At 52.9% G+C, this 69,807-nt stretch overlaps 2 protein-coding genes across 2 annotated transcripts; both read left to right on the top strand.

Annotated features, from left to right (window-relative positions):
- Positions 1-28,670: 28,670 nt before the first annotated feature.
- Ip6k3 (inositol hexakisphosphate kinase 3) lies at positions 28,671-46,339 on the top strand. Its single transcript, XM_004649571.2, has 5 exons — positions 28,671-28,869; positions 37,363-37,576; positions 38,749-38,924; positions 40,766-40,941; positions 44,814-46,339. Exons 1-5 carry the CDS (start codon positions 28,671-28,673, stop codon positions 45,255-45,257), a joined length of 1,209 nt encoding a protein of 402 aa, XP_004649628.1. The 3' UTR covers positions 45,258-46,339.
- Positions 46,340-54,835: 8,496 nt separating this feature from the next.
- On the top strand, positions 54,836-69,075 carry LOC101605743 (ubiquinol-cytochrome-c reductase complex assembly factor 2). The gene is made up of 4 exons (XM_004649572.2): positions 54,836-55,004; positions 65,541-65,615; positions 66,348-66,417; positions 68,900-69,075. Exons 1-4 carry the CDS (start codon positions 54,867-54,869, stop codon positions 69,025-69,027), a joined length of 411 nt encoding a protein of 136 aa, XP_004649629.1. The 5' UTR covers positions 54,836-54,866; the 3' UTR covers positions 69,028-69,075.
- Positions 69,076-69,807: the final 732 nt, after the last annotated feature.

Raw genomic sequence — 69,807 nt, 5'->3', positions numbered from 1 at the left:
AGACAGACAGATAGATAGACTGACAGACAGATAGATAGACAAACAAACAGATAGATAGACATACAAACAGATAGATGAAACGTTAAAACTTTTAGGGACTGGAGAGATGGCTCAGCAGTTGAAGGAGCTTGTTTGCAATGTCTGCTGGCCAGAGTTCAATTCCCAAGCCACCTAGGTAAGCCAGACACAAATAGTGATTCAAGTATCTGGTATTCATTTGCAATGGCAAGAGGCCCTAGTGTGCCCATGCACACACACAGACACACACACACTATGTTTAAAAATATTTTATTTGAGCCGGGCGTGGTGGCGCACGCCTTTAATCCCAGCACTCGGGAGGCAGAGGTAGGAGGATTGCCATGAGTTCAAGGCCACCCTGAGATGACAGAGTGAATTCCAGGTCAGCCTGGACCAGAGTGAGACTCTACCTCGAAAAACAAAAAAAAAAACAAAAAAAAAATTATTTATTTACAAGCAGAGCAAGAGAGAGAGAGAGAGAGAATGGTCACACTAGAGCCTCCAGCTGCTGCAAAGGAACTCCAGACACACGCACCACTTTGTGCATCTGGCTTAGGGGGTACTGGGGAATCAAATCCGGGTCATTAAGCTTGCAGGCAAGCACCTTAACTGCTGAGCCATCTCTCCAGCCCCACAAATAAATAAAAATTTAATAAGAAAGTTAGCCAGGTGTTGTGGCACACACCTTCAGTCCCGGCACTCAGGAGGCAGAGGTAGTTGGCCTGGGTTTGAGGCCGGCCTGAGACTACATAGTGAATTCCAGGTCAGCCTGAGCTAGAATGAGACTCTACCTCAGATAAAAGAAAGAAAAGAAGGAAGGACGAAAATGAAAGTTTAACTTTTATAAAAACCCATGCACAAAAAATTTACAAATTAAGTAAATAGCCTATGAGAGTTACTTTCTTGATCAGATCAAGAATCAAGTAAGAGACAGGCTTCTTGGGCAGCTCTGTGAGGGCGGCTCCAGGAAGAATTAACGGAGGAAGGGAGACCTTCCCCAGAGAAGGCAGCCTTCGGGGGGGCAGCCGGCAGAGGGAGAGGTCCCCAGGAAAGCACAGCGCCCGTGCCTGGCGGCCCTCGCTGTCTCCGCGAGCGCGCTGCGCTTGACTGGCGGCTGCTGTCCTCTGCGGAGCTCGGGGCCCAGCCTTCGCAGCCTGCCAGCGTGGAGCAGCGGTTCTCCAGAACCCGCCAAGCCTTGGGCACCAGATTGTGACTGCTAAGGCGCCCGGCCTTGTGCCCTTCAGAGTGCACACGGCCATTGTTGGACCGCGCGGCCCGTACTGTACAAGCGACTCTGGCTAATTCCTTTCACAGTGATACAGGTCTGTTCTCCGGGATTGCAGACACAGAGGGAGGTCTGCTTTTCCCTGTGCCTTCACCAGGGCTCACAGGGCTCTGTGCTCTCAGGCTGGTGACACACAGCCCTGTGGACTCAGTTTCCCTGCGTACAAAGGGAGATACTCTGGCCATGGTGTTTCGCCTCTATCGTCCGTGCCCAGACAGATCCTCCTCGCTGTCGCCTGTGTCCTCCCTGACAGCAGGCCATCTTCACAGCTCACACCCAGGCAGTGGGCCTGCGCTCAGGACCCACGCATGAGTCTCTGCTCTGCTGTCTCCACCTTGAAATTCCCCGTGATTTTTATTTATTGACTTGCAAGCAGACAGAGACAGAGAGAACGGGCGCTTCAGGGCCTCTAGTCACGACGACTGAACTCCAGGCGCACGGGTCACTTTGCGCATCTGGCTTGATGTGGGTACTGGGGAACCGAACTTCAATCGGTAGGCTTTGCAGGCAAGTGCCTTAATCACTAAGCCATCTTTCCATCCCTTGTTCGGGGTTTTGTTCTGTTCTGTTTGGTTTTTTGAGGCAGCACTCCAACCGAGGCTGACCTGGAACGCACTCTGTAGCTTCAGCTTCAAACTCCTGGCAATCCTCCTACCTGAGCCTCCTGAGTGCAGGATTAAAGGGGTATGTTGCCATGCCTGGCATGAGCCCAGAACTTTAAAAAATATTTTATTTATTTGAGAGAGAGGAAGAATAGGCACTAGAGCCTCTTGCTGCTGCAAAGGAATTCCAGATGGAGGTGCTACTCTGCCTGGCTCTGCATGGACACTAAGGAATCAAACCTGGCCTGGCAGGCTCTACAAGCAACTGCCTCTAGCCACTGAACCATCTCCCCAGCCCAGAGTCCAGAGCTTTTGACCATTGTTGCTCCTCCGATAAGCACCTGGCACAGAGTGGAGCTCAGGGGGCTGTGAGGAATTAGTGACTAACTAACTGATGCCAGTTCTTTCGGCTCCTCGGGAGCCATAAATGGCAGGTTGAGAGCCTGGCTGGGCATGCAGGGTACAGCTCAGGATGGGAACCCCACCAGACCTCACTGCAGGCAGCCAGGAAGCATGTCTCTAAGAAGGAAGATGAGGCCAGGGGCTGTGCCAGAGGGCTGTTCCATGCATAGGACCCTCTTACATTGAATCTCAAGTGACAAGCTCTAGCACAAATCGTTGCTGTGTCCTGTGCTTTAATCTGCTGTCTGATCACCGTAGCTCCAGGGAGTCACCTAAGGTCACCTGGGGTTTATGTCTCGACTCAGACCCTATGTCTGGTGGCCCCCCCTTGCCAGTCCCCTCCCCCACATCCTTCCCGGCATGGCACCAAGGCTGTGGAGGTTCTCCCAGTCCGGGAAGGTGAACTGGCTCTGGGTGCTCCAGGCCTAATTTTATCCCTCCTCAGAAGAGTTGGAAATGGTGCCAGGGCGGCAAGGGCCAGACTTTGGAGGGTGAGCCGGCCCAGGCCTGCAGGCAGCTCCTCTGCCTCAGACGCAGGTCAGGTTTACAGCCACCTACCCTCGCGGGGCAGACAGTGGTGGGCAGCCGGGCTGCAATCAGAGCGGAGGGGGAGTGAGAACGTCGGCTGGCCTTTCGGTGTCCTCCCAGCTGGGGTCCCACTGCCTCGGTTGAGCAGCTGCCGCGGCCCCTCACAACCCCCAGAACTTCAAAGGCTCCCAGGGGCGTCTCAGCTTGATGGCAAGGAGTCAGAAGCCTGAACCTCAGTTCCTCCAGCTGTGAAGTCTAGGAGAAGGACAGCCGTCCCGTCCCCACCAGGCGGGCTTTGGGGATCAGTGCGTGGACACACAGTAGTGGCTAGAACAGTGCCTGGCACAAGGTTCTGGTGTGTCGGCTGACCGTGAGGCCGCCGGTGTCATGACCAGAGCCTCTGCTGAGGGCAAGCAGCTGCCCATATCCTGCATCCTCTCCAGACCCCCCCACTGACCTCAGCAGCCGCAGGGCCCTCCCTGGAGGAGAGATGGGGACTGGCAAAGCAGCCCACCCAGACGTGGGGGTGGCTGCCTGGGGACAGGGTGGGGGTGGGCCAAGGGTGAATGGCCTCTGTGCTCTCACTTGTCCAGCTCAGCAGAAAGCGGGGCCGGCGTAATGGGCTAGCGGCCCCCAGCTGCAACCGACTTCATTTTCTGCCACAATTAAATGATCGAGGGTATTCGCTCATGTTCACTTATTCAATTACCTGAGTGGTCCTGAAGGACTCTCGAAGCAGTGGCCATAAATAACGTGCCAGCCGCCCCCAGGCTGGCATCCCAGCTCATGCTCCGTCCCGCACCGCAGCCAGCCCTCCTCCCAACAGAGAGAATCAGCCGTAGGCTCCCAGTAGGTCCTCCCCACTCCAGACACAGCTTGAGGGCCGGCAGATGGGGACCTCCCCAGCCCAGCTGCAGCTTGGGGCCTCTCCTTCCTCACGTGTGCAGTGAGACAGTCCATGGCCGTGAGGTATTGCCTTCACAAGGGACTGTGGTCTGGGCTTCGCAGGTGACATATAGCCACTCCCAGGAGGAGGGAGCTTCCCCTGACCACATCCATGACGGCCACCCCATAGCCTTCCAGAAATGCCATAGTCTTCAGAGCCTGGTGCCTTCTGGATACGGTTCTACCTGCCAATCCTGTCACTCTCTTGTCTGGGGAGTGCTACGTGAGTCAAGGCCCAGCTCGTATACCTCCTCTCCAGGGAGCCTTGTACCTCCCTCCCACTGGGAAGCAGATCTGGCTCTCCCACCACTGATTCAGATATTCGGAGCTGTGACCACCATGTCATTCATGAATCTGAATATAGGGTTCAGAGGCGTGGCTGCCATAGTCCCCTCCCCATGTAACCTGGCTCACCATTTTAAATTCTAAGAACAACTAGTTCGGGTGGGGGGGGGACCTTGTGTCAAACCCTATGCTAAATTCTTTTTACTTGTATTGAAAAGTTACGGTAACCCTCAAAAAATGACCCCACTTTGCAGACAAGGGAACTGAGGCTGGGTGAGGCAAAGGTGCTTGTCTAAGGAGAGTCGGTCATACCATGGGCAAGTGTCAGAGTCAGGACTTGTTCCCGGGCGTGTCTCTATCCACGGTCCGGCTAGAGGAAGGAACGTGGGTAGGACTTGGGTTCACGGGTGGCTCTTGCTCTGGCCACTCGGCAGCCCTAGCAGCCTTTCACCTCCCTGCGGCCTCACTTTTTCTCTCCCATCCGAAGAGACGCAGAGGATGGAAGCTGGTGGCTCCGCAGGCCCTGAGGCTCTGATGATCTGGGGTTTTCTGTAGAGCACTGCTCAGGCCACGAGCCAGCAAAGCTGTTAAAACCAAGGCAGGAAGGGGACTTTGGGTGCCCCTGGGGAGGTCGCCTCCATGCCCGAAGGCCATTGGCAGCCTCAGGGAAGGCAGCCCTGGACCCTAGAAAGAGAGGCAAAAGCTGGCAATAGGGATGCATTCATGTAGCTCCAGCACGTGGGAGGCAGAGGCAAGAGGCTCAAGGCTAACCACAGCTGGGCAGGAAACTTGGGGCCATCCTGGGTTAGACAGAAAGGAGGCGGGCCAGGCTCTCTGGGGATCAATAACAGGATGGGGCAAGGGGCCCACGGACCCCTGCCCCTAGAGACCTTGGCTTCCATGGGTTCTTGGTCCTGGGCACACAGGTTCTTTCAGGACTTTTCAGGCTTGCAGGGGTGGCCTTCCTGAGTGCCGTCTCAGCATGGAAGGTCAAAGACCCACATTCTACATGTCTGTGCTGTCCTGCAGCACGAGAGTGGAAACAGGCCTTGAAGGAGGGAGTGGGAATGAATCTGAGACAAGAACACAAGGAATGGAGCCAAGACAAGTTCTGATCCAGGCTCAGGTTTATTCAGGCAGACACAAGCTTATATACAGAAGATAGAACTTTCTCGACAGCCTACTTGCCTAAGGTCAGCTTCACCAGGGCCATGTGGTAATGCCTCTGTGTCCGGTGCCTAGGCCTTATGTTAAATAATGCCTTTGTAACTGGCGCCATCTCACCTAGGCCGCCTTCTCACCTAGGATAAGGCCTTTGTGTTAAGGGATTAAAGACCATACATGTCCTACCTTCTGTGTGGCCCTAATCAAAGGGTCCTTTCTCTGGGTCTCCCCAAAGGAGATCTGGGAAAGGTGGATTGTCACCCGGTGTTTCTGGAGCAGGGGCCCAGTCCCCGGCCTTGGGTTATATTCAGTGTCCAACCAGCACCTCCCGCCCCCTTCCCCTGCCCCCTCCCCCGCGCCAGCTCTCCTAGGCCAGACATAGCTGGGCAAGGTTGGGGAAGTGGACAACTCACTCTGTGCTTCCCCCGCCTAGAGAGGTGGAGTTTTGTGGTTACTATTATTTGTTGTTTTTCTATTTTTTTTTGTTCATTTGTTATTTATTTGAGAGCAACAGACACAGAAAGAAAGGCAGAGAGAGAAAGAGAAAGAGAGAGAGAGAATGGGCACGCTAGGGCCTCCAGCCACTGCAAACAAACTCCAGACATGTGAGCCCCCTTGTGCATCTGGCTAACGTGGTTCCTGGGGAATCGAGCCTCAAACTGTGGTCCTTAGGCTTCACAGGCAAGCCCTTAACCACTAAGCCATGTCTCCAGCCCCTACTTTTTAAAATATTTTATTTTATTTATTTGTGAGTAAAAGAGGCAGATAGAAAGAATGGGTGCAGCAGGGCCTCCAGCCACTGCAAACAAACTCCAGATGCTTGTGCCCCCTTGTGCATCTGGCTAACGTGGGTCCTGGGGAATCAAACCTGGGTCCTTAGGCTTCATAGGCAAGCACCTTAACCACTAAGCCTTCTCTCCAGCTGCTGTTTATCTGTTGTTTTTGTTTCTGAAGTCCTCTCATCTTGTATGTGACTTTCTGGTTGCTGGGACAAAATACCCTTCCAGAAGCAGCTTCCAGAGACAGCTTAAGGAAGGAAATGGTGATTTCTGGCTTGTAGTTTCAAAAGGATGTTTCATCACGCTGGGAAGAGCGTGGCAAGGCAGACAGCTGGGGTCACATCCACACATCCGCAGAGAAAAAGAGCGGGACAGAAACACCTCAAGCCCCGCCCCCAGCGACCCACTTCCTCCAGCAAGGCTCCACCTCCCAAAGGTGCCACCAGCTGGGGGTCAGAATTCAGACATTGAGTGTCTGAACATTCTGCATTCAAATTATCACACATGGGCTGGAGAGATGGCTTAGCGGTTAAGCACTTGCCTGTGAAGCCTAAGGGCCCCGGTTCGAGGCTCGGTTCCCCAGGTCACACGTTAGCCAGATGCACAAGGGGCGTACACATCTGGAGTTCGTTTGCAGAGGCTGGAAGCCCTGGCGCGCCCATTCTGTCTCTCTCCCTCTATCTCTCTGTGTCTGTCGCTCTCAAATAAATAAATAAAAAATTAAAAAAAAAAAATTATCACACATGTGTAGCCCGGGCCGGCCTCAGACTTGAGGTGGTCCTCTGTCTCGGCCTCCCAAACTCCGGGGCTACAGGCGTGTGCCCCGCCGCGAGCTGAGGCTTCGTCTCCTGTCACTCTGGGGCTCCTGAGAGGAGGGTGAGCCTTGAGAGTGGCTCAGAGTCTGGCGCGCCAGCAGCTGAGGAAGGAGCCTCGCTGTGGGAAAGGCCTGCCTCGGGGGCTGAGGAAAAGGCCACGCGAGGCTGTGTGTGAGGCGTTCACAGCCGTGTCGGATCGTGCAAGGGCTTCCTGCTCTGTACCCCCAGATGAAGGCGGCACATGCAGGGAGGCATAAAAGTGTCCGTCGTCCCACCAGACTACCCACACAGCCCATGCCTGGCCTGCTGTAGGTGCCCTGGCATGGCCTGTCCTGGGAATCCCAGCACTGGCATCCATACTGCTTCCCAGACAGTGCCCTCATCTGGCTGGCAGATGGTCCAGCGCTTCTGATTTGCAGCTGGTGGATCTGGGCTCACCTTCTCACATGACCGGGTTCCCTGGGGAAGCTGGAAGTGGGGTGCGGGAATGGCTACAGCCATCAGGCTCCAGGGAAATCCTGGGGCTGTCGCCTTCTGGGAGCCTGATAGGAGTGCAGGTGGGCTCTGGTGCAAAGCCTGGATAGGGTCCAGCTCCCAGGCGAGCTGCTCCCAGTGGGGCCAGGTGCAGGGGGAGCTCAGGTTACTGGACCCTTAGCCTACCTTCTGCGAAGCTCAGGTTTGTTCCGCGCAGGCTTTCCACACACTGGGGCAGCATGTGGGAGGAAGAAAGGAGGCCATGCTGGGGTGAGGCAAGACAGGAGCCACAGAGTTCATTTATTTATTTTGGTTTTTCTAGGTAGGGTCTCACTCTAGCCCAGGCTGACCCGGAATTCACCATGTAGTCTCAGGGTGGCCTCGAACTCATGGCGATCCTCCTACCTCTGCCTCCCGAGCGCTGGGATTAAAGGCGTGCGCCACCACACCTGGATATTTATTTATTCATTCATTCATTTGTTTATTTAGAGACCAGACTTCACTATACAACCCAGACTAGCCTAGCCTTGGCAATTCTCCCGCCGCAGCTTCTGCATGTGGGGATGACAGGTGTGGCTGGAGGGGGGCTTCTGCTGGGATACAGACAGCTCAGCCGCCACCCATGTTTACAAAGCAGCAGGACGGGGTGATGATACGCCCTGGAACGGCGAGGTTGTTCTCTGAGAGCTGGAACACTAGGTCATGGGAACAGGGATGCAGCAGCCAGTATGGAGGGACATCTCGGGGTCATGGTCATCTAATCTGGAGGCCTCCATTCCCTGGGCCCATGCAGGGGCCAGGAAGCTCCCACTGTGCAGGCTGTCCTCAAGAGTCTGGGACTGGGCAAACACCCAGTGACTCACCCAGGGTGAGTCCACATGTTCATTCATCCACCCGGCAGGCGCTGGGACAGGTGCTGAGAACTGTGTTGAGCAAACACCCCACGTCCCCTTCCTGGAGGAGGAGGAGCAGGCAGGGAGCCCAGCCCCAGCTGGCCCCAGGGCCTCTCCAGAAAGGCACCGGTGGCAGCAGGAGTCAGAGGGCAAGGAGGGCTTCCTGGAGAAAGTAGCATCATGAAGGACACACAGGCAGAGTCAGTGAGCATGAGGTGAGGGGAGGGCACCCGGGTCAGAAGAAGGCAGGTGAGGTCAGCATGGTGGCGCACGCCTTTAATCCCAGCAGAGGTAGGAGGGTCGCCGTGAGTTCAAGGCCACCTTGAGACTACAGAGTGAATTCCAAGTCAGCCTGGGCTAGAGTGAGACCCTACCACAAAAAAAAAAAAAAAAAAAAAAGGAAGGTGGCATGGAGTGGGGACTGAAGGGGGGACACTGAGGTGTACAGGAGGGGTGGACGGGGCCAGGGTGCTGGGGAAGGACAGGGGCTTTATACGAAGGACAAGGGGCCTTCAGAGTGTGAGTGGACTGTGGGAGCAGAACGAGAGAGAAGTGGGTCACTCTGAGAGTGGGGGATGGCGGTGGCATGGTGACTGGGGAAGATACCAGCTGGGGAGCTGTTTGGGTTAGGGGAGGGGAAGATTTCAGAGGTCAGTTCACACTGGCACCGAGGGGGAAGGTGGAGCTGGCCAGGGAAAGACCAGCCTGCCCTTGTGCCTTGAAGGGGTGGTTCCCCAAAAGGGGAGCTAGCGCATGTGAGCCCCAGCTGTGGGAGAGACATCCCAGGAGAATGACTGCCACGCTAATGGCACTGACATCCTGGAGCTGGAGAAATGGGAGCCGGGCAGAGATGTGGGCAGAGGAGGCTCTGGACAGGGCTGGGGAGAGAGGCTTAGTGGCAGGCATCTCGGAAAAATAAGAGAGAGAACGTGCCCAGGGCTGGGGACAGAAATAGTGTCCTGTGTGATTGTGTAATGGAAGCTCCCACGGCGGGCTCTGACTCTCTGACACATGGCAGGGACAAGCATGTTAAATAAGTAGAGGAAGAAGTCAGGTGGGACTTGGCTCTGTATTCCAACAATAGAAAATGGAAAGTTGGAGCCGGGCATGGTGATACACACCTTTAATCCCAGCACTAAGGAGGCAGAGGTAGGAGGATCGCCATGAGTTCGAGGACACCCTGAGACTACATAGTGAATTCCAGGTCAGCCCGAACTAAAGCAAGACCCTACCTTGAAAAAAACAAAAGAAAAAGAATATGCAAAGTTGGACTGGAGAGATGGCTTAGTAGTTAAGGCACTTTCCTGCAAAGCCAAAGGACCCAGGTTTGATTCTCCAGGACCCACATAAGCCAGATGCACAAGGTGGTACATGCTTCTGGAGTTTGTTTGCAGTGGCTGGAGGCCATGGCATGCCCATCCTTTCTCTCTCTTTCAAATAAATAAAAATAAATATTAAAAAAAAAGAAACAGAAGCCGGGCATGGTGGCATGGTGGCACACGCCTTTCATCCCAGCACTTGGGAGGTAGAGGTAGGAGGATCACCATCAGTTCGAGGCCACCCTGAGACTACATAGTGAATTCCAGGTCAGCCTAGCCTGAGCTAGAGTGAAACCCTACCTTAAAAAAAAAAAAAGAAAATAAAGAAGGAAGGAAGGAAGGAAGAAAGGAAGAAAGGAAAGAAAGAAGACCGAAATGGAAAGCTAATAATGGCCTTCCCAGAGACCTGAGTTTGAGTCCAGGCTCTACCACTCACTGGCCACCTTGTTCCTCTCTAGACACCCAAGGGCCTTCTGTTCTTCCTGAGTGACTCGGGGTTCCCAGCGCAGACACCCGAGAGCAGCCAGGTGGTAGGGGAGAGGTGAGGAGACCAGGAAAGCGGCTCACACTTTCTCAGACCCATTACCAGAGCTAACCCATAGTGCCCAGCAGGAGGCATGGAGACCTTGGAAACTGAGTTCTCTGGAGAATGCTGACAGCCATCCCGGCTGACGGGGACGGACACATGTGTGACCCTGCCACACTTGTCACCCCAGCACTGGGGATGGAGCCCAGGCCAAGCTAGGCAAGAGCTTTACCATTGAAGTGTGCCCCGCCCCCCTGGTCCCGTCCCATCCCTCTCTTGCCTGTTGGAGACGAGGAGATGAGCCCTGAACAGATCTTTGCCCTGAGATAACCTCTGCCCTGAGATAACTTCTGCCCTGAGCAACTTCCAACCTTTCCTCATCCCCCCACCCTGCCATACCTAACTGATTCCATCCCCTCACCCCGCCACACCTAACTAATTAACATCCTGCCCGGCGACTGCAGAGACGTGAGAACTATACCGTGAATTCTTGGAATAACTGCAAACTGTCCTAGGCCAAAGGCCAAGAAGATTCTGTAACTTTCCACCACCTGCCTCCTCCAGCCCCCCCCTCACCCAAGACCCTAACCCTAACCCTTAAAAAGGCCGCTGTGGCTCAATAAAATTGGACTCTTGACAAGTGTACATTTGCTTGAGTCTCTTCCTCTCTCTCGCCCATCTTATTTCAGGTTAGGGTCCCCCTCGCCCCCATGAATAACGAGGTCCCGCGGGTCGGGACAAGTGGCGCCCAACGTGGCAGCTCGAGGCACGGACCCCTGCCGGACAGAGAGCCCCCAGCACACGAGCTCCAGAGTGTTCCTGAATGGTCACCGCTTCTCCGCCCAAGAAGACGGCAAGACCTGGTAAGTTTTCCCTCTTCATTCCGTCCCATCAAGATGGGCCATTCATTGTCTAAAGAGGCTTCTTTCATAAAGGATTTAAAAGCCTCTCTCAGAGAGCGAGGAATACGGGTAAAGAAAAAAGATCTTATACAGTTTTTTATTTTTGTTGATAAGACATGTCCATGGTTTATGATTGATGGACCTAACATTCATCCCAAGAAATGACAAAGAGTCAGTAAAGAATTAAATCAAAAACTTACTACTAAAGAAATGGCAAAGAGTCGACACCTCTGTCTCCTGCGTGAGATATGTGTCGACCCCAGAGCTCTGGTTTCCTGAATAAAGCCTCATGCTTTTGCAGCAAGTTGGGTCTCCTGTGTGTCTTTGGGTGCGTGCTATCTCGAGACTTGAGTGAAGGTCTCCCCCTGGGGGTCTTTCAATTGAGGACTCGTCCAGGGATTTGCACGTCTACCCCGGACTCCAGAGACCCCCTTGGAGGTAAACAATGTAAATGTCTGCAGCGCTGCTTGTCTGAGTGTTTGTCTGAGTGTTTGAGTGATTTCTGTGATTTCTGTTGCTCTGATCTGTTTTAATTTCAGTTTGGGAAGCTGTTGTTCAGGACCTGATAACGGTGGTTGGCAGGACCACAGGCTGCAATCCTGGGGGACGCCCCAGGATCTGAGGAGAGTCAGGTTGGCTGACAGTCTCCTATCTGGTAAAGGAAGATTGTGTATTTCTCCTTCAGGAGAAACCACAGAGGCATCTTCCATCTGAAACTGCATTTGGTTTTCTGTTCTGGACGCATCGGAGGTGTCACAGTTTTTGGTTTCTTTTTGTCAGTATCTGTTTTGTGTTTGTTTGTGGACTCTTGTTTCTAATTATGGTACAGACTGTGACGACCCCCCTGACTCTGAAGGTATCTCATTTCTCTGAAGTTAGAAGTAAGGCTCATGACTTATCTGTAAAAATTGAAAAAGGTAAATAACAGACTTTCTGCTCCTTTGAGTGGCTGCCAGAGGGAGCATTTGATCTAACCATTATTTCTGCTGTTAAGAATATTGTTTTTCAGAAGGGACCCATTCTCACCCAGATCAACAGCCATACATCCTGGTCTGGGAGAGCCTAGTGATGGATCCCTGGCATGGGTCAAGCCCTGGATCCACCCCCCGCCACGGTCAGGCTCCGAGTGCTGGCAGTGGCCCAACAAGCCACGAGAAAACCAAGCCGAGTGGCCCCAGACCCCTCGGCTCAGCCCAAAATATATCCTGAAATAGAGGACCCTCCCGAGTGGCCCTCTGCCCTGATTCCATCTCCCCCACCTTAGCCCCCTGCTCTCCCTGCTCCAGCTTTGCCCGAGGGAGGAGGAGATAGGCCTGCTACAGGGACTAGAAACTGAAGGACCTGATTCCACCGTACAAGCCTTTGGTCCTCCCCCTGACCCTAGCATGTCTCAGGCCCAAATGAGCAGCCTACCTAGCTCCCAAATGAGATTGATGTGGGATTCCCTCTCACCTGACCTGAATGGAATTACAACTCAGCAGAAGGTAGGGAGCAACTGACAGTTTACCACCAGGCTCTGATGGCAGGTCTCAGGGGGGCTGCTTGCCGCCCCACGAATCTGGCTAAGGTAACCTCCCTCTATTTTTTTAGAATGCTTGATGGAGGCTTCCCGGAGATATACTCCTTTTGGCCCTACTTCTCCGGGTTAACAGGCAGCGATAACAATGACATAGATAAGGCAGTCTGCTCCAGACATTAAAAAGAAATTACAACATCTGGAGGGTTTACAAGATCTAGCTTTGACAGACATAATTAAGGAAGCTGAAAAGGTTTATCATAAGAGAGAGAGAAAAAGAAAAGAAAGAAAAAAAAAGGAAGCAGAAGAGAGAAAAAATAACGGGAAAAGGAGACAAGAAAGGAACTTAAATAGGATATTGGCTGCAGTGATAGAAAAAAAAAATTTTCAGGCTTAAGTATGTTGGGATAGTTTGCTTGAGCTTTATCAAATTTAAGTCATGGGTAAAACATAAAATTGTTTTATGTTAATAAAAAATTTCTGTGGTGCATGAAATCAATAGTTATCAAGTTTAAGCCAAAATCATTGGTTGTCAAATAATGTTTTTTTCTTTCAAAAATATTTATCAAGGGTTATATTAATATTTAGCTAGCTGTTTGGGCTCAGAAAAGACCAGATTCTACTCTGTTATATGTAAAGTAACTGTCTCAATTTTGGCATCTTAAGTCCAGTGCTTATAACAAAATTAACCCTTAAGACATATTCCCTACTTTAGGGCACAGCCTCATGCTCAAACAATGGTCCTCATCTGAGAAAAAAAAAAAAAATCAAGCTCCATGGTTCTGTTTCCAATGTTCTCTGGGTAATTTGTACCCACACAGGTATCTGAACTAATCAAAGATGTTTTCACACAGGTGCTAAGACGTTATACTGTCTTACTTGTTTTCTAGGTTAAATAAGTTAAGTTTGTAAATCAACTGGTACTGTTTTCAAGACTGATAACAGGTTCTGCCTATACTTATAAATGTTGGATATTTAAAATGGGAGATGTGCCTACTTTCTATACCTCAGATATATATATGACTTATGCTACCACAGTACAACAAAAATTTTAAAGATAGGACAAAATGATTTTAGAAGCCCTGTGCCATTCTTTAGTTAAGTCTATTTCAGTAATTAAATGTGCTCCATATGTATGTACATCCAAGCTGATGTAACTTCCTTTCTAAGTGTGTTAATCACCTATGTAGAAGCCAAAGCCAATTGGAATCATCGGAGTAAAAAGTGTCAATATTTTGGCCTGTGCTCCCATGTCATGAGGCCACTGGAGATGATGGGACACTTCTACACTGGCCCCCTGGTAAGTCACCTGTCTTCCTGAGCAGGGAGGATATGGAGACCCAAACAAAAGTGGTGTACAATGTAAAACAGGAGAGTCACAATTGAGAAGCAATCAGTCCTCCTGACTTCCCAAAGAAGGGAAAACTACTTGGTCAGCATGGCCCTGACTCATCCTAACAGGCAAAAGACACCAGTAAGCTATGGGGCTACTCCTATGTCCCTAAAGTCTCTTTGGAGAGCCATTAATGACCTCCAAAATTAATCCTTAATTAACTTTTGGCTATCTGCAAGGTCTTAAACACTCATAGAAAAATGTATAACCAAAGATAAAAAAATAGCTCTTTATTATTAAGATTAAATGTTATGTATATGTTTCTGATAACTCTGCTAGCATCTCATCTGTTTTACAAGCCATGTTAAATACTACTGTGCCATTTAATGAACAGTTCTGAAAGAAAATCTCAGCCAGCTCATCCTCAGATGGTCCTGAGATGATCCAAGCCTGTCTACCTGGATTCCCTCGACCTACAAAAAGACCAGTTTGCTGTGTGTTCACTTCTCAGTAACTCCTTACTTTTATTCTTTCTTTCCAAAGTTATCTTTCAAGATTATCTTCCTACACTCTGGGGTACATTAAAATAGTTCCCCTCTCTAGGAGAGATTCTCTAACTGCAACAAGTCTCCACTTCGTGTCCCGTTCAGCAGGAAGTAGTAAATGATCTGATGTCTTCGACCCAGCCCCCTAAAGCAGTTAGAGTGTCTTCTCATGAGAGAGAGAAATAAAAGGGAAATAGACTGTCTATACCATACGTTCCTGTTGTCATAGATAAAGTTTACTTAAAATAAGTTTATTTAAAGTTCCTCAAATAAAATTATAGAGCTTGATTGAAATGCCATACAGGTTAAAAGTTCTAGGACCTCCCTTTTATGAGGGAATTGCCATCCTTACATCTCCTGTGTCTACTAACAGTGCAGAGGGATTATTCTGGCACTCTGCCCCAGAGGGGGGTATTACTCTTGCATCCATTTCCGGCCTCGGACTGTGTCTATTAGGCCCTGATATGCTCCCTCCTCTGACTCTTGAACCAGTATGCAACCAAACTGCTATTATTAATGACTCCTTTATATATACTAAAGCCCCTAGTAACTCCTATCTTGCTTGTTCCACAGGGCTGACTCCCTTTATTGTCAACAAGGACTTTTTACAGACTAAGGACTATTGTGTTGTAGTTATAGTTTTGCCACGATTTTTCATTCATGATTCTGAAAGTTTTACAACTACTATAGATCAAGGCATTGCCATTAGACCAAAAAGAGAGCCTTTAAGTGCCCTCACCCTGACTGTGCTCCTGGAACTTAGTGCTGCAGGGGCCGGGACAGGTATTGCCTTGCTGGTAACCTCCCAACAGCATTTTTCACAACTCAGTGCCTTAGTGGACAGAGATCTTAACCTCATACATGAGGGGATACAAGATCTCAAAGATTCTTTGGCCTCGCTCTCTGAGGTTGTACTTCAAAACCGGAGAGGGCTAGATTTGGTGTTCTTAAAGGAAGGGGGACTCTGTGTAGCCCTCAAAGAAGAATGTTGTTTTACTTAGATAAGACTGGGCTAATACAAAATAGCCTTGATAAAGTTAAAAGAAATCTAGAGGATAGAAAAAGGACTCAAGAACAACAAGAATCTTGGTATAAAAATTGGTTTTCCACATCTCCCTGGCTAACTACTTTGCTTCCCAGTCTTTTAGGCCCTTTTGTTGGATTCCTTTTGCTTATCTCCTTTGGCCCCTGGGCCTTCAGACCACTAACCAGTTTCATTAAGAGTCAGGTAGATTCTGCAATCAAGCCGGTGGAAGTCCACTACCTCGTCTCGCCACAGAAGAAACATCTGCCGCTGACCTGCCAAAAGAACAAGACAACCCCCCATCTCAACCCTTAGACTTTACCTCCCTGCAAAAACCCACCCTGGGGTGGAAATTTTGGTCCCGCCCCTCCGAATAATAACTCAGGTCTCCACAACCCCTCATACTAATTGGCTACCAAACATATTTCCTCCAGGATCCTTATGTGGCATTGACGGTCTTGTTGAGAGCAAAATGTGTTACATTTCCACAAAGTGAGTGGTCTGGTAAGTCAGCAACGGAACGGGTGGCTAAGTCTTGACCCGCCTAAGACAGGACGACCTCGCCGAGAGGAGGCCGATCCAATGACGGGTAAGGGTCCAGCACTGCCCTTCTAACAGGCTCAGACCATTTGTGCCCCTTGTTCTAAGGTCAATCCAAATGACTTTATCGAAATCAATGACCTATGAGTAACAGCACTCAACCTACTCTGGGGAACGCTCGCCTCTCTGATGTCAGGTTGCTGTCAGGTTGCTCCTTTGGATCCATTTCTACTCTTAAACAAAAATAATCAGCCACCAAAACAAGCCCTTCTTTGGGACATCATTAAGGGGTCGCGGTAACCTCCCTATCCTGGTCCTTGTATACAGAAGAGGGGGAGATGTTGGAGACGAGGAGATGAGCCCTGAACAGATCTTTGCCCTGAGATAACCTCTGCCCTGAGATAACTTCTTCCCTGAGCAACTTCCGACCTTTCCTCATCCCCCCACCCTGCCATACCTAACTGATTCCATCCCCTCACCCCGCCACACCTAACTAATTAACATCCTGCCTGGCAACTGCAGAGACGTGAGAACTATACCGTGAATTCTTGGAATAACTGCAAACTGTCCTAGGCCAAAGGCCAAGAAGATTCTGTAACTTTCCACCACCTGCCTCCTCCAGCCCCCCCCCCTCACCCAAGACCCTAACCCTAACCCTTAAAAAGGCCGCTGTGGCTCAATAAAATTGAACTCTTGACAAGTGTACATTTGCTTGAGTCTCTTCCTCTCTCTTGCCCATCTTATTTCAGGTTAGGGTCCCCCTCGCCCCCACGAATAATGAGGTCCTGCAGGTCGGGACACTTGCCCACAGTTCACTGGGCACCAGGCAATCAGACGCTGCCCTGCCTGGTGTGGGCAGCTCGTTCGCGGCAGAGGACGCAGTGGAGACGGCCAGGGACGTTGGAGTGGGGAGGGCACCTCCCTGTACACCTGTGTTCTTGTTCCCACACTGGATTGAGCAGTTCCTGAAAGGCCAGACCCTGGTGAGCTGCAGAGGGCACTGAGTAGGCCATGGGCATGGAAAGGGCCAGAAGAAGGCAGCATCTGCTTTCTCCCCACTCCCCATGTGGGTAGACATCAAGGGAGAAGAGTCCTTGGTACCAAGGGCTGGTGGACTCAGAGATGGAGACAGGATAATTGCTGATGTGTCAGACAGGGGCCAGACCAAGCTAGGATGCAAAGGGCCAGGCAGAACTGAGTCCACAGGCTGTTAGTAATGTCCCTCACACGTAGAGACCAGGGGGGATAGAGTCCAGGATGGGGGATGTGAGCTGGATGTCCCAAATAGCTTAGGCAGCCTGGAAGATGGAGGTGAAAGCTTGCCTGCCCCGCCCCTTCGTTCCAGCGCGCCCCACCCTCCGCGGCTGCTGCCCCGCCCCTCCCTGCTCCCACTGGCCAGAGCGCACCTGGAGGACCACACCCTTCGGACTTGGACCTGCTCCTTCCCAGCAGACTGCTCTCCTCGAAACAGAGCCAACTTCCAACCCCAAGCCTGGGCCTGGTTTCCTCTGTAAAGTGCTGCAGTTCCTCTGAGCGCTAAGGACGCCGAGGCCTCTCCTGCCACCTCCCTCCCCCCTCACGTCACCCTGCCACCTCGCTGCAGTTCCCTTGCTGCCTCGCCTGGCCCTGGCCCTCACCTGCCATCTTTCCTCAGCTCCATTCCTCCTCTCCCCTTCTCCTCCACCCCAGCCCTTGGCTCATGATCTCCTTCCAGTCTCAGGGGGTCGTTTTCTCTAGGTCCCCTTGGCACTGCCCATCCCCACCAGCTCACGATCCAGAGCCACTCCCTGACTTCAGTTCTGACAGTGAGGCTCATGGGGGGGGGGGGGCCCGGTGGCAGCTCTGGCAGAGGGTTTGGCACACGCGAGGGCCTCGGAGAGGGCGCACTGACTGGGCTGGGGAGATGGCATGGCTGGGAAGGTGCTTGCTTCAGGCGTGAGGACCTGCGTTTAATCCCTGGTACTAAACATCAGGCTTGGTGGTACGTGGTCCATGGTCCCAGTGCAGAGGAGGTAGAGACGGTGCATCCCTGGAATTGCTGGCCAGCTAGCCTCACCTAATTGCAGCGCTCCGGGCCAACGACAGACGCGATTTCATAAGGATGTACATAGGGCACCTGAGGAAGACTGTCCTCTGGCCTTCACCCGAGCGTGCTCACTGGACCCTGGGTTCCAGCCCTAGCATCGAATCAGCGGATAGAATCAGGGGCCTTGTGGGAACTGGCCTTTGGTGCCCAGGGCCTGCTGCACAGCCAGGCAGCTGAGCTGACATCTTCCACTTCAGTCACTCCTTCCTGTCCTCCTCCTTGTTTTCCTCCTCCCCCTCTCCCCAAGCCACAAATCCCCCCCCCCCCGCCACCCTGCTTCCGAGCAGTGGACACCCAGCTGACAGCTGGACATGCCACAGAGTCAGGTGGCCTTCTCGCTCCAGGCCACTAGCAGCCCAGCCCTCCTGAGCAGACAGCTCCACTCAGGCTCCAGGGACAGAGTGCTGAGCCGGAACTGGCCTTTGCCCTATGCCTGCACACGGAGGACCCTAAGAGACAAGCGCCATTCCCACACACTGCCCACCGCTCCAGGAACACAGCTCTGGTAAGTGCCGTGTAGCATCGACAGGCAGGAAAGGCCCTGCTCAGCCCTCGATGGTGCCTGGTGCTTAGGTGGGGAAGAGAAGGTGCTATTGCCACAGGCTTGTGCCCGTAACGGGACCTCACCTCCCTGTGAGCTGGCTGAGGTCTGTCCTGTGGAGATGCTGGTATCTCCGAATATATGTGCACATTTGTATGTGTGCTAGGGTGGGTGGCTGTGATGGGGCAGCAACCTGGAACCCCTGCAATTGCTCCTCTGGCGTCTCTCCCCATCCCCGTAGAGTGATCCCACCCTCCCCCACACTGGCTTAGCCCTTACCCGAGGCAGGAGTCCAGGAAAAGTCCCTGGCATTCCCTGGGCCCCAGGATCAGCATGTCCCTTCCATCTGGGTGTGCCCATGGGATTGGATGACATCAATGAGTGTCTGTGGGCAGTGGCCTGGGGCCTGGATGCAAAATGTCCCCTGGAGAGGGTGCTGGAGGATCACCAATGGGAGGAGGGCTCTTGGCACACAGGCATGTCACCAGCAAGTTGGTGGCCTCCACTCTCCTAGACAGTGGCTTGAAGGCCTCACCTCCTTAATGACTCCCAAACTGAACCTAAGCCAGTCCCTGTGACCTCAGGGTCTCAACCAAGCCCTTCCCCTAGAGACTTGGGGCCATGGGGTGGCTCCCTGGCCTCTCTGTGTGCTGGGTGGGGGTTGGGGCAGGATTTCATGCGCCGCAAGCTGGCCTAGAACTCTTGATCCTCTTGTTTCTATCCCCCTCGGGAGTGCTGGGACTAAAGGTGTACACCACCATATCTGGCTTATCTGTATTTTGTACACCAACAGTTTCTTCGCCTTTTTATTATGAAAGCACCCTCCAGGGAAGAATAGTGAGGATGCCATCAGGAAGGCTCGCTCAGCACCCGGCTCTGCCTAGCTGTTTCGAGTCTTGCCACATTTACTCACACAGGGTTCCGGAGCAATCCGTGGACTCTGCAGTACTCCCTCAGCTTGTCACACACCCCACCAGGCTCCTGAGCAACCCACATCCCATTGAGGAGGTGAACACCTACGCCCAGCGCGTGTTATTTGCCTAATCAATGCTTTGTTAAGCCAAGAGCTCGTAAAGATGCATTTGGTCAGCACGCCTTTTAAACATCTATCTGCAGAGGCCCTAGCAGACCCCCCCCCAGCTCCTCCCTCTTCCTCAGCACCCTGACTGCTGAATTGAGAGTCTGCTGTCCCCATAAGAAGGGGACATGGCTGGATCAGACAGTCTTCAGTGTGGATGAAAAAGCTGAGGTCCTGGGAGGAAGGAGCAGGATCACTTGTCCCTCCTGGGCCAGTTCCCTGTGTGGCTGACCCCAAGGTGCTCTTACCAGGGACCGGGGCAAACCTTCCTCTGCAAAGGGCCTGGGGCCCCTGGGGCCCTTCTCACCTTTCAATCTGGTGCCATCAAGGGCTAGAGGCCAGGATAAACCCACCCTAGCCAGCAACACCCTCCCCCCACACCCCTCACCCCATTCCCCGCTCTGAGCAGGACACCTGAATAAATCCTTCCTAGCAAGAATCCATATGCTTGCTATCTTGTTCACTAGCAGCCGCTGGGAACAGCAATAAACTTTATAAGCATGGGCTGTTCATGGAAGGAAGGCTCCATGCCAGCCAGGGATGGTGGAGGTGGGAACAGGGGGCTGGGCAGAGCATGGGCGATGAGGTGCACGCGTGGGGCGCCATGTTCATCTGTTTGACCCCTGTAATTACTCTTCCTCATGCAGTGGGCAGGAGAGGCCTGGCTGCTAAAGAGGGTGTGGGGTTCTACTGTCAGGGCGGAGGTGCTGATGGATTTGGGCTGCTTGTGGTCACTCCTGTCCTCCTCCTATACAGTCCAGCTCACACACACGCGGTTCCTCAATGCCTGCCCCTGGAGAAGCAGTGGGGGTGTAGGAGGCGGAATCCCATGACTCCCGAGCTTTGTAAAGATGCCTGACTGCCAGGGAAGGACAGAAACTTCAGGTGCTCCTTATGCACTTGAGAACAAGCCTGGGCAAACTCAGGGTGGCCCAAGAACATGTCCCCTTGTCACCGGGCAGGAAGATGGGTGCTGGCTTTAGTTTCAGCATTTCTGGGCATTTCTGGTGTCAAGGTGTCTACTGCTGCCCTCTGCCGGGGAGGGCCTTGCTTGCATTCTCCCTTAAGAGTTACTCTCCAAAATGTTTATTTGTTTGTTTAAGATAAAAAAGGATTGGAGATATGGCTTAGTGGTTAAGGTGTTTGCCCACAAAGCCAAAGGACCTGGTTCGATTCTCCAGAACCCACGTAAGCCAGATGCACAAGGGGGCACGTGCATCTGGAGTTCATTTGCAATGGCTGGAGGCCCTGGCACGTCCATTCTCTCTCTGTCTTTCTCTCTTTGCCTCTTTCACTCTCATAAATAAAAAGTTACTCTTCAGGCAGGCCTATGCAGGGCCCTCGTGTGAAGGAACACACACACACACACACACACACACACACGTGCATGCATGTGTACACATACACAAACACATATGCAAACATGTTTCACACCATTATTGTGCTCTGACCTTTAAGAATCTGTTGCCGGAGGCTCAGGATGTGGCTTCATTGGTAGACTGCCTGCCCAGGAGGCACAGAGTGCTTAAGACCAAGCACGGTGCTGAGAGTGTACAACCCAGCACTAAGGAGGTGGAGGATCAGAAGTCAAGGTCATCCTTGGCTACCTATCACGCTCAAGGCCAACCTGGGCTACCCTGTTTCATTGTCCTGAGATCATAAAATAGCCATGCGAACCCTGCATTGGCAAAACCCATGTCATTGGCATGCAGGCCAAGACAAGAAACCATTCCTGTTACCTAGAGAAAGGTGGCATGTTTAGTAATGCCCAAAATCCTGGGTGCCTTCAAGAGACAAGGGCAGGGGCAGCAAAGCCTTATGGGATGTCAGCTACTGTCTATGCCCCAGGACCGTGTTAGCCAGAGGCCACAGTGGACTGCAGGCAGGGAGGGAGAAGCGCCCCAGCTTGGCCTCCCTCCCCAGAGGGTGTTCTGCTTCTAGAGTCATCCTTTCCCCAAGGGTTTTGTCGCCTCAACGGCAAGCTCACAGCGTTGCTGGGGCTGGTGAATCCATTTGTCAGTGGCAGAAGGGCTTTGGAACGAATAATCGCTGTATTAAAATCCTATTTGGCCCTCAAGCTGGGGGAACGCTAGCAGATTTTAAATGGCTGAAGAAAAGGAAAGGGAGAAATCCAGTCTCAGAGGACGAGATCTGCACCGCAGTACGCTCCTGTGACCAGGAATTTGAAGGATGGCCCTGGGAGTCCAGAATCTTGCCTTCCTGGGAACCCAATCCCCTCAGAAAGTCATTATTTCAGCCATGGGGGGGGGGGGGGAGGCAATGCGGGAAGTCCCCTAGCGCTCACTCTGCTCCATATTGATCCCACCCAGCTCGGGAGCCAGGAAGGGAGGGTGCACAGGCTTGCAGGCCTTGAGTTGTTTTTGGAATAGAGTTGCAAATGCCATGCTCTCCAGACCTGTGCCTCCTCGTCCTGGATGGCCCACATAGCGCGTGGCCCTCAGCTACACTCCACAGATCCCTGCCTGTTCCCTCCTAAGTGGCTTTAAGTGGGTTCCAGGTCCTCTTGTCTCTAATAGACTTCTTAAAAAATGTTCCCTCGGGCATTACAAGGACACTGAGTGATACTTGTCTCCAGCCCCGGCCTCCGAGAGAGCCCAGTGAAGTGGACATCAGTGTTCTGGAGGTGAGGAAGGCTGACCACAAACCGTGCCATCTTGGAGCTCTGTAGCCTGCCAGAAGCTATTCCAACCTTTCTTGGGTGCGAGATCTTCGTTAATTATGTCCTCCCCAGAGCGCCCTCCCCACGTCACCCGACCAGGCCTCCGAGCTCCTCACCTGGCAGGCGAGGCTGGGCTCCCTCTCCCGCCCTCCACTGCCCAGGCTCTGGGCTTCAGCCGCCGGTGGCAGGTGGGAGGCAAGCCCGGCACCCCACTCCTTCCTCCCCTCTCCCCCCCTCCAGACACACCCCTGCTCTGTCCTGCACAGGTCTTCCGGCTCCTTTGCCGTACTCTCCTTGAAGCAGGCTCTATGCACGTGGCCCAAGGCTGAGCCAACCTCCGCCCTGCTCCCGGGCTTCTGCATGGACCCCTCAGACGCCTCCCGTCTCAGACAAGAGCAGCAATGCCCTCAACCTTTCCACAAGGACCCTCATTATTAACCTATGAAGTCTGCAAATGAGTGGGATGTGTTGTGATGTTGCTATGCAGGCAGAGAGTGTGACCGCTTCTTGTCCACTCTCCTGTCTACCCTTGCCTCCTCCGCTCCATTCCTAGTGCCTAGCAGTCACTGGTGTTTTCAGGTCAACTTTTTTTTTTTTTGTAGGGTCTCACTGTAGCTCAGGCTGACCTGGAATTCACTTATGTAGTCTCAGGGTGGCCTCAAATTCACCATGATCTTCCTACCTCTGCCTCCCAAGTGCTGGTATTAAAAGCATGTGCCACCACGCCCGGCCAGGTCAATAAAAAATTAACTCGCCTGCTCTTGTGAATGCCACAGAGCTGCTTGACCACGAACTCCTCCCCCCACCCCCAGGACTCGCTTTTTAATGTATTTTCCCTACCAGTGACCATGCAATACTCATTAGACTGTTAGTATCTGTTGATTGAGAAAATAGATGACAAAACCCTCTAGGAATTCAATAATGCCGTTAAATGAATTTGGATTTTGGTCAGCCCCAAGGTGCTTCCACACCCTTGAGAAATAAACGCTGGCCCCGCTTTCCCAGTCTGCAGATCATGCTGGTATTGCCGTAGGCACGATCGCAGAGAGGCCTTCATCGTGGCCCTATTGATTCCACACTGCCAATACCACTCCTGGGTGTTGCACCTCCGGGGAAGCTCCTGGAAGGTGCCCATCCCTCATGTGGATTCCTAAGGCATATAGATGGAGAGGACCCTGCCCGAAAGAGTCTGGCTTGGCCTGTAGGGTGTGCAGAGAGCCAGGGTGGCTTGGCAGGCACCAAGCCGCAGGGTGTGGGGACTACACAGTGGTGAATCAACTGTAGAATTGGAGAACCTTGCTCTGAATCTTGGCTCTGGCACTCACTGGCTCTGGGAAAGCTCTCTGGTTTTTGTTTTGTTTTCTGAAGTAGGGTCTCACTCTGGCTCAGGCTGACCTGGAATTCACTATGTAGCCTTAGGGTAGCCTCGAACTCTCAGAGATCCTCCTACCTCTGCCTCCCGAGTGCTGGGATTAAAGGTGCGTGCCACCACATCCGGCTGGCTCTCTGGTTTTAATGACCTCAGCTTCTTCTATGTGGTATGATGTTGAGAAACACAGCTATGAGTGTAGACTGGGCAGTCGCCTTAAAAGCCCTACACTGGGTGCGGCTGTGACATGGTGAACTGGTCAGGATGGCCTCTGGTTTTGCTTCATAACAAACACTCCCAAACCTTAGTGGTAGGTGTTTCTTTCTCTGCCACAACACGGCTCTGACAGGACTATTGCTCCAGAACCCTGAGGAGCAGATCCCGTGCTCCCAAGGAGGCCATGGCACTAGTCAACTTCTTGTTGCTGGGACAAAATGCCTGACAAAAATCAATGAACGGGGCTGGAGAGGTGGCTTAGTGGTTAAGCGCTTGCCTGTGAAGCCTAAGGACCCCGGTTTGAGGCTCGATTCCCCAGGACCCACGTTAGCCAGATGCACAAGGGGGTGCATGCATCTGGAGTTCCTTTGCAGTAGGAGGCCCTGGTGTGCCCATTCTCTCTCTCTCTCTCTCTCTCTCTCTATCTGCCTCTTTCTCTCTCTGCTGCTCTCAAATAAATAAATAAATAACAAAAATCAGTGAGCAATGGCACGGGTTTGTCTCAGCTTGTAGTCTGAGGTCACAGCCTGCCACGGCGGGGAGGCGTGGTGGCAGGGGCTTGAGGCAGCCGCTCACACTCAGCGCCGGGAGGAAGCAGAGTGGTGAGCGCGGCTACGTGGCCAGCTCTCTCCTTTTCATGCAGTCCAGGACCCCAGCTGGTGGGATGCAGCTGACCACAGTTAAGGTGGGTCTCCCCACCTTCATTCACCTAACCAAGATCACCCCTCACAGGTGAGTGTAGGGCCTGTCAGGTCAAGAATCATCTGAACCCGGGAAAGAGACCGTGGGGAGCCACTGTGCAGACCCCCACCCGCAAGTGACAAGTGGACCTCCCCCCATGGCCCGTTAGCCAAAGCAAGCGCTGTGTTTCTTTTCGTGGGACATCCTCTTCTGCTCATCCTGGGTAGAAAGGGCACTGGCAGCCAGGCGTGGTGGTGCATGCCTTTAATCCCAGCCCTTGGGCAGCAGAGGTAGAGAGTTCAAGGCCACCCTGAGACTCCAGAGTGAATTCCAGGTCAGCCTAAGCTCAAGGGAAACCCAGCCTCACCACACCCCCCCCACCACCAAAAAAAGGAAAACAGAAAGGGCACTGGCAGATCAAGGCAATGACTCCATCTGAATGCAGCTTGGTGGACCAGTGAGCTTCCCGGTTTCCTTCACGAGTGTGGGTGAAAGCTCCCCCCCCCCAAGCTTCTGTAGCCTCTGATCGGCCTGAGTCTCCTGAGCCTTCCCCCTCCCTAAGAAAAAACGTCTCCATCGGGAGGAAACAAGCTACACAGTCTAGTGGCCACACTTACTTTCAAAGCCACAAGCATGCCACTTGCCCTCGGGGCACACCAGAATGTGTAAGAATAGCACAGACATCAGCCACAGCCACCCGAGGTAAGGCGCTGACACACTCCACAGCCAGACATTCCTTGTCTGAGCTCTAAGTGTGAGGTTTGCCTGCCGCCTTCCCTAAAAAGGGAGTGGTGAGTCCTGAGAGGGGCCGTCACCTGTCACCTTCAGTTGGCTCAGGCTCAAGGTCAGGGCACAGGTCACACAAACAAAGGCCCTCTGGAAAGTCACTGTACCTATCAAGGTCCTCTCACCCACTTTGGCTTGGGGGTGGCAACTGTCACTATGTCTGGCATCCATGAGATCTCAGGACTTAAAAATCACTGCTGGTGTCATTTGTCCCCACTCTGGAAGCCAGGCGCGGCAGGAGCACAGTGGCCAATGGCCCTTCATCCAAGCCAAGGAGTGTCTCTCAAGCCGGGGTAGACTGTCTGCCACTCAGGCCCCAAGGGGCTGCAGAGCGGGGCTCCTCGTCCCAGCCAGCCCAGGGCTCCACTCACCTCCAAGCCCCTACCCACAGCCCAGCCCCCGAAGTTAGCCCCAGTCTCCTGGGTAAGGTCCGGAGCTCTCATTCAGGACATGGCCCAGCCACAGGGCAGGAGGACCCAGAGATCCAGGCCACCTGTGCAGCTCCCGGGGGTGGGTCAGCTCTTGGCAGAGCTCTTCTCACTGGTGCCATCTTCCCCCGCCCCCTGCTTCACCCTTGCTTTCTCTCTGGTGCTAGATAGAGAAGGAAGCCAGGCGAGAGACCTGGGCTGTCTCTTTCCAGGGAAGCTCAGGGGCTCTAGTAAGTATGTGGGAAAGGGGTCAAAGGCCCTCTTAGGCAGGCACCCCAGTTGCCCACCCAGCACCCCAGATAATTCATAGCCATCCTGACCCTAACCACACAGTGACCATGTGCGCCCAGTGGAGATGCCACAAGGGAGTCTGCTGCGTTCTGTCCTCTGAGCCTCGTGACCAGACCATAGCCACAGAAACAAAACTCAGAGCCATCTGCAGTTCATCCACAAGCCTCAGCAAGTGTGTCTGATGCCTGCAGCAGACCCCACGCTCCTTGCTCAGAAAGCAGAGCAGGGTCCAAGGGCACAGACCCAAGGCTCATGCAGATGGCCGAAGTGGCTGCACTCCGCCCAAGGAAGCACCAGGCTGCAGAGGGATGGGGGTGAGGCTTAGATGGGTGACAACCCACCTAAAATGCTGCTGCAAGCGCTATGCCCCTAAGGTGTCATGGGCCTACGGGCTCTCCTCCCTCCCTGCCTATGTGCAGCCCCAGCTCCTTTAGGCTCCAGGGGACGTCCCCAGCCACCTCCTATTCAGACCCTCATAGCCTGTGGGCAGAGCTGCGGAAAGGCCTCCCTGAGTCCTAGACCCAGCTCCTTACCTCAGGCCTCCCGCCTCCTCTCCCCAGGTCTCCCCCCCAGCCACCACACTCTCCCAGGAAGAAGTACGGGGGGGCCCTTTGTGGGCTACAGGACAGGAGCTATGAGGGGGCCTCATGTGGGGACAGAAAGGGGGCAGACTGAGGTTCTCAAAGCCATGGTGTCCGGAGGCCGAGGTGGCTGACAGAGCGTCTCTCAGCCTGAACAAATTGATGGGCCCCACTGTGCGTGCGGCGGCCAGCCCTGCCCGGCCCTGGCGTGAAGGTCGATTAGAGGGTTAATGATGCCCAATGTCACCAGTCACACCACAGCCAGGAGTCCAGCAGAGGGAGAGGTATTAATAACTTGTGGTGACGGCCCCGCTGTGGGAATGAATGTCCTCTCAGACGGGACAAGCACCCCACAGCGGGGCCTCCCCTCACCGTCTCCTCGGCTCTCTCCTGATCAAAGTCACAATGACTTTAGGGATGCGCTTCCAGCCCGAAGTTGCAGTACCTGCCTGAAATAAGGCCACGGTACCTTAGAAAGCTCAAAGGAAAATGCTGGGGCTGGGCCTGAGGGAGACAGACAGGACCACCTGGCCAAGTAGAAGGATTGAAACCTGTCTGCTCCCACAGAGCTGCGGGAAAGCCACGATCACCACGCTAGAAATCAGAACAGAGTGATCTACTTTCTTGTGGGAGCTGGGAGGAACTTTCTCTAAGGTAGACATCACCACCATCCAGTTCTACACATGAGAAAACTGAGGTCCAGAACAACTGACTTGCTCAAGGTCACACCGCAGCCATATTGTAGGACCATAATACAAACCTCTGGTGCATGGTTCTGCCGTGCAAAATGAAACATTCCAGTCAGACAACGAGCGCCCAATAGCAGGGCTCGCTTGCTCCTCACTGGTCAGGGAATGGGTGTTCCCAGAGGAAGAAAGGCAATGTGACGAGAGAAGTCAGGACACACGCTCTGAACTCTGGAAGCTTACACTGACAGACTCTTTTTCTTTAAATATTTTATTTTTATTTATTTACTTGAGAGAGAGAGAGCATGGGCATACCAGCATGTCCAGCCACTGCAAATGAACTTCAGATGCATGCGCCCCCTTGTACATCTAGTTAATGTGGGACCTGGGAAATCGAACCTGGGTCCTTTGGCTTTGCAGGCAAGGGCCTTAACCGCTAAGCCATCCCTCCAGCCCTAGGCTGTTGTTTGTTTGTTTGTTTGTTTGTTTTGAGACAGGGTTTCATGTCCCCCTCTAGCCCAGTGTGCAGCTGAAGAAGACCTTGACTTCTGATCCTCCTGCACTCGCCTTCTCGTGCTGGCGTTACAGCGTGGCCACCGTGCCTCGTTTTTACAGTACTATGGATCAAAGCCAAAGCCTTTGTGCTGGACCAGCACTCTACCAACTGAGCCACATCCCCAGCCCTTGTTTGACATTTTAAAATATTTTAATATTTAAATTCAAAAAGGTAACAAGACAATTTAAAAAATCTTACCCTTGCTCCATGGAGACAAATGCTTCCCAGTTTCTCATGACAGATCATTCTGGAAGCATTGAGCACATATTAACAGCCTGGTTTCAGCTACCTGTGGAGAACCTGCTCTGGCTGAGGCTGGGCACTGCGTGGGCTCTTCCAGCTGCCTCCTCCCTCATCTAACTTCCACTTTTTCTTTTTTTTTTTTTTAATTTTTTGTTCATTTTTATTTATTTAAGAGTGACAGAGAGAGAGAGAGAGAGAGAGGGAGGGAGGCAGGCAGATAGAGAGAGAGAGAGAATGGGCGCGCCAGGGCTTCCAGCCACTGCAAACGAACTCCAGACGCGTGCGCCCCCTTGTGCATCTGGCTAACGTGGGTCCTGGGGAACCGAGCCTCGAACCAGGGTCCTTAGGCTTCATAGGCAAGTGTTTAACCGCTAAGCCATCTCTCCAGCCCTAACTTCCACTTTTTCTTGCTTCCAGAGAGCAGACCACCAGGACACATCTGTGCCGCGAGAGCAGAAGAGGGAGGAGCGCACCCCACGGAGGACCACCGCAGCTCACGTGGCGGGGCCCTGACTTTGGCCTCTTGCCTTCCTCCCAAGGACCTCGCGGTGCCATGGTGGTGCAGGACAGTGCAGACACCAGGGGCACCAGCGTGGGCGTGCCACTGGAGCCCTTCCTGCACCAGGTCGGGGGCCACCTGAGCCTGATGCAATACGATGCCCACACAGTATGCAAACCCCTCATCTCCCGGGAGCAGAAGTTCTATGAATCCCTGCCTCTGGCCATGAAGCGATTCACCCCACAGTACAAAGGTGAGCGCTGTGCCACGCGCGGCTCAGCCTGGGCTGCTGTCACAGCCGGCGTCCTAGGGCAAGGGGCGTGCGGGCTGCGTGGAGACTGTCCCTCTTCCCACCAGCCACCTTGTGCTACCTGCTCCAAGCTCCTCCAAGACTCCAGTTTGGGAGCGTAATGCCACCCAACTGCAAGGAGTCGGAAATGGAGTGAGAGGGGCACTGGTGAGACTGGGTCCCCCGGAGCCGTTCTGCTTTTGCTGCCTGCGCACCACGGGTGTTGACTGCAGCTAAACTCAGGGCCAGCGAGGCCTCCCTAGCCTCCCTCTGCAGGCCCAGCTGAGGCCGGACAAGGGGAGCTGGAATCGGAATTCCGGGATAAAGCCCGGCGCCAGGCTGCCTTCTGGTGTGTGTAGCTGGGGAAACTTGAGTGTGAGCGGTGTATGTCAGGAAGCTGAGCAGGGGCGGCTTGTGGGGAGAGAGGGCCATGCCAACTGGCCTCCTCGGCTGCTGCCGCCCTCACGGTAACCTTGGGGCAGGCATGTGTTCCATGCTTAGGGCTTGGTAAGTGAAGCCCACAGGGTTGACTGCCAGCCCAGCGCCAGGCGGGCACTTAGAAGAGCTTTCTCCTCTACAGGATGGTAGGCTTCATGACCGCAGGGTGCTTCCTGTTGAAGAGGGTCTGTGGGGACAGCATTCGTGAGGCCTCAGAAGTCCACCGGGGCCCAGTGACCAAGGCAGCTGGCAAGGGCAGGCTTAGCACACTGGGGTTTCTCGGAGCAGGGTTATCATCGGGGGGGGGGCACATGTTCTCGGGTGCCATCCCAAACCCAATAACCAGAATCCCTGGGCTCAGGCATCCTATTTACCATGGCTGCAGTTGAGAATCACTGCTGGGGGTGGCTGATGAGAGAGAATGGGCTCACCGGGGCTTCCAGCCACTGCAAAAACTCCAGGCACATGTGCCACCATGTGTATCTGGCTTTAAGTGGGCACTGGGGTATGGAACCTAGATCCTCTGGCTTTGCCAGCAAGCACCCCAACGTTTAAGCCCTCTCTCCCTCCCAGCGTCTCTTTTTGAGGCAGAGGTCTCAGGAGGCCTAGAGCTCACTGTGTAGCGCAGATCAGCTTGAACAATCGATCCTCCTGCCTCCCACCTTCCAAGTGCTAGGCTCGCAGGCACGCACCGCCCCTCTCGGGGTAGTGTGCTGGGTAGAAGCTAGGGCTTCGTGCACACTGGGCAGGCACTCTACCATCCGGGCCGAACCCCCAGCCCCTGAACCCTGTTGCGTACAGATCTGGACTTCCTGAGGGTCTGTGGCCACACAGCTCAACATCCTACCCTGGGAGACGGGGGAGGACCGTGGCTGCCTGTGGGGTCTCATTTCGCCTGGCAGGGACTCCCCGAGCCCTCGGGGGCCGTGGGCCAGTGTGTCCTGAGTGGCTGCGGGTCGCTGCTCTTCTTGTCAGAGCACCCATTGGAATTAATGTCTGTCCTGTTGCAACTGAGCTCGGCCCAGCGATGGGGCGGCAGGCCCTGGCGCGAGGTGGGCTCCTGCCAGCAGCATTTCACGCTTGCTCGGCACAGCTCCGGAGCTGAGAAAAGCTGTGAGGAGCTGCAGGCAAAGCAGGACAGGGAGCGATATCTGGGTGGGACCTCCATTCCATAGTGGGGGGATTTAGGCTTCTGGGGTGCTTTCTGGAACCCCAAGCCCTGAGTTTCTATCTGCAGACTAACCAAAGAATTGGCAATTCCAGATTCAAGAAAATGATTTCTATTTTTTTTAAGGTTTTATTTTAGGGGCTGGAGAGATGGCTTAGTGGTTAAGGCATTTGCCTCCAAAGCCAAAGGATCCCAGTTCGATTCCCGGTGGCTGGAGGTCCTGGTGCACCCATTTGCTCTCTCTCTCTCTCTTTCTTGGTCTCAAATAAATAAATAAAATATATTTTAAAAAAATATTTTATTTTATTTATTTATTTGAGAGAGAGAGAGAAAGAGGTAGAAAGAGAAAGAAGGAGGGAGAGAAAATATGGGGGCACCAAGAGCTCCAGCCAATGCAAACAAACTCCAGACGCGTGTGCCACCTTGTGCATCTAGCTAACGTGGGTCCTGGGGAATTGGACCAGGGTTCTTTGGCTTTGCAGACAAATGCCTTAACTGCTAAACCATCTTCTCCAGCCCAAGACAATGATTTTAAAATACTACATTTTATTCAGATCTTACAAAGATGTGGGGAAGGGAGAAACCTGGGGGGAGGGTAAGAAAGGGAAGGTAAAGTGGGGGAGGAGAGAGAAAACATGTGGAGCCCAAAATCCCATGTAGGCCACATGGAGCCCAGGAGCCCACATAAATGAACATGGATCTTAGAAGAAGAAAAAAAATAAATAAACATAAAAAGGGATTTTAAAAACATGTGCTTCCAAAAAGATTAAAAGTGAAGACGGTAATAAAAAATACAAAATGTTTCTTCCCACCCCATATGGCTGCCCGGTGGGAGAGATATCTTACCTGTCTGAAGACCCAAAACACATTTCTGCCAGTTCTGGAGACAGAAAAAAAAATGCCCTAGTCTCTCCATGGATCCAGGGGGAATATGCTTTAAAATTTGTGCCACTACACCTGGACACACCTCCACCAGGTGTTCCAGTCAACCGGCCTGGACGTGGAGCAATCCACCCACAGCTGGGCAGGGTGCTCACTCAAGAGAGATCTAGTTGGGTAGAACGGGTATGAACTAAATCCCACAGCCGGCAAAGGCGGGGTGGGGCGAGGCTGGCAGGGACAGGCAAGGAGAAGACGTGACGTCCTGGGTTCCTCCCTTTAAGGGCCGTGCTGACCCTGCCTCATTAGCCTATTTTGGAGCCCTCAGAGGAGCACGGCCACGCTGGTCTTCAGGAAACCCACTCTCAACAGGACTCTGTGCCCTGTCTGGAGAGGCCCACACTGTGGAAGGCACAGTTCACTGGACTACTGTCCAGACCTCTGCTCTGCCTGGCTTTAACCTTTAGGCTGGACCCTGCTGGGGACATCCCTTTAGGGCTCCACTAACTAACTCGAATTACAGTTGTGCCTCAACTTACCATGGAGTATGTCCCAAGTAAAACTATTGTAAGTTAAAAAAACTCCTAAAAGCCAGGCGTCGCGGCACACAACTTTAATCCCAGCACTCGGGAGGCAGAGGTAGGAGGATTGCCATGAGTTTGAGGCCACCCTGAGACTCCATAGTGAATTCCAGGTCGGCTTGGACCAGAGTAAGAGACCCTACCTCTGGGTGGGGGAACTCTTCAAAGTGCATTTAATAGGCAGAATCTACCAAGCACAGCAGCTTAGTATGCAGTATAACGTGGAGTCTCTCTCCCCTGTTCCACTTGTGATCTTGCGGCACTGTGGCCCCTGCCCAGCATCCTCTGGGAGAACTGTGCTGCATGCAGCTAGCTTGAGAAAAGATCAAAACTGTGAAATCAGGACAATCTCCCCCGAATGCATTTTGTTTCCACGCAATCCCGAAGTGGAAGTCATAGATCAGACCATCCTGAGTTGGGGATTACCTGCCCGGAGCTGAAGGTCACAGCCAGGTGGAGCCACAGGGTGGGGACAGCCCTGCCTTCAGGGCTTCCCACAGATGGGCTTTCTAGACACAGTGGGGAGCGGCGGGGCAGGGAGCCCTGACTCCCTCAGAGGACGGATGAGAGCATCACTGGCTGCCAGGCTGCCCCAGGGAGCACTGGGGTGAAGCCCAAACACGAGGCTTTGATGAAACAGAAACTCTGGTTCTGTCGCTGACCTGTGACCCACTGGAACACAATGCCACTGGGGCATTGTTCAATCGCTAACAAACACACACACACACACACACACACACACACACACACACACACACACGTGAGGAGAGACTAGTCAAAGGCCTCAAGGTCGGGCGATGACGATCAGCAAAGCACTTGTGCGAACATGAAAGCCTGAGTTCAGCTCCTCAGAACCCACGTGAAATGCTTGACTTGGCGTCGTGCGTAACCCCAGCACTGGGCAGGCAGATGGGAGGACTCCCGTGGCTCGCTGGCCAGCCTGTGTAACCCACCTGGCGAGCTGTGAGTTCAGGGAGAGACTCTGGCTCAGAAAAAGTCAGGTACAAGCTGGGCGTGGTGGCGCGCACCTTTAGTCCCAGCACTGGGGAGGCAGAAATGGGAGGATCGCTGTGAGTTCGAGGCCACCCTGAGACTACAAAGTGAATCTAGGTCAGCCTGGGCAAAAATAAGACTCAACCTTGAAAAAAAAACCAATCATGTACAAAGTAATAGAGGAAGACGCCCAAGGTTGACCTCTGGCCTCTACATGCACGTGTGTACACACGCATGTGCGCTTACCATGCATGCTGACACATACACATGCCAAAGCATGGCGGGGGGGGGGGGCCCACGACCCGACAGACACGTCATTCTGAGCGCCTAGAGGAGAGCAAGGACTGCGGAGGTCGCTGGTTTCGCCCAGTGAAAGGAGTGGGCACAACTAGCCCCCGGTGCTCGCTCGGAGCCCAGTGCCGTCACAAAGGTCTCCACACCCTAATTCACATAATCCCCGTGCCTCACGGAGGCAGGCACCTCGATGACCCCATGACACAGATGGGAAACCTGCACATCTGAGGCCACGGAGCCAGTGAGAGGCACTGTTAGGACTTGAAGTCCCGGGGTCTGGCTCCTGGTCCTACCAGAGCCCACTCCACCTGGCTCCATGATTACCCTCAAGATGGACTTAGGGTGTCAGCTTCAGGGAGCCATCTAGCCCAAGAAGAGAGGAGACATGACTCACCCAGGGCTACTCAACCAGAACCTTGTGCCAGGAGTATTTGAATACCCACAAGGCTCTCACATGCTTGCCCTCTACTTCCCAGGGAGAAAGCGCATTTCTTTTTAAAAATATTGTATTTATTTATTTATTTGAGACACAGGGGAGAGGAAGAGGCCGAGAGAAAGAGAGGGAGAGAGAATGGGTATACCAGGGTCTCCAGCCACTGCAATCAAACTCCAGACGCTATGCATGTGGCTTTACATGGGTACCAGGGAATCGAACCTGGGTCCTTCGGCTCCACAGGCAAGCACCTTAACCACTAAGTAATCTCTCCAACCCAGAAGGTCCATTTCTGGAGTGACTGCCACAAGCCACAGAACCTGCCCTGTTCCTTCTCACCATCTTTCTCCACAGTGGTGACAGGGAGAACATGGGCCTAGAGGAGGCGTCCCAGTGGCCTGTCCAGGACCTTTGCTGGGCTCCCAGAATCACCGTCTTGGGGACGAATCCCTCACCTCCCAGTTGGCTCTGGGCGAACGAAGATGGACACTTAGGTTCCGTTGGCTAAGGGTTTAGCCAGATTTATATTACAGATGGTGACGGGTGGATGTTCTCATAAGCTTAAAAATAAACACATGATGGAGTATTCGCCAAGGCTCAGGAAGCTGTTCCGACAAAGCGAAATTGCTGAGATGCCCTGGGCATGCTGATCAAGGTAGTAAGCACTCGTGTTTGCCCAGTTGGCATGGTGTCTCGGCTGAGGGGCTCGGGGAGGGTCGGTGAGCAGGCTGGGGGGTGGGGGTGGCTCTGTGGTGGGCCTCGACACTCCTGATCACACCTAAGCCACAGATTCTGAAAATCTCGGGCCTCTCAGGCTTAGTCCTCATAGACATGGGGCAAGCTGAGGTCAGGAGGAGCCACTGCGGCTCGTGACAGAAAGCGCAACCCACGCACCAGGGAGTGTGGGTTCCACTGACACACTGCTCAGTCAAGGGCACGTGACGTGGGACTGTTTGCAAAGGAGCCAAGACCCCACCCGGGAGGCCAGTTTCAGGGGCGAACAGAGCGTAAGACTGAGACGCCGGCAGCGAGCCCATCAGAGAAACGAAAAGACAGAGGCGGGGCGCGGCACTCTGACAGTATGAGAAATGGAAATGACTTTTGGATGTTATTGGTTTGAGGTTATTTGCACCTCGCCTCGCCTGCGTTTACACAGGCATTCTGAGCCGATGAGCTCAGACAGGAGCAGAGCCTGGGGCAGTGCAGAGAGAGGCTTTTGTTGTTGTCCCTCCAGCCTGGGCTTCTGGACACAAGCTGCCCCGAACCCTGCTTTCTGGCAGGTGTGTCACACAGCCCCTCAAGTGAAAACGGCCAGGGGTCTGCCAGACGCAAACATGAACTTCACACAGTCCCACAGGGCACCTCTCTTGGCTCATGTATCTTCCTACATTATGCTCCCCCAGGAAAGGCGCAAGGGCCAGCTTCCCTCTCTCCTTGTCACAGAGAGAGAGATGTGCTCTGAGGTCTGGTGTTGGCTTCCAGGAGGTCAGTTCTCTCGAGAACAAGCACAGTGGCCTTCTATCCAAGGACACAGGGCTATGACGCAAGCCCACGTCCAGGCTGTCTCCTGAGAGGCTGGGCTCATGGCTGTTTGGTCCTCTTCACAAAACAGAATGACTTGAGCCCTTCTATGCCTGGGGACACAGCGGGAATGCTCCTGGCTAGCGTGTGGATGCGATGATCTGTGCCCTCCCCGTGAAGTCCTTTGTGCTGTGTGTCACCGCATGCCCCTTCTTTAGTGCCCACATGTGGAATAGCCCTGTCAGAGCTCCAGCCCACACAGGCTGCGTGACCTTGGCACCGTCTTCTCCGTCTCCTCTCGCCTGTACTGTCAGCGGCCTCGCAGTGGGTTGTCACTTAGAAATCACACGCAGGGCCACACCGGGAGGTGGAGAGACGAGGAAACGATGATCACTGCTGTGATCATGTCTCCAGCCTGCCGTCAGGCCTTGGCGCTCAGGCACAAAATGTCCATGGCGGGCTGGGTTCGGGATGAATGCTGGTGTCAGGTAAACACGAATGCCAGGCTGGGGAGCAGGGCGTCGGGACTGCTGTGGCGAGCTCACGGGGACTTGGGAGGGGCTGAGAAAGAGCCGCGTTTCCTCATTACCGGCAGGGACTGGATGTTCTTCCCAGGCTGTGGAATTCGGCCACTGGGAATCTGAGCTGACGGGACCGACCAAGGGAGGCCGCTGAGCTAGGCACAGGGGAGGGCTGCATGCTGGATGACAGAGCCACCAGGGAACAAGGTCCTTGGTGGCAGCCCCAGGAGCCCAGGCAAGGACACAGGCAGGGGATCAGCAGTCCACCCCCACTGCTCAGCTGCTGCTTGAGCTGGGAAGGTGACCAAGGGGCCAAATGAACAGTGCTGAGCACACCAACAGGCAACCCGACCTTCTGACCCCGAAAGTAGGCTTCTGCATTCAATCTTGAGGCCACCCCAAGGGTAGGCAGACCCCCAGAACTGGAGGGCAAGTGGGAGGAAGAGGAGAGCCTTTAGGAACAGAGCAGGGTCTGAACACAGGCCCAACCACGGCGAGCAGGGGCCAGCTGGGGACCGACTTCCCGGCATTCCCCCTCACCTGCAGGGCCTCGCTGGCCAGAGCCACTGGGAAGGAGAACGCAGGAAGCCAGCAGGGCACTGCTCAGGGCTAGCTGCTGGGCACCAAGAAGGCATAGCATACAGAGTGGGTGAGGGAAGGGGGTGGTCAAGACTCTCAAAGCAACACGTCCTCCTGAGGGCCTCCATGAGGCCATGTCTGTGGCGTGGCCAGGACTGTGGAAGTCAGGCGTTGTTGAATGCCAGGCTCCAAAGAGCAGGCCCAGGTCCCTCCACCTGGGTGAGGACTCCTCAGCGTGGCCACAGAGCACTACCCGTGCCTGTCACAGCTAGCTTGGAGGCCCGCCAGAGTGTCTAAGGAGAGCATCAGGCAGCCTGAGTCAGATGGACTTACTGGCCTCCTCATCCGCACAGGCCACCATCTTGCTGCCCTGATGACCAGCTGCGGTGGTGGCGAGTGGTGCCAGGTGTTGGGGACATCGCCTAAGACTCTGGTTTGCGAGTGAGCCACACCCACCCTAAGCCATCATGTGTTGATGTGTCTGACCAAAGGCAAGGGCCAGGCATTAGTGTGATGGGCAGAGCAGGGCCACTGAGAGTCCTGAACTCAGAGCCCCTTCAGGAAGAGGCTGGTCAGATGAGGGCAAACGGGAGGAAAAGAGCTATGGAGAAAGTGAAGGGGGATGCGGAGGGCTGGGAAGGGCTCAGCTGCCCTCCTTGGTGCCACTTGGATCCGTGGAAAGTGGGTGATTCTTTGGTGAAGGACTGGCTCTGAGGTGACCCAGGTTGGGCTGGGCTGGCTGGTGTGACTGGGAAGGTGTGATGACTGTGTGAAGAGGAGCCAGCGAGAAGAAAACACAGGGCTGGCTGTGTAAAAGCAGCCAGGGCAGAGAACCAGCCCAAGGCCAGGTTTATTTTATTTTATTTTATGTTATTTTATTTTATTTTATTTTTGCCACAGCTCCACAGGGGTGAGTCTCAGGTAAAATCCGGCCAAGCAGGAGTTGGAGGAGAAGGAGGGAGGCTGGCCAGAGCCACTCAACTCAGAGGCCGTCTGTCAGCCACGGGCCATGACCTCGCGCGTTCCTCCCTCCCCTCCTGTGCCCTGCAGGTACCATCACCGTGCGCCTCCGGAGAGACAGCAGAGGTCACCTCAGCCTGGTTGCCCACCCTCTGAAAGAGAGCCAGGAGCCCTTCCAGGCGTCCCCAGAATCGGCCGCCATGACCATCTGGCAGTCGCTTCAGCAGACCTCCAGCAGCAACGGTGGCACCTACCCCCTGGCGCAGCTGCAGCATGCCCAGCTGGCACACTCACTCAAGAAAAGGTGAGGGCCACCGTGCAGGTGACAGAGGGCTGGGGGCCGGCTCCACCAAGGGGACCAGCACTGCTCTCACCTGTGCCCAGAGCCAACCGCTCCACTTTGGGGTTGTCACCAAGACAATGAGAAATTCAGACGAAGGCTCTGTGCAGAAGGGCCGATATAACCAAAGAAAGGAGTGGGTCTTCTCCCCAGCTGCTTGCTTCCAGGGGGAGCATGGACCCACACTTTAGCTCCCAGGTTCCATCACAGGCAGAGTGAGACCTGGAATAGGTATTTGGTACCCACTTGTTTAATTAAATGCCTGCTTCTCTGAGACCATGAAGTGTCTCTTGGGGAGAATGTGCAGACAGAAACCCTAGACTAATTTACGGGAAGGAAGTGTGCCTAATTTCTCTCTGAAGTCAGCTCTTTTCTTAGCAGACAGGAGGCAATGAGGAAACTAACTCCCTGAAGTGGAAGAAGGCCCTGGGGGGGGGGCGGCGCTGAGGCCCCGGAAGTGGTCCCCCAAACCTCTGATCGTGTTAGCTGACCTTTCTGAAGTGGAAGGGGTCTCTGGGGATTTGTAAACATTTATGGGAAGCAGAAAGGAGCTAATCCGATGACAGTGCCTTCCCTCCCTAAGGAACCAGAGATCTGATTAAGCTCCTGGCTGGGCGTCAGGAGGCAGTGAGCCATCCCCAGGCGCAGCTGAGGACACCAACACGTGGAGAGCGCAGGAGGGTGAAGGGTGGGCCAGTGGCACATGACCCCCACACCTCCGCACCCCGTGATGTTTCCTGTGATATCTTGAGGTCCCAAGGACATAACGACACGCCAGGACATCAGAGTCACCACCCGCATATTTCACCCCCTCAGTAGGGAGATCATTCATAACCCCAGTCACCTACCAGTGAACTTGAATCACCTCTGCCCTCTGAGGGGCAGCACACCTAAGACCCTGGGGTGGGGGGCAGCCTTAGCATGGCCTCATCTAGTGTGAGGAACCCAGACTGGGCAGGGGATACCTCGGACCTGCAGCACCTCTGGCAGCCTGTCACGTGAGGACTGTCCTGCCTAGCTGTAGCCAGAGCGCGCTCTTGTCAGAGACCATCCCAGAGCACCCAGGCAGTCAGCGCCAGCCCCCCACCACCTCCATACCCAACGGTGCCGTCTTCCAATGTCTCCCTTGTCCACAGCCCAGCCAAGGCGCTCCTGGAGTCTGAGTTCCACCTCGGCACCCACGTCTCCTCATTGGTGGAAGGCGCCAACGGGAACCAGACGGAGAGTGCGAGCTTTAACCCTTGGGGTCTGCACTGCCACCGGGCCCACCTGACCCGCCTGTGCTCTGAGTATCCAGAGCACAAGCGGCACCGTATCCTGCCCACTCTTCTACTGCAAGTGGCCCCTCAGGCGGGTGGGAAGGGAGAGGCGGAGCAGGTAGAAAAATGGGCTACACACACACACACACCAGCAAAGAGATAGGTAGGGGAGAGACAGACGTGAAGGGTAATTTGAGGGCCAGAACCCACAAGCATGGAACCTTTCAAGCATGAGATCCTTTCAAAAGAAAAATAGAGAGATGGCTTAGCAGTTAGGGCATTTGCCTGCAAAGCCTAAGGACCCATGTTTGACTCTCCAGATCCCACGTAAGCCAGATGCACAAAGGTGAGGCAAATGCAAGGTGGCACACGCCCAGTAGGTGGCGCAAGTGTCTGGAGTTCAATTTCAGTGGCTGAGGCCCTGGTGCGCCAATTCTCTCTCTCTCTCTCTCTCTAATCAGGGATAGCTCAGTTATAGCTCAGTTGGCAAAGTACTTGCTTTGCAAGCATAAGAAGCCAACTTTGATCCCCAGAACCCTTGTAAAAATGTCAGCTATGGGCTGGAGAGATGGTTTAGTGGTTAAGGCACATATCTGTGAAGCCTAAGGACCCCGGTTTGATTCTCCAGGTCCCATGTAAGCCAGATGCACATGATGGCACATGCATCTGGAGTTCATTTGCAGTGGCTAGAGGCCCTGGTGTGCCCATTCCCTCTCTCTCTCTCTCTCCCTCTCCCTCTCTCTGTCTCTAATAAGTAAATAAATAAAAATTTTAGAAAAAAAAATGTCAGGTATGGGGGCATGTCCCTACAAGCCTAGCACTGGAGAGGCAGAGGCAGAGGCAGGAGGACCTCTGGGGCTCACTGGCCGGCGGTGTGGCCTAACTGGTGGCCTCCAGGCCAAGGAGAACCCTGGGTAAAGGAGGCGGTCACCACTCCCGGAGATGATGCTCAGGGTGGCCCTCTAGCCTTTGTGCACACATATCTTGCACACTCAGGAACACACACACCAAGAGTAAAAGAAAGAAAAAAAAAAAAAAAGAACTCAGAGAAGGAGGGGACGGCAGAACAAGCTTCAACAATCTTCCCGACAAGCAGGCAGGCAGGCCCGCCCGGCCGCCCCGGGCTCGTCTCTGTCACCTGAGCAGTGAGGATGAGGATGAGAGGAGCCGAGCAGGGCCTCCTTCAGAAAACAGGGAGGAGTAATAAAAGCCATTCTGGGTGGGGACAGAAGGGGCTCAGGGGAGGCTGGCTGGGCCCTGCTCCAGCTCCCCACTGTCCTTCCTGTGTAAACGCAGGCACCTTTCTGCAGGTCCCCAGGCTGTGGAGAGGGCGTGGGTCCTCCCATAGAGTGGACCCTGAGGGGAAGCAGGCGCTGCCCACCCTCAGGGCTGGCTGTGTGTCCTCAGGGAGCCAGCTCATGTTCGCAGTGCCCCTCCTTACACTGGGCTCCTTCCCGCACATGGCTGCGGCTGCCTTTACAGTATTTACTACGACACATCTGCCGCCCTAATCCCTGAGAAGCTTTTGGAGGATAATTACTTTGCTGAAATTAATATTCCTGCATCTCATCTCCGAAGCGAACATCAACCCACTTGTCCCAAAAGGTACTACTATCCCATTCAGCGACTGGAGGTTTCAGCCCTGTGATTTTCCGCCATAAAATGTAAATTGGGCATGGCCTGCCAGGGATTTCACGCCTGCATTTAAATTTCAACCTCCAAGCAAAATGGAAAAAGGCTCTCATAAACTCCCCCTAAATAAATGGACTTATTAAAGCAGTCTGCAAGCGAATACCTTGCATTCTTAATGGGCAGGCTCCTGGGTAAGGGAGGAAGAGGGAGGGAGGAGCGAGCCAGGAACTTGCAGGCAGCTTCCTTAACTTAGTGCCATGAGGTTTCCTGCTGTTGGAAAATGTGGTGTCACAGTACAAGCAGCCCTGCGTCCTGGACCTGAAGATGGGGACCCGGCAGCACGGGGATGACGCGTCGGAGGAGAAGAAGGCCCGCCATATTAAGAAATGTGCACAGAGCACCTCTGCCTGCCTGGGCGTGCGGATCTGCGGCATGCAGGTGGGTGCAGGGCAAAGCGTCTCTCCCACCCTCTCCTCTCTCCCTGCACAGCTTGTCACTTTGGGGGAGCTAGAGAGGAGACTGGGGACCACTTCTTCAGCAAGGAAATGCATCTTGTAATCGATTATATATGGGCACTGGTTTCTTTGGGTTTGGTTCTTTTAATTCTTTTAAAAATATCTTTTTAATTTATTTGAGAAAGAGAGAGAGGGAGTGAGTGAGGGAGGGAGGGAGGGAGGGAGATATTGGACATATCAGGTCCTCTAGCCGCTGCAAATGAATTCCAGATGCATGCACCACCTTGTGCATCTGGCTTTACATGGGTACAGGGGAATCAAACTCAGGTCCTTAGGCTTTGCAGGCAGCGTCTTAAGCACTGAGCCATCTCTCCAGCCCTGGGTTTGGTTTTTTTGAAGGAGGGTCTCATGTAGCCCAGGCTGGCCTCAAACTTGGTCAATAAGCTGGACTTGAACACCCGCTCCTCCTACCTCCATCTCCCAAGGGCTGGTATGGACTACCAGACCCAGCTTTGTTCCTTTAGCTTTTCTGTGTTTGATTAATTTGTTTTATTTCTAGAGACAGGGTAGGCTGGCCCATGTAGCCTAGGCTGGCCTTGAGTTCACTATACAGCTGAGGACGGCCTTGGACTCCTGATTCTCTTACCTCCACCTGCTGAGGGTTGATATTATAGGCCTAATGCCCAGCATTAGGGTAGAATGTTTGTTTTTTGTTTTTGCAGTGTTAGAGATCAAATCCAGAGTTTTGGATACAGTATACAAGCATTTAACCACTGAGCCCCATTCCCAGTCACTGGATTTTTTAAAAACTTTCTGTTCATTTTTATTTATTTATTGAGTGTGACAGAGAGAGAAAGAGAGAGAGAGAGAGAGAGAGGGAAGGAGGGAGAGAGAGAGAGAGGGAGAGAATGGAGGCACCAGGGCTTCCAGCCACAGCTAACAAACTCCAGACACGTGTGCTCCCTTGTGCATCTGGCTAACGTGGGTCCTGGGGAATCAAGCCTTGAACTGGTCCTTAGGCTTCACAGGCAAGCGCTTAACCGCTAAACCGTCTCTCCAGCCCATGGACTTTTTTAAAAGCACTCATCAGGATGGTCCAAACACTGCCACTTTTGAGCTTAGCCTCACTGTCTTTGACAGCTGAGCCTTTCTTCAATGACCTCATGAGTCCTGTCCATGCTATAGACATTTTTTTTTGCTATAATTTTTAAAAAACATATGTTTTTATACCAAGTGTCGTGTTGCACACGTTTAATCCCACCACATGGGAGTCAGAGGTAAGAGGTCGCTGAGTTCAAGGCCAGGTAGGACTACTGAGTGAGTGCCAAGTCAGCCCAGGCTAGAGCCAGACCCTACCTCAAAAAAACAGCAACAACAAAAGCAGAGAGAGCTAGAGAGAAGACAGAGAGAGCTCGAGAGAAGAGAGAGCTAGAGAGAAGAGAGACCAAGAGAGAATGGGCACACCAGGGCCTCCAGCCACTGCAAATGGCCTCCAGATGCATGTGCTCCTTTGTGCATCTGGCTTTACATGGGAACCAGAGAATTGGACTCAGGTCATTAGGCTTTTCAGGCAAGCACCTTAGCCACTGAGCCATCTCTCCAGCCCTGGGAGAGTCTTCTGATGGCCATGTGTGGCTGTGGCTGGGAAAGAGCTTAGAGAGCACGCGGCACCTGCATTCCCGACACGGCCGCAGGTTGGGGCCTCTCACTGGCCATTTCCTCTTGAGCACCCAGACTCTCCGCTGCCTGGGTGGGTTGACAAAGTAGGACAGTCTTACCTGCCAAAGCCAGGCGAAGGGGCTGTTTGTTTATTGCCCAGGTCCCAGGCTGCGTTGCTGCCCTTCTGGCAGGACTGCCAGAGATCTGGTGGGAATATACTTCCCACGCTCCTTTCCTCTGACAGTCTTGTCTATTCAAAGCAAACTCAGACCCACGTTGACAGTAAACGTTACGGCTTCCCTTAATTGAAACTGCCGCCCCTTGAAGCTGGAAGTTGAGTCTATAAATTTGTTGTGCAGATGTCCCTGGGAAGGCTGGGAAGGCAGTCCTTGAGAGGATGGAGTGGGATGATTTGTGGAGTAAATGGAATCTCTCTCTGGACCTCTAGCCCTCTGTGATTGACTGATTAGTGTAGAAAGTGGGGGGCTGCCGTGAGCTTGCGAAGGCAAACCTAGCAGCCAGTCTCCGATGCTCCAAAAGCAACACCGAGCCTGTCACATCTTTCCGATTTGTTTTTATAAACACACCGTGTACGCTGAAGGCAAGAAGGGCCTCAGAAATTGTGCTGCTCAGGTGGGGACAGCCCTGCCCAGGTAGGCCAAGTTCCTCTCTGGCTGTCCCAGCAACGAGCTTCCTTCAGCCTCTGCTGCCACCTGTGCCCTCTGAACGGAATGGCAGTGGTTGCCATGCTACCCCCATCAGCATCTCTCTTCCATCTGCTGCCCTTTGGTGGCCAAGGCATGACAAGGGCGAGGCGGCGGCCACCTACACCACAGGGTGGCTGAGGAGCTGTTCCTTCCCCCAGGCTCTGCCCGCACCCGACCTGTTCCGTTACCTCCAAACAATTCACCCCACTCCCCCCCGCAAGAGCCATTCTTGCATCCTTAAAAATTTGCTGAGGAAGAGCCTTATCAACTTTGCTTGGGAGAATTTAATCTAGCTGGCTTTCCAAGGCCATTGGCTGTGATTCCAGATTCCTCCGCAGCTCTCTAGCTTGGGTTTGCTAATATTCGAATTGGAAAGGGCCAGAAGCCAGGACTTAAATCATGACTTGGAGGCAGACATTGGAAATTCACAGGAAAGAAGATCCAAGCCTCTGCATCAGGCGTGGAGGGTCACCTCTGGGGTGAAGGACCTCTAGACCTTGGATTACTGCTGAAGACTTGCAGAGAACAATTTAAAGTGGACAGTCCGCGGGTGGGGGATGGGCAAGCATCTCATGCATTTTAGCTGCTCTTGCCCTGCTTTGCTTGGACAACAGTTTACACATTATGGGGGCTGTGACACTGCAGCTGTCACAGAGACAATTGTCTGCTTATTTGAAAAAGAGAGAGAGAAAGGCAGATGGAGAAAAAAGTGGTTGGGAGGCAGAGGTAGAGGATCACTGTGAGTTCTAGGCCACCCTGAAACTACATAGTGAATTCCAGGTCATACTGGGCTAGAATGAGATCCTACCTTGAAAAACCAAGAAGAAAAAAAAGGAAAGAAAAAGAAAAGAAAAGGAAAAATGGGCATGCCGGGGCCTCCAGCCACTGCAAATAAATTCAAGACGCATGCACCACGTTGTGCATCTGGCTTATGTGGGTCCTGGAGAATCAAACCTAGGTCTTCAGGCTTTGCAGGCAATCACCTTAACCACTAAGCCATCTCTCCAGCCCCCAAAGACATTTTTTTCTTCCTTTTCTTAAAAAAAAGTTTTTAAAAAATTTTTTACTTATTTGTTAGAGGGAAAAAGAAAGAGAGAATGGGCATGCCAGGGCCTCTAGCCACTCCAAATGAACTCCAAATGCATGAGCCACCATGTGCATCTGGTTTACCTGGGACCTGGAGAATCAAACCTAGTTCCTTAGGATTGGCAGCAAGCACTTAACTGCTAAGCCGTTCCTCCAGCCCCTCCTTTTGAGACAAGGTCACATGTAGCCTAGGGTGGCCTCAAACTCACTCTGTAGCCAAGGGTGATCTTGAACTCCTGCTCCTCTTGCCTCCCGCATGCTGGTTTAGAGGCATGTACCACTGTGCCCCACGTATGCCGCGCAGGACATCAAGAGCAGGGTCTTGTGTGCACATGAGCAGTCTACCCACTGAGCCCCGCCAAGTTTATAATTCACATTTCCCCTCTCTTCTTTTCGATGTAAGGTTTACCAAACTGACAAGAAGCACTTTCTGTGCAAAGACAAGTACTACGGAAGAAAGCTCTCGGTGGAGGGCTTCAGACAAGCGCTTTCTCAGTTCCTACACAACGGACGCCGCCTGCGGACCGAGCTCCTGGAACCCATCCTGCGCCAGCTCCGGGCACTCCTCACGGTCATCCGGAGCCAGAGCTCTTACCGCTTCTACTCCAGCTCCCTCCTCATCATCTATGACGGTCAGGAGTCGCCAGAAAGAACCCCAGGTGGTTTGCACCCTCAGAAAGCCCACAGTGGTCCCGCAAAAGTCGACATCCGGATGATTGACTTTGCTCACACGACCTATAAGGGCTCCTGCAACGAACACACCACCTACGAGGGACCAGATCCCGGCTATATTTTTGGCTTGGAAAACCTCATTAACATCTTGCAGAATCTCCAAGAGGGAAAATAAAATTCTCAGAATTCTCTGGTCTATAGATTTCGCAGAAGGACCCACCATTAACTAAGGTAGTCGAGAGTCTCCTTCTATGTCTTTGGAATAATCATATCTACCTTCAAAAACCATCTCAACACATGCAGACAATGTTGACAGCTGCTGAGGAAATCCACTGTGCAGGCAACCCCCCCCCCCCCCACCAACCTGGCATCTTCTGTCAAGCGGCTCGTCTTGGGATGGGCAGACAGTGAGAGCAACACCATGGCGGCGCCACGGGAGCGTGCGGCCTGCGTCAGGCGCCAGCGCTGCAGCTGTGGGTAGCGAACGCTTTCCTGTCACGCTGCAGTCCCTACAAGCCGTGGGGGGGTGGGGGGGGCTCTTGGAAGAAACCTTGAAGAATGAGTTTCCACCCACATTCATGGCTTTTCTGCTGTGTGGCCTGCCCACTCTGCGGGCAGACAGAGCTAATGAATGCCTCTTACCCCCTGCGAGGAGCTGTGCGCGGGGAGGAAGGAGTGGAGACCATTTGCCGTGTCACCTCCTTTGTACAAAGGAGGACACGGGCTGGCAGGTGTCGCTCTGCAGAGACCTGTTTTGCATGTGTGAGGGCCTGGGTTCCATTGCCAGCACCCTAGGGTAATAACAGTAATAATAAACAAATAAATGGGTGGACGTGAGCCCTGACAAGCCAAGACTTGTGTGTGGAGAGTACAGTCCTCACAGGCTTCTCAGTGCCACACTGCGACCACAAAAACAGAACAAAGCAAAACAACAGAAAAAACTGATATGAAACGCAGCTTCCAGCAGGGGCAAGTGCTCCCATTAAACTATATTCTCCAATTTCTGTTTATTTTTTTTGGGGGGGGTGGCCTGGGGGAATCAGAGGACTGAGGAAACCAGGGTGATGTTTACAAGCTTGGTATGCAAGAGTACCTATGAAACAAGAACAAATGCTTTAATGAATTCCTTCTTCTGTGGTGTGAAAACCTATTACAATGCCCTTGAGTCAAGCACTGAGCTACATTTCCCAATTAGGGAAATAAATTTGTTAATAAAATTGCTGAGGTCACCAGTGATTATTGGTGTGCCTTAATATCCTTTGTGTTTGTTTATTCTGATTGTCATACTGTATGGTGGTTCCAATTTATACCAAGAATAGCTTACCAATTCTCCTCAGTCCTGTAAGAAACTTGGTGGCGGGCTGGAGGGATGGCTTAGTGGTTAAGGCATTTGCCTACAAAGCCAAAGGACTCAGGTTTGATTCCTCAGGACCCACGTTAGCCAGATGCACAAGGGGGTGCCCACGTCTGGAGTTCATCTGCAGTGACGGGAGGCCCTGGTGTGCCCAGACTCTCCCTCTCTCTCTCCCTCTCTCCCTCTTTCTCTGTCAAATAAAAAATTTTTTAAAAGGGAATTTGGTGGCAATGGGAGCTAATAAAATATTTGTATGTGGGCCTGGGGATGTAGTTCAGTTGACAGAGTGCTTGTCTAGCATGCTCAAGGCCCTGGGTTCAATCCTCAGTAGTGTATAAGCCGGTTGTGATGGTGCAGGCCTGTAATCCTGGGAAGGCAGAGGCAGATGTTGAAAATGCCAGACCAACCTGGGCTACATGAGACTCTATCTCAAACTAATTTTTAAAATGTTATTTATTGGCAATTTTATACATGTCTATAATATATTTTGATCATATTTCTCCCCTTTATCTTCTCTTGTCCTCCTTCCACACCTGCTGAACCTTTTCGCTTCCCATTGAGTCCCACTTCTTTTTTAAAAAAAACATCATTTTTTTTTAAGCTGGACATGGTGGCACATGCCTTAATTCCAGCACTTGGGAGGCAGAGGTAGGAGGATTGCTGTGAGTTTGAGGCCACCCGCAGACTACATAGTGAATTCTAGGTCAGCCTGGGCTAGAGCAAGACCCTATCCCCAAAACACAACAAAAAAAAAAACCAAAATTTTAATTTATTTGAGAGACAGGGAGAGAGAAAGAGGAAAAAAGAGAGAGAGGATGGGTGCACCAGAGCCTCCATCTACTGCAAACGAACTCCAGATATGTGTGCCACCTTGTTCATCTGGCTTAATGTGGGCCCTGGGAAATCGGACCCGGATCCTCAGGCTTCGCAGGCAACTGCTATAACTGCTGAGCCATCTCTCCAGCCCCTCTTACATTTTTTCTGCCCCCTTTCCCACACTGTTTCCTGAGTCTGGAAGGGGGGTGATAGAGCATTCCTGTTTAGGGTTCAACATTCAACAGTCACTTAATCTCAGTACCTTGGCCAGTTTTAAGTCTTCATGTTAGATGTCGTCCACTGCAAACAGAAGCTTCTCTGACCAAAGCTGTGAGCAGGGCTCATTTATGGGAGAAAAGTTAAATATTTAGAAGACACTGGGCTAGAGTGAGACCCTACCTCAACAAAACAAAAAGAAAGCTGGGCGTGGTGGCACACGCCTTTAATCCCAGCACTCTGGAGGCAGAGGTAGGAGGATCGCTATGAGTTCAAGGCCATCCTGAGACTACCTAGTGAGTTCCAGGTCAGCCTGATCTAGAACAGGACCCTACCTTGAAAAATCAAAAAGAAAAAAAAAAAAAAAAAAGAAGAGGAGGAGGAAGAGAAAGAAGGCAGTTGATGGGCATATGTCATTTAGTAGCACAACAGTAGTAGTTTACACCCATGCACACACATTGTATGCCTGTGCCTGCACACATATGTGCCCATACACTTACACACCCAAGACACACCCAACACAAAAATTCTGTTGTTTATGAAAAGTCAAAGTGGGCTTGCAATGAGGAAATGGGTGTGATGAGACCCTAGCTGGCTCCCCAACAGCCTTTCTCCATGACCTTCATGCCTTCATGGCGATAGGGTACCTACTTAAGGAGGCAGAGAAGGAATAAGGGACAATGGGGGTATGCGGATGGCAGGGGCCTGGCAGTGCCCCACTGAAGGTGCTGAACAGAGCCTTCCCAGACCATGCCCTCGTGCTACTTAGAGTGCTGGGAGATCGGTCCCTACCTCAGACACCTCCTCATCCCTTAGGACGGTCCTCAAGACCGGGGACACGGAAAGGGAAGCCCGGGTCACCCCCTCAGTGGTGCAGTCTGCTTCTGAGTCAAGTTCTCCCCCTCCCCCGGCAGCAGCAGGGGAGCAGGGCATCCTGAGAGACAGCCCTCCAGCCCCCGCCCTGGGTGATTAAAGAGGAGGCGAAGGAGTGGAATGTTATTACAGCCTTTCTGTAGTGCAGTGTCATGGCAAGCCCTGGGGCGCTGGGCCGAGTGTTGGCAGCCCCATCACTCTTCCCAACTGTGTGCAGCTCCTGGTCCCCGCAGCAAAGGGCCGGCTGCAATCTCGTGAGACACATGGAAGGCGAGACCGCCCGTCATTGGCTCCTCAAAATGATCTGAGCTTTGCACTTTTGACTTGAAGCTGTGTCCTCTGTGGCAGAGACAAAACTGAAGAGGAGGCACTTCTCCAAGGCTCCTCCATCGCTAAGCAGCCCGGCTACGAGCAGAAACTTTGAGAGCAAGTCCGAGAACAAGCCATGGCAGCTGCGCGCTCTGTATCTGCCCTGAGCCTTTCTCCCTAACGGGAGGTGGGATGGGGCTGGTGGGCTCACCGTCTAATGTTCTCCGCAGTCATTTGCTCCGCAGGCTTCAGTGAGAGACTGCTGTGTCTGGCCCTGATGCCCTACAGTGACCAGCTTGGGTGCAAGAGGGGGCGAATGATGTGTCTGCTCTTTAGAGCCTCTGCAGGGCTCTCTGCAGGGCACCGCCATGCCGTAGAGGGCAGCAGGGCCCTGAGGCAGGTGATACTATGTCTGAGCAGAGTCCTGGGGCTCTGCGTATACCCAGCTGCATGGGCAACCCCACAGAGGCCTCTCTAGCCTGCCAGGAACACTGGTATAGCCAGGCACAGTGCACATGCCTGTAACCCCAGCACTTGGGGCGTGAACATAGGAAGGTCAGGAGTTCAAGGCTATCTTCAGCTACCTAGCCAGTTGGAGGCCAGTCTGAGCTGTAGGAAACCCTGTTTCCACATAAATAAATTTTAAAAATGCTCCCCCACTTCCACAGTCAGAGGGCAGTCCATACTCAGTATAACACTTTAAAAATTATTTATTTATTTGCAAGGGGGGAGAGAGAGAGAGAGAGAATGAACACATCAAGGCCTCTGGTCACTGCAAACAAACTCCAGATGCATGTGTCATTTTGTGATTCTGGCTTTACAGGGGTACTGGGGAATCAAACTCAGGCCATTAAGTTTTGCAGGCAAGCACCTTAACTGTTGAACCACCCCTCCAGCCTGTGGTGTAGTTCTTAAAGCTTTGCCCTGGGAACATTAAATGAGTATTCTGATGCAAATCTAGACCCCTGCCCTCCATTTTTGTGGTAAGGCACCTTTCTTCCAGGTAGATAAATTGAAAGAGGAAAATTCAGGCAATCATGCCCCACAATGAAGCTAAGTATTTAATTCCCTTTTAATGTTTACATTATTAACACCAGCATTACAAAACGATATTTTTACTTTCAAGCCATTTAAATGTGCAATTCGGTGTCTAGATTACTGGGATCATTATAACTTAAAACCTGAAGCAGCGCTCCCTCCCTTGGCGTTCTTCCCTGCTAATGCCTGGTTTCTGTAAAGAGCGATCAGGGCTCCATAAAGCCCAAATATCCATTCCACACGGCCCGGTGGGGCTTTCCACTGAGCGGGAGGAGGCGGCACTGGTTGTGGAATGAGTGACAGACGGCAGGTGGGAGCTAAAGTGGCCATCAGCTCCCCGAGGGGCAGCCGCCAGACCTGTTTTCCAGGCAGTGCCCATCCGTGTGCCCAGAATGGCGCTGGGTGACTGACAAGCCACTGAGCTCCCAAGTTTGGCTCAAAACCACCCACGGCACAGGGAAAGGGCAGCGGCCCAGGTGAACAAGACCACAAGGACCCCAGGGTCCTTGGGGAACAAGAAGTCACTCCTTGCCTGCGTGAGCCAAGCTCCATCCAGCCCTCACAGACAGCATGACTGCGGCTCAGAGTGAAACCCTACGAGGACAGGGGCTCAGCTCCCAGAGCGGCTACCTCCAGGCTCGTCCCAGCCTCTCTGTGCCTCAGTTTCCACCCCCATATAAAAGGGATAATAATGGTATTTGACTCATCCTGCGGTCCAAATGAGTGGGTTGGTGTAAGTGTTTAGGACCATGATGAGCATGTAGCAAGTACTATTTTAATTTATCATTATAAATCTCATTCTATTTCAGTTTAGTTTAGTTTTGTTTTTTTTTTTTGAGATAGTATCTAATAGCTCAGACTGTCCTCAAACACGCTATATAACTGAATTCACAATCCTCCTGCCACAGTCTCCTCAGTGCTGGGATTACAAGTGGGCCTATTAATGACTTATGTTTGCTTCCATGTGCCTATGTAGTGTGTGAAGTGTGGCGGTGGGGGGATGGGTTTGGGTGTGTACAGAGTTGGGCACACCATGCATACACATGCATCTATCACTCTTCCAGTGTTTTTCCCTTGAGATGAGTCCCACTGAACTGGGAGCTGCTATTTTCACTCAGACTGGCTGACCAGTGAGCCCCAGTGATCCCACAGTTTCTGCTCCCCATAGGACCTGTGTTACTGGAAGGCGTGGTCACATCCACCTGTTTACATAAGGGTGCTCGGATGGACCTTTCACCAGCTAAGCAGCCCCCTCCCATGTTCCTATCCCTCTTACCTAGAGCCATCTCCTGCATGGGTTTACATGGGTCCTGGGGAATTGAACCCACGTCCTTAGGCTCCACAGGCAAACGCCTTGACCGCTAAGCCATCTCCCCAGTCCCTTCTTCATAATTTTTTAAAGAATATTTTATTGGGCTAGAGAGATGGCTTAGCGGTCAAGGCGCTTGCCTGCAAAGCCAAAGGACCCAGGTTTGACTCCCCAGAACCCAGGTTAGTCAGATGCACAAGGGGGCACATGCATCTGGAATTCATTTGCTGTGGCTGGAGGCCCAGGCACACCCATTCTGTCTCTCTCTAACTGCCTATTTCTGTATCTCTCTCTCTCTCAAATAAATAAATAAAAATAATTTATTTTACAAAAGGGGTATTTTATTTGTTTGTTTGTTTGAGGGAAAAAGAGGCAGAGAGTGAGAATGAGCATGCCAGGACCTGCAGCCGCTGCACATGAACTCCAGACACGTGTGCTCCCTTGTGCACCGCGCTCTACATGGGCCTAGGGAACCAAACCTGGGCCATTAGTTTTCACAAACAAGTGCATTTAACCGCCGAACTGTCTCTCCAGCCCCTTGGTGATTTTTTAAAAATATAATTTATTTTATTTTATTTATTTATTTGAGAGAGGCAGATTGAGAGAGAAAGAGAGGGGGTGGGGGGAAAGAGGGAATGGCTATGCCTGGGCCTCTAGCCACTGCAAACAAACTGCAGACACATGCACCACCTTGTGCATCTGGCTTTAGGTGGGTACTGGGGAACTGAACCCAGGTTATTAGGCTTTGCAGGTTAGCACTTTAACCACTGACCAATCCCTCCAAACCCAGGAGCTCATGTTTTCATTTTGCACTCAACTCTGAGACATTGTGCCACTAGTCCTAAATAAATAAGTGACATAGTGAGCCTCCAAAGCCTCACTACTTTCACAGCAGAAGAAAGGAAGGTGAGTTCAAATCAGGCAGTCTGCTCTAGCAAGGAGACATCCTGCTCTCAGACAAGGCCACAGGAGGAGGCCAGTGCTTGTGCTTCCCCTGGCGCCCAGGTGCTCTTCTCAGCCTCTCACCGCATGGGGACAAACACTCTTGAATTACTCTCTCCCTGCTGCCCAAGACAGATGAACTTTGGTCCCTGCCTCCCAGGACAGCTGTGAGCAGCCAGGTACTCTTCAAAGTCACAATGTATGAGGGCCTGTGGCTCCCTGCATAGTCCTGAGCCCTGGAGAGTTAACAGATGCACCTCGCCCTCTGAGCTTAGCAGGGGAGCTATCAGGGACGCTGAGATGAGGCTGGGAGTTTGACAGCTGAACTCCCGCCTGCCTCTCGGGTGGTCACCACACACTAACCACAGAGCTCCTTCAATAGCTCCTTACTCCCTGTTAAGACCACCCACTGATCAAACTAAACTCCTCCATCTCCTCTCCTCCTTCAGGCCTGAAAGCTGTCCCTGGTCTTTGTCCTCAGTTCCCCCACAGCAATATTTCTTTCTCTGAATTCCAAAGCACTGTCTAATACAGTCACACGCGGCATAGGGATGGCATCCACTGTGAGAGGCATATCACTAGGTGATGTCGTCCTGTGAGTGTCACAGTACCTACACCAACTAAGATGTCGATGGCATCTCTCAGCAACCTAGTCTTCTAGAACCATCCTTTCCTCCCCTCTTCTCCTTTTCTCCATTTTGAGAAGGGGTCTAGCTGTGTATCGCAGGTTAGCTTGGAACTTGCTAGGCAGGCCAGGCTAGCCTCAAACTTGTGATCCCCCTGGCTTGCCTCCCAAGTGCTGGGATTACAGGCGTGCACTTTGACTATCTGGGGCACCCTTTTGTGTTTGTGTTCTTGAAGCAGGGTCTCACAGCGCCCAGGCTGGCCTCAAATTTCTTATGTAGCCCAAGATGACCTTAAACTCCTGGGTCCTCCTACCTCCACCAATTACAGGAACGCACCACTATGCCTATCTCTGGGAATACTCTATAAAACTCTATAATATGGGCTACCAAAATTTTTTTTTAAAAATTGTAAATATTTTATTTTATTTATTTTCAAGTAGAGAGAGTGACAGAAGCAGAGAGTGAGACAGAGAGAGAGAGAAAGAATGGGTCTCCAGGGCCTCCAGCTGCTGCAAACAAACTCCAGACTCATGCACCACTTTGTGCATCTGGCTTTATGTGGATACTGGGAAATCAAACCCAGGTCATTAAGCTTTGCAGACACCTTAGCCACTAAGCAATCTCTCCTGTACTCCCTCCCTGCTTAAAGAAAACCTTTATGTCAATATATTTTTATTTTATTTATTTTCAAGCAGAGAGAGGAAGAGACAGAGACCAAAGCATGTTTTTTGTTTGTTTTTTGAAGTAGGGTCTCACTCTAGCCCAGGCTGACCTGGAATTCACTATGTAGTCTCAGGGTGGCCTCGAGCTCATGGCGATCCTCCTACCTCTGCCTCCTGAGTGCTGGGATTAAAGGCGTGCGCCACCAGCCCGGGCTCTCTTCTCGTCTTTTTTGAGACAGGTTTCACATAGCCCAGGCTGGCCTTGAACTGTGTAAACTATATCGCTGAAAATGCTTGATCTCCAGCATATATGAGGAATGTCTAATGCTTACTAGCAACAAAAGATCTTAGAAAATGGTAAAGGACTTGGATAGCTATTTCTCCAAAGAAGTTACACAAATGGCCATAGAACCATCTCAAACACCACTAATCATTAGAGAAACACAAACCAAAGCCACAAGGACATACCACCTCTCCCACCACCAGGCAACTGTAGCAGCAAACAAAAACTGTTGGTAGGGACGTGGAGAAACAGGAGCCCTGTGCACTGGCAGCAACAATGTAAAATGGCAGCTGCTGTGGCACATGGTACAGAGTTTCCTTAAAATGCAAAAACCGGGGCCTGCAGAGATGGCTCAGAGGTTAAAGGCACTTGCTTGCAAAGGCTGATGGCCTAGGTTTGATTCTCCAGTACCCATGTTAAAGCTGGGTGCACAAAGTGCTCCATGGGTCTGAGTTCCTTTGCAGAGGCAGGAGACCCCGGTGCACCCATACCTTTCTCTCTGCCTCAAATAAATAAATAAACTAACTAAAAGCAAGGGCTGCAAAGACGGCTCAGTGAGTAAACCATGCGTCACAGAAACAGGAGGACCTGAGTTCTGAGCCTCCGCCCCATGGACGCAGGTGCGGTGCTCAGGAGGCAGAAACAGGCAGACCCCTGGGTTTGCTTGCTGCCTTACTGCCTGACTTGTCTGGCCTAATAGGTGAGTTCCAGTGTAATCACAGACCCGTCTCAAAGGAGGTGGACTGTGTTCTTTTGGAACAACACACTAGATTGTCCTCTGGTCCCCACACACAGAACGTGTGCCCACACACGTACACACACAGACACACACACACACAGGTGCGAAACAAAAAAGAGATCATTTTAAAAGGTTTTTCTAGGCTGCAGAGACCCAGCTGACCCTGCCTAGGAATCCCGTGCATAGATGGCTGAGCGGGACTGAGCAGGAACTGGGGGCAGGGTCCCAAGCAGTGTGTTGGGGGTGGGGAGTGGACAACCGGTGCTGCTATGTAAATTCAAACACAACACCCATTAGCAACCTGTATTTACATGCAAACGTTTCGCTTATGCAAAGCAGCAGAAGTCTCGGAGGAGAGCTTGTGCAGTCATTGAGAAAGCAAAGCAAAGCTGTCCCTTGGGACCTCTGCCTTGCCCGGGGGAGCTGGATGATTTCCAGAAGGACCGAGGTTGCGACGAGCTCGAGTTCAAGACACAGGGGAGCAGCGCCACGGCCTGGAGGAGAGCGGCGGGCCCGCGGAAGTGCGCATGCCCGCTGGCGGAGCGCTCTGAGCGCCACTGCGCAGGCGCCGGCGCCGCCCGGCCTCCTCCCCAGGGGCGGGGCGAGCGGTCCCCAAGATGGCGGCCAGCCGCTACCGGCGCTTCCTTAAGCTCTGTGAGGAATGGCCAGTGGACGAGAGCAAACGGGGCCGGGACTTGGGCGTTTACCTGCGGCAGCGGGTAGCCCAGGCCTTTCGGGAGGGAGAGAACACACAGGTGACCGGAGGGGAGACGGTGGGGACGCGGGGAGGAGAGGACGTCGCCGGGGCGGGGGCCGGCGAGCGTGCGCGTGCGCGCGTGCGTGCGCGCCGCCGCGTGCTGCTCGGTCTGCTCGCGCCCGCCCCCGGCGGCGGAGGAAGGAGCGTCCGTCGTTAGAGCCCAGACCCCGTGCTGATCCAGCGTGGCCGAGCCTCCGGCCTTGTAAAGGCTGACGTTCGTGCAAGGCTCGGCAGCGGCCACGCACGCCACCCTGGGGCCGAGATGGAAGCTTTCATTCGGGAGGAGCTCCAGCCGCTAGGGCTGGCTCACGAGGGCGGAGCACGGCCCGCCCGGAGATTCCAGGTCGTGCTCCGCAGGGCTTGTTCAGTCCGAGGAAGGGAAAAAGAATTCGTTAAGTTGAAGGGAACAGCTCCATTAGAGATGATCATGACGTTAGCCAGTTAAAATAGCTAGGGTGGCAGCACTCGGGAGGCAGAGGTAGGAGGATCGCCGTGACTTCGAGGCCACCCCGAGACTACATAGTGAATTCCAGGTCAGCCTGAGCTACAGCAAGACCCTACCTCGAACAACCGAAATGTTAATAATAAATAAAATAAAACAGCTAGGGTGTGACACCAGAACAATGACCAGGTGACTTAGGAGATGCGGGGGCAGGAAACCATGACCTGGGGCCGGTTGGTCTCTTGAGGAATGTGGTGTGTTCACTTCCCCATGCCTCTGTCACCATTCTGCTGACCATGGCGACTCCATCTTGGGAGTCCGTCCCCGACCTAACTAGTTAGCACCATGCAGGAACCCACAGCACCCGGCACAGGTAGTGACAGCCACAAGTTTGTTGCTTTCACGCATAATGGTATGACCTTCCAGTGTGCTGAACCCCGAAGACCTCGGCAGGGCCCTGACTAAGCCTTAGTCCTCTGTGTAAAGCCGTGCATCAGGTCTGCTTCCTCTACAAGCCCAGTGTGAGCAGAGCCCTAGCTCTTCCACACATCACAGATTGACTGGGTGCCGGGTAGGTGCCAGAGAGTCCACGATGAATGTGGGTTTGCAGTCTCGTTCAGGAGACAGCGTCCATGTAGACTAACATAAAGCCAACCGCATAAGTACTGTGACCTGGGCTCTTCTGACCAAGTGGGACGGAGCAGGCAGGGGCGAGTGAATAGTGGGCACTTGGGAAAGACAAGGCAGGCACTGCGAGGGAAATCAGACTGGCCTGTCAGTATGGATAGCGAGTGAAATACAGTGTGCTAAGACTCGAGGCCCAAGGCGGGCAGGAGCCAGGCACCATACAATCTCTAGCTGCTGCACACAAACTCCAGATGCAGATGAACTCCACGTGTATGCATTGCCCTGTGCATCTGCCCTTACGTGGATGCTAGAGAATGGAACCCGGGTCTGGAGGCAGGTGACTTAACTGCTAAGCCATCTCACCATACAGTCTTTAAAGGCTCATTAGCTGGGCATAGCGGTGCACGCCTTTAATCCCACCATTCAGGAGACAGAGGTAGGAGGATCGCCAAGAGTTCAGGGCCACCATGTGACTACATAGTGAATTCTAGGTCAGCCTGGGCTAGAGTGAGACCCTACCTCGAAAAAACAAAGGCTCATGAGTTGACCTTACAAGTGCTGTGAGAAGCCATTGGGGACCTTTAGTCAGGGGCTGGTGTCACCTAATTCCGAAGGTCACTGGATTATGGAAGGGAGGAACAGAGACAAGTCTGCAGAGACACTGGGCAGGGAGGCGGGTGGTTTGGATGCAGTGGCAGCACAGTATATGGAAGTGACAGAATTCGGGTTGAACTCTGCAAGTCTTACCAGGAAGTGAGTAGTCTGGATGTGGGGTAAAGGGAAAGAGGAACCAAGGACAAAACCTAGATTCCCGGCCCCCTGCCCCGTGTCTTTTTTTTTGGCCTGAGCAGCTGGGTGCCATTTACTGAGATGGGAAAGCTTAGGTGAGGACCAAGTGGGCCATGGGAAGAACATTGCAGCGTTGATGTTGACGCTAAACTTGAGACGTCAAGTGGAAATGTCAAGTAGGCAGGGGGTTATTTGAGCCTGGGGCTTTGGGCAAGAGGTCAGAGGTGTCAGGTGAGGTACACAGCACACACACAGTCTGGAAAAATGGCTTGGGGAAACTGGCCAAGACGTGTTAACCAGAAACATGAGGGTTTTTTGCCACTTGTTCCAATACAGAGGCAAGCTGGCTCACCTCACGGAACAAGAGCACAACAGTGGCAACCTGGTGACTAGACTGCTGATGGGGGCGTGGGCGGCATGTCTGGTTCAGGACTTCTGGGAGTCAGGGGAGGTCGGCCCATACTCAGGGACCTCATGCCGTGCCTTTACTGGCCCACAGTATAAAGATCTTGAGACAAGACATTCTGGTCCCAGCCGTGCCAACCTTGTGGACTTTCCAGGCTGTTCTCTCTACTTATTTTTATCGTGAGCTTCCTGAGAATAGAGCTGATGCGCTTCCCCGCCCCCAGTGCCTAATGTGCTTGACGCGCAGTAAATGACTGGGTGAACTAGTAAGTGATTGGTTCCGTCTCATGAGACTAGCCGTCGAGTGCGCTGCAGTGGCTGAGGGAAGGGAGCAGCACCGGTCCGAAAGGCGAGGACTCCGAGCTGTCTGTCTTGTCTGTCTGTGCTCAGACAGCTGCAGGCACTACCACCCCAAACACACCAGGGCCTCATGCCTCTCCCTCTCCCCCCCCTCCCAGCTTAGAGTTGGGCAGCCAGACATGATCTGTGACACACCTGATGGATTGTTGGACTCAGAGCCAGTGAGGAAGGGAGAGCTTGCTTTCTCCAGAGTTGTCACCCTTGTCGTTGTGGAGGGCCTCTGTTCCCAGTCAGTTGAGGCCCACACAGGCTTGAGTCATGGCAGCAGGTGCAAGTCACAGCGCCAGCAATGGAGCTGTCACAGCTGATGGATGCGCTCTGGGTACAACAAACCAGTACATCGAGATGGCAGCAGCCACATGACTCAGGAACCTGTCGTACCTCATCCTGATGACACCTGAAATTGAGCCTGGGCTTAGTAAATCATTGTGATAATTTTGGAGGGAGCAGCCCCTTGCTGGAATTGAGAACAGTGTGTGAGTCACTCCCACTGCCGCCCCCGCATCACTTACAAAGACCTTGAAGAAGAAAGGTGGTTCTGGTAGACTATCAAGTGGCACCTGGTGGTGGGCTGATGGTTTTGTCACCCCACCCCCACCTGATGCCTCTTGTCACAATGAGAACAAGCTGGAGGGGAGGTGCAGCCGTGTTGAGGAGGGCTGGCCTTGGCTTCCTGCCGCCTAACCAGGACTCATGAGGTGCCCAACACTTGGGGAAGCTCATCTCATTTCATCCTTGGTGTCTGAGTGCATTGTTCTCATCTTACAGTGCAGTCAAATCAGAAAACAACTTAATCAGGCTCCCTGGTGGTAAGGGACATCCCAGATGGCCCTGGCCTGTCATCGTGTCCCAGGTGCTGACCTTTCCTCAACTGCCCCTCTTCTGGACTGACTTGTCATCTCTGTTCCATGAGCATCAGGTGACTCTCCCCCTTCCCCCTCCCCCACATCTCCTGATGCAGCCTTTTTGGACCACAGTAGTTGGGGTCACGAATTCAACATGTCATGCTTTTCTTTGCCCTGGCCACCGCCTCCCCAGGACAACCAGAGGAAAGGTAGTCCCCTGTAGGACACCAGTGAGGAAAAGCCAGGCTCACTAGTGAGCAAATTAGCAATATTTCAAACCTGAGCACAAAGACCACTGCCCCATTTGTTCCACCTAAGGATGCTCTCTGGGGAGTCTACTGGCCCACTCTAAACCCAGCAGGAGGGGAGGCTGACAGTGGGAGGCAGGAACACGCGCAACACCTCTTACACCCTGTGTCCTGTTGTGCCATTTTTAAGCTCATGGTTATGAGTCTTGCCCCCTTTGAATGCAGTTTCCTTAAAAGAACCCGTGTTCCCTGCAGCACTGAGAGCTTCATAAAAGATCACCACGTGGGGGAAGGTGGCAAGCCAGCTGATTGTTGACTTAGCCGCAGGCGGAGGAGCGGATCTGCCTAATGAGGTCATTAGGCCCAGGAGCATCTTCCTGACAGATCTCCACTGCTTAACAACCCACCCTTAGCCAGTCCAGGCCAGCTCCAGGAAGGGCCTGGGAATGCTGCTGTCCAGGAGGGCCCATTTTTTGCCCTGAGCTGTCACAGTTATATTGTATACAGGGAGAAATAATCAGCCCAGCTGAAGGAACTCAAACTTTGTGTTAGGTTTTTAGCAGCATAAATGATACTGCCACCTACTCAAAGGACATTCAAAGGCATGTTGTCATTCGATTGAGGTCCATGACACCTCAGTGTGGCAGGAAGCCAGCCCCCCAAGCTGCCTGGCATGTGCTACCACATGGGAAGCCATGTCTGTGGCTCACCTGGGCTTCGGCCCTGAAGTCAAGTGTGGAAAATTGCTCAAGAATAGATTATGCTGTTTGTAATTTTGAGCCCACTACAGACAGAAATGTTAAGGAGGGAGTCCCCCTGTCTCCATCTTTCTTCCTGTCCTCATTGAGTTGATGAGAGCGAGATAAGTAGGGTTTGGACTAGCAGCCACGGTCACTTGTGTGTGTTCAAAGGTGCCACTGCACTTCCCAAGGGACGAGTAACTGACCACTTCTGTGGTCACCACTCCCTTGCACATCTTTAGAACTGGCCTGGGTGGCTGTAGGAACTCTGACCTTCTGTGGTCTCTGGTCCTTGGTGTCCTGGGCCTAGCGTGGGTCTTGGGCCTTGTGTCTCTGCCAGCATGAGCCCATCCTCAGCTCATGTCCTTATAGGTCTTTCATCTTCAGGCGCAAGATGCTTTGTTTTTTTTCTTTTTGTGGTGTGTGTGTGCACATGTGTGTGCATGTGTAACTGTGGGCACATGCATGTAGAAGTCAGAGGACAACTTCAGGCACTGGTCCTCACCTACCTAGTTTTTGTTTTGGGATTTTGTTGTTATTTTTGAGGTAGGGCCTCAGTAGCCCAGGCTGACCTGGAATTTACTATGTCATCTCAAGGTGGCCTCAAACTTAATGGCAATCCTCCTACCTCAGCCTCCCAAGTGCTGGGATTAAAGGTGTGAGCCAGCACACCTGGCATACCTAGTTTTATATATTTTTTAATTTCTATTTATTTTGCATGCATGTATGCACACATGCATGTGTATAATCCAGGGCGGCCTCTTGCCACTGCAAATGAACACCAGACATGTCTGGCTTACATAGGTGGCTTAGGAATTGAACCCAGGTTGGTAGGTTTTGCAAGCAAGTGCCTTTAACCACTAAGCCATCTCCCAGCCCCAGCTTCGACCATGTTATTAAGGCAGACCTCTACCACAGCATCCTGTTTTACATTGGTGCTGGGATCCCAGCTCACGGACCTGTGCTTGTGTGGCAGGTACTTTTGTCTACTGAGCCATCTCCCCCGCTTGTAAAGTTGTTCTTAACCTTTGAGATTCCAGTGACTCCACTACACCATGTACCAAAAAAACTTAAAAACACCTCTTGCCAGCAGTTTGTGGCCCTCCCAAGCCTTCCCTGGGTCCACTGGACAAAGCGCCTGCTCAGCCCTCTCCTCCAGGTCAGGGTCAGTTAAGTCCCCTTGCCACTCACGCTGACAGCGTGGACGGGGACTGCAGCTGCTGTGCTGGGTACTGAGGCTGCCACAGGGACACTCCCTTTGCTACCACACCCGTGCTGTCACTTGGCCTGGCCACAGCTCTCCGTCGGATCTACAGTGCTGATGCCCCACAAGGCTCTGATGAGTTCCACTCTGCCAGAGGTGTGGTTGGTTTTCAGTCCATGCTCTCTGCCTCCTCCGTGGCCGGGGCTTGCTCTCTTTGACTTCCTCCACGGTGCCCGGGCAGAGCCCTCTGTATAGGTGTCAAGGAACAGCTATCCAGTTGAAGGGAATACGCTGTGTACGGAATGAAGTCAGAAGTTCATTCCCAAGTCATGAAAACTTTTTCTCCGTAGATCCTCCTGGACCTCATCCAGCCCTACCTTAATTAGCAAAGCAGTCTACGGACCCTCTCCCAAAAGTGCTTATGCGTCCCTTTGTGTGACTAGTGTAGGGGCCGCTGCTGTCACCACCCAAAACTCAATTTTGAAATTGAAATCAGTGCCCGCGGCATTGCAGTAGATTTGTATGTATAAAAGTTTAATATGGTAAAGAGAAATTTACTGACGACTGAGCAGGGGAAATGCAAAAGGAGCAAAAATAGAGCCATAAAGGGTGCTTGTCAGCTGAACATCTATTTGATTCACATCTAGGGAGCAATGCTGAATTTTTCATAATGTCCCTACTACCGCCCTTTCAGACCCAGCACTACTGATAGCTCTGCAGTGTCCGTAATCTCGTTAGGTTCGAATGCAAAATGCAGGTAATTTAAAGCTTGTGGATAAAATTTGTTCTGAAAAGGCCATAGTATATTTCATCAGAAACACTGTCTATTTTAGCATCCAGGAATGCTGAGCTGCAACCTGTGAGCAAAGTGTAAGGCCCGCAAAGTGTGAAGCCAGCAAAGTGTGAGGCGAGTGAAGTGTGAGGCCAGCCATGTGTGAGGCGAGTGAAGTGTGAAGCCAGCAAAGTGTGAGGCCAGCCAAGTGTGAGGCGAGTGGAGTGTGAAGCCAGCAAAGTGTGAGGCCCTCAAAGTGAGGCCAGCCAAGTGTGAGGCGAGTGAAGTGTGAGGCCAGCCATGTGTGAGGCCCTCAAAGTGAGGCCAGCCAAGTGTGAGGCGAGTGAAGTGTGAGGTGAGCAAAGTGTGAGGTGAATCAAGTGTGAGGTGCAGGAGCCTAGACAGTCTCTTGTGATTCTGCAGGTCTCCCCACTGACACCCTTTTAGATAGTCAATGAGATGGTTGTAATTGTTGAGCTGGAGTCAGGGACGACAGGGAACCTGGAATTGGCCATGTCTATGTCTCTTCTTAGGCAATAAGAATTTGCTAGAATTTGGCATGTTGAAAATACCCATCACCTCCCTGGAGAGACATTTACAGACTGTTGTAAACATCTCTGACCTCGTGGATATTTACATGTCAGGGTCATTTTGGGACTGTCAGGAATTTGATTTCTTCCAGAAGATGAATTGAGCCTTATGTTAACTGTCTGTGAGTTCTCTTTCTTTCTTGGGACAGGGTCTTGATATGTAGCCCAGGCTGGCCTTGAACTCACTATCCTCCTGCATTGGCTTCCTGAGTGCTGGGGTTACCGGGTGGTATACATGCAGGGATGGGTGCATATGTGTTCACATCTGGAGGGTATGAGCGCGTGCATGTGGAGGCCAGAGGTTGTCGTCAGGAATCTCTTAGTTGTACCACCTTATTTACCGAGACAGGGTCTCCTTGAACCCCGACCTCATCAATTCAGCCAGTCAGGCAGCTTGCCCTGGGGATCCCCTGGGAGACTGGCACTGGGCACGGCTGGTGGTGAGGGAGCCCGGGGTCACTTTGTTCCAGCATCCAGGCCTTGTGCGGCTTGCACTCACAGGAGCGGTGCTCTGCCAGGTGGCCCTGTCCTCCCCTGTCCCCTCCTGTCTGTGCTGCTGCAAGCCAAGGTGGCAAAGGTGAGAAGGAAGATGACATCCTCCTTGGTCCCTGAGGAAGAGGAGCAGCTCAGCATCTGCTGGGGGACTTGCTGGGGGCTCAGATCTGGCTGGAGTGTGGGTTTGCCCAGGAGAGGCCTGGAGGAAGGCAGCCGTCGGGATCCTGTCCTGAGGGCTTGGGAAGGCAGCTTGGTGCTGGCAGGAGAGGCAGATGCAGAGGAGGTGCCCAGCCCCACCCGCCTGGCTGTGAAGTGCTCAGTGGCTGCCCTGAAGTGTCCAGTCAGAGCAAGTGACGCCTCTGTTTCCTGCTGTCTCATCCCCATCGCAGCGTCACACTCCTACACCGACTCCGCTGGCCTAGCCGCTATGTCCTGTTTCCGGGCCCGTGCTGCAGCATGCCTCTTCCTGTACCAGCACCCAGCCTCCATGACCTCTAGCGCTTCTTCCTTGGCTCCCCATGGCCCCCAGCACTCAGCGCACACCCATAGCTGCCAGGCTGGCCTGGGTGCCTCTCTGATTTAGTTTAGGCAGCAAGGCCTGCCAGGCTGTGATGCCACTCAGTGCCCATGAGCCCACCATCCCTGGTCAAGGCCAGAAGCCAGAGCGGCCAACGTTACCTCCTTTTCCCCTCGCCACCCTTGGAGGCAGGCTGGTTATTAGTTTCTTTTTAAAGAATTAAAGGGATTCTGGCAGTGCACAAAAGAGAGACTGGCCAAGCAGTGCTGGGTGAAAATAACTGCGGTAAGGGACAGTGGAGGACAGCAGAGGGTCCTCTGTTCTGTGAGGGCTTCTCCAATGGCCATGACTAGAACGTGAGCCAGGGTCTGCTGTCACATGACACCAGTGTCCTGAAGGTGACCGTTGAGCCGTGGTGGCCAGAGCATGTCCTCATCTCAGGACACAGTGAAGTATTGGGGTGAAGAGGCTCTATGCACCGCCATCCAGATGGAGCTGAAGGAAAATGGGTGTGGCGAGTTTTTAAGACAGGTGACTTGCCCGACATTTCGTAACTGATGCCAGGATCCCACGGAGGCACTGGCCTCCACTTCTGCAGCCACAGAGCCCCCTGCCCCCGTCTCTTATGCAGGCAGCCCACCAAGCCAGCTGGGTTAGTGAGTGAGCAGTCAGCCAGGTGTGAAGAGTGGAAGCAAAAGAGGAAGTCATCTTCTGTGTTTGGTGTTTTTGAGTCGGGGTCCAATGTGTAGGTGAGGCCTGGAACACGTGGTCTTCGGCCTCAGCCCCCCAGAGTGCTGAGATTGCAGGTGAGGTGGTGCCTGGTTGCCGCGTGGCGATCCAAACAGCGTCCCGTGAGCCTTCATGGCAGTGTCACTCTGATTCTGAGGTGTACGCCTCGTCGTCTGCTGTCTGCTGTGGCAGCGCTCAGTTGCTTGCACCAGGCGTGCCTGAGGTCCCCTGTCAGGAGTGCTGCCCTGGGCAACGCCAGCCTCCTCCACTTTATACCTTGAGAGCGCGGGCAGGCGGCCACTGCTCACTGGCTTCCCCGCTCCCGCTCAGGGCCTGAGGGGTGGACCAAGGGAGAGCCTGTGCTGTGCTGCCTGAGACCAGGACCTCCTCACTGAAAGCCTGAACTCCCTATTTCTTTATATGCTTTGTCTTCAAGACAGAATTTAAGTCAGAAAAAAATCCATCATTTGAATTCTGAGAAAAAAAAAATTTTTAAAGAGAAAGTTTTTTGTTCTGGGTAATTTTCAGGATTCTTGATGGAAAATGTAATGAACTATATAAAATAAATGATAGCAAGGGCAGAGGAAAGGGAAGGGTGAGGAGATAAAAGATAGGTCTGAAAGGGGCAGAGCCCTCCTCACCCAGCAGGGACCTTGGCTCCTTGCTGTTGGCATTGTAGCGTGAACTGTTCTGGGGAGACACATGCAAGTGCTTGCCTCCACAGGCGGGCTGCCTACCACAGACTAAAGGCTGACTCCACCAAGGGTCACCCTGGCAAACCAGAGAGCTTGCCGGGTTTCCTTACAAAGCATGGAGAACCCCAAAGCAGCTGTAGTGTCCAAAGGCTCCGTCCCCATACCTGCGTGGCTGGAGCTCCGCACCCCTTGATCAGGATTCCTCCCTTTCTACTCTGTCACTCCTGAAGCCAGGAGACCTCACTCATCATTGCTTACAGCTGGCATAGGGCTCAGCTGAGACCCGGTCTTCTTGAGTGGTCACAGTTGTTCCTGTCGAAGATGGCAGTAGTTTTTCTCAGAAGGCTGTGTCACACAGCAAGGAGCCTAGGGGTCACATAGCAGGCTCTCTGCGCAAGCCTCTGCCCTGGGCCTCCTTCCTAGCAGCGGGCACTAGAGGACCTGCTCCTTAGTGGCTACCTGCCCCAGCCAGTGCATTGCTTCCTTCCCCTCCTTGCCTCTCCTCCTGTCCTGGTCCCTGTCACCTCCCCTCACCCAGCTCCTCTCTGAGACAGGCTCTTACTCTGTAGCCTAGGATGGCTTTAAAATCTCACTGCTCCCGTCTCTGCTGTGATGACAAGTGCCCCACACCTGGTTCCCTCCCACCAGCTCAGCTGTTCCCCAGGTACCATAAAAAAGACCTGTGGTTTGTTTGCTTTTGTTGGCTTTGTTTCGTTTTTTTTGGCCTTTCACAAAAAGAATCTTTTTTAAATCCACATCATATTGAAGGTTTAATGCCAAAAAGCTCTCTTTTCCTGAGCCCTAGGCTCTTGTGCATGTACTGCTGCCTTCCAAGATGGCCTTCCTCTTTGCGCCCAGTTCTTGCTTGAGCAGGTGGGGTCTCCCTTCTGAACCCCTGGAGGCACAGCATGTCCTTTCCAACCTGCAGCAACTGTTGTTTGCTGCCTACCTGAAGGCTGTGGGGGGCGGGGGGGAGGCCGCTCTGTTCCTCCACAGAGGACCTGGAGGCCGGGCCTGCCCCCCTCGGGGTACCAGCTCCTCCACTCACTCACTCCTTGGGCTGCTTTGTCTTTCAGATTGCAGAACCTGAGGCCTGTGATCAGATGTATGAGAGCTTAGCACGACTCCATTCAAACTACTACAAACACAAGGTGAGTGGGCCTGGAGCTTTTATACCCCAGACTCTGAGGGGAGGACCAATCAGAGTGGGTGAAAACCCAATTATTCCATGTTTTGTAAAGAATCGTGGTTCTGCTACTTTCAAATGATAACCAGTACTTTCAGCTAGGCCAAAAATTGTGCCTGGCAGAGGCCTTTAAAGGGCACCTATGTACAAGCTACTTAACTTTCTGAATAAAGCCATGCTTTCTCTGTCCTAGAGTGCTCCCTGGAGGGAACTCTTAACTGACAGCTGCTGATCTGATGGCCTCCCATCCGCAGCGAAGGGACTGATGATGGTGCATCATGCTCTCATCAGCTTGGGGGCTAGGAAAGTCCTGTCAGCAAAGCTATGCCTTTCCTCGGCCCTGGCCTGGTTACTGGCAAATTCCAGAGTGGTTTTCCCACTCTCAAAAATTGTTTAATAGCTCCACAAATAGCTGTGGCCAAATGGAAAGGCTTCATGCACAAGGGCTGCCTTCCAGACCTCTCTGCTCAGAGCTGGTCCAGAGCAGTGTCGTGGGCATCACCAAGGAGCACTGGCCCCAGTTGTTTTCACCTTAAATCTGGAGCTGCCTGCTTCCTGGCCTCCAGGTGGCACTGCTACTGTCTTTGCCAGGCCTTGCCAGTCTCCCACACAGGGTTCAGGTGAGCTACAGCCAGACAGCAAGGTCCCAGTGTGAAAGAACTAATCTCCTGTCCCTTCTCTCCTGCCCTGGCACCAGTACCCTCGCCCCAGAGACACCAGCTTCAGCGGCCTGTCCTTGGAAGAATACAAGCTGATCCTGTCCACAGGTACTAAAAGTCCAGCTTCCTTTTCTGGTTGGTTTTCAGATGGTGCTCTGGGCTTGAGAGGCCCAGGCTTGCTGAACGAGGGGTTTGGTGTGATAGAGGATTCTGAAGACGTTCTAAAGCTACAGGGCTTGTGGGTCTGGACCTCAAGATGTGGACAAGATCAAAGGCATCATTTAGAAAAGAAAAGCCATCTTCAGTGCTTTTGAATTCATGGCTGGGCTACCAGGGACGGGGGACTCCACATTTGCCAAATGGAAGTCATTGAAATCAGGATGGAAGGAAAATAATTTTATTTTTATGGTCCTAAGTGAGCTTTTTAAACAATGAGGCTTTTGATTAAAACAAAAAGGCATTCAATAAACAAGTATGGGGATATCCGCCAGTGAGTTATCTGGCCCAGGGGACATGGTCTGCAGGTTAGATATGGGTCTCACTCGGTCTATTTTGGAGTCATGGCTGAACCCAGTTAATGAGGAAGGAAACTCCCTGCCGCCAGTCCCCCTTACCTCCCCATCTCCATTGTCACCGAACGGGGCGGGGGTGGCCGGGAAGCCAGGGTCACAGTAGGCAGTATTGGAAAGTTGCTATTTTTATTGCCAAGGATATTGTACACAAAAATAGGCTAGCCTTTTCTGGACTGGCACAACCCTGCAGCATTGCCGGCTGGTACTGCAGAAACTTCTCTTCTTTTGGAAACCTAGCAGCAACTGAGTTTGGGGGACTTGACCTAGAAAATTCTTCCCTTCTGAGCAGCTTAAAGCCTGATTGTCACCTGCCGTGCACGGCATCTCAGGAAAGCTGAGGCCATGTGGCCAGCTAGCATCGCTTTGTGGGCTTTTTACTTTTCTAATGTTTAAACTCGCTCCCACATGCCTGGTCCTTTCACTACCAGCAGCAATGCACAGTGACTTTGAGGGACCTCGAGAGTTTGGTGAAGCTCCAGAGACCCTGCCCCTGCCCCTCTCTTTGTTAGCTCGCAGGAAGCCTGAGAGTGGGGCAGAAGGCAGTGAGGAAGCTGGGGGCGCCTCTCCTTCAGCCCAGGCTGCAGCTTGCTGGCAGCAAGTTCAGCTCCAGGAAATTGGCTAAAATGTGTTTTCTCAGCATGGGGAGTAAGCTTACAAAGTGTTTCCTCTGCTGGGGCAGAGAAGTACCCACCTGCGCACCACATCGGACCAGCAGGCCTGCAGTGAAGTCATGCTATGTCCCAGGGTGGCCACCCTTGCTTCGAGGGCTGCTGGACTGAAGGACTCACAGCATGTGGGAGGACAGATTGTGCAGGGTCTGTCTTGTGCCTCGTGTGGGAAAGTAGACTTTGGTGACAGTCCACAGCTGGGCAGCAGTGCTGGTGGCTGAGGTGGCAAGTGCTCCAAGCTAGTATCTATAACCCATGACCACAGACGGGCAGAGGAAAGAAAGTCACTTCTTCCTTAACAGTAAAGTCAAGCCGTGTTATGAGAATAGCCACGTTTAAAATTCAGGCGAGGGCTGGAGAGATGACTTAGCACTTAAGTGCTTGCCTGTCAATCCTAAGGACCCTGGTTTGAGGCTCAATTCCCCAGGACCCATGTTAGCCAGATACACAAGGGGCACATGGGTCTGGAGTTCCTTTGCAGTGGCTGGAGGCCATGGCATGCCCATTCTCTTATCTATCTATCTGCCTCTTTCTCTGTCACTCTCAAATAAATAAATAAATAAAATTCAGGCGAAATGACATCTCATGGACTCTTAGCCCTAGAGAGGCCTGTACTGCCAGTTCTCTTTCTGGAAACATCCTGTTCCCCAGGGGTGTGTGGCACATCTGGACATCTTAGGTTGTAACAGCTGATGGTGGGGAGAGGCCAGGATGCTACCAAACGTCTTGCGGTGCACAGGACAGCCAGAGAGAGAATCACCCCGCCCTAAGCACGAGCAGTGTGAGGGTACAAGCCTGCTGTGGTCACGCGTGAGCGTGGGTGAGCTCTGAGCAGCCCTGTCAGCGTTGTAGGAAGGTATCGCCCTCCCTGCCAGGTTTCAGCAGCTTTGGAGGGAGTGGTTTTACAGATGAACAGCCCAAGGCTCGGAGGGTTAAGGGGTTTGCTTGAGGGGCTCTGGGAGGATTCAGGTCCCAAGCCCTCCCCTAGGGTTTCTCAGCTCCAGTCCCTGCTGTGTTTGGAGCTGGTTCCTCACTTCCCAGGTGTGTAGCCTGAGCATTGCTTCTCCCTCTGCCTCAATTTCCCCATCTGAAACAGACAGTAAGCCAAGTTTGAGAATGAAATTGGGGTTGCAGAACTGACACCCCATCGCCCTCGTGAGGAGTGGGGCTTTCAGTGTCCCTGCTGGGAGCTGAGGGGCAGGTGACTGCTGTGTCTGCTCCATCGCCGCCAGCAGCGGTCTCCAGGTAGGGCCCGTGTGCCTGGGACCTGTGTGGAAGGCATGGCATGTGCTGTGCACTGTCCTCAAGGTCAAGTGTAAGACCTCAGTCCGTCTCTCTTTCCCTGTGCAGACACCTTGGATGAGTTTCAGGAGATGGATAAAAGCGTGTGGAAGAGACTACAGGAGAAGCTTGTCCCCAAGAGACCTGAGGAGAAGCACAAAGCCTGGGCTCAGGTCTTATCTCGCCCGCGTACCTGAGGCCGGAGTCTCCTGCCTGCTGTCAATAAAGCCCCAACTTCCACCTCCCTCCTGGCTTGGGACTGGCTCATCTGCCCGAGAAGGAATGCTGTGCTGTCTGCCAGGACTAGCGGGCAGGCCAGGGCATCTACTAAGCAGGAGGAACACAGGTCCTTCCCAGCCCGAGAAGAGACCCTGCAACCCTAGCGACAATCTCAGGCTCCCTGGGTTGTTACATGAGCAACTGGGAGGAAGCCCGAATCAGTAGCAAGTATGGACAGGGCATCGTGTGCAAGCAGGACGGAGGCAGGGAGGCTGAGACGCAGAATCCTGCCTGGCCTTTGGTCCACTGACCCAAAGGGTAGAGCTCAGGCCTCTGCTCAGCTCTGCAGTCCCTGTGCCTGCCAGCTCAGGATACAGGGCCACCTTACTACACCTTGGAACCTTGGCCCTTGGACTCAGTATTCGTATTCCCCACTGCTGAGACAAGGATTAGGGCAGGGCTCCAGGGTGGGAGAGCTACAGAGGTCCCAGGGAGGTTTTGAAGTGCACAAGTGACACACAGGGTGGGGGTGGGGATGCTCTTTCCTCCCGAGCTTGAGGACTGGATCACCAGCATCTACGTAAAAATGCGAGGCCCGCTCATGCACACTGCAGGCCCGGTACTAGGAGGCGGGGACAAAGATCCCTGGGGTTTGCTGGCCAGCTCTAGCTGAACTGCTGAGATGAAAGCCAGTAAGAGGCTGACTGCCCAGCAACACCACCTGAAGTTGTTCTCTGGCCTCCATACACATGTGCATG

The sequence above is a fragment of the Jaculus jaculus genome, chromosome 8, assembly GCF_020740685.1.
Source record: "Jaculus jaculus isolate mJacJac1 chromosome 8, mJacJac1.mat.Y.cur, whole genome shotgun sequence".
NCBI classification, from domain to species: Eukaryota; Metazoa; Chordata; class Mammalia; order Rodentia; family Dipodidae; genus Jaculus; species Jaculus jaculus.
Note: the sequence above shows the minus strand (reverse complement) of the source record. Positions and strands in the feature narration are given on the sequence as shown.

Excerpts from the sequence above, each read along its gene's own strand:
- Ip6k3 (XM_004649571.2), top strand. The coding sequence starts at position 28,671 with ATGGTGGTGCAGGACAGTGCAGACACCAGGGGCACCAGCGTGGGCGTG. Across the intron at positions 37,577-38,748 it reads GCACACTCACTCAAGAAAAG|CCCAGCCAAGGCGCTCCTGG; the intron begins GTGAGGGCCACC and ends CCTTGTCCACAG. Across the intron at positions 38,925-40,765 it reads TCCAGAGCACAAGCGGCACC|GTTTCCTGCTGTTGGAAAAT; the intron begins GTATCCTGCCCA and ends TAGTGCCATGAG.
- LOC101605743 (XM_004649572.2), top strand. The coding sequence starts at position 54,867 with ATGGCGGCCAGCCGCTACCGGCGCTTCCTTAAGCTCTGTGAGGAATGG. Across the intron at positions 55,005-65,540 it reads GGGAGGGAGAGAACACACAG|ATTGCAGAACCTGAGGCCTG; the intron begins GTGACCGGAGGG and ends TTTGTCTTTCAG. Across the intron at positions 65,616-66,347 it reads CAAACTACTACAAACACAAG|TACCCTCGCCCCAGAGACAC; the intron begins GTGAGTGGGCCT and ends CCCTGGCACCAG.